Source organism: Pleurodeles waltl, chromosome 7 (genome assembly GCF_031143425.1).
Source record: "Pleurodeles waltl isolate 20211129_DDA chromosome 7, aPleWal1.hap1.20221129, whole genome shotgun sequence".
NCBI lineage: Eukaryota > Metazoa > Chordata > Amphibia > Caudata > Salamandridae > Pleurodeles > Pleurodeles waltl.
This window is the reverse complement of record NC_090446.1, coordinates 898,128,914-898,201,002: the sequence shown is the minus strand read 5'-3', so window position 1 is coordinate 898,201,002 and position 72,089 is coordinate 898,128,914. Positions and strand designations below refer to the sequence as shown.

Sequence of the window (72,089 nt, the reverse complement as noted above, 5' to 3'; positions counted from 1 at the left end):
CACCCAGATGTTCTTTTAAGGTTCTTTTTGTGGTACACAGCTCACCCCAAGGGTCCAGAAGTTCTGTGATGGTCCTTGAGGGGTGCGGACTTCAACTCCCAGAATGCACCTGGCGCAAACCCCTTTTTGGCCACTGGACAGTGGTCAGCTGGTCGCTTTCTTCAGGAGTTGGTGCAGGGGACTCTGGTTTAGCAATTTTTCACCTGTAGCAAACAGGGAGTCCCTCCTTGAACCAGTTGAAGCAAGGCAAAGTCCTTCTTGTGGTGAAGCCCAAGTGTGCAGCTGGTGCAGTCCTTCTGAGTGCAGGTTCCAGGTGCAGGCCAGGGGTCCAGCAGGGCAGTCCTTCTTCTCCTTAAGTTCTTTCTTCTTGAAATTTGGTGGGGATCTGAGGTGTGGGTGCAGGTCTGCCAGTTTTATCCTTGCTCCTGGGTGAAAAGCAGGGGGGCCCTGGTTCTCCAATCAGGGACAGGGTCGTCCCCCTGTGATGACCACTTCCTGGGAAGTGTGGCAAAAATCCATCCCAGAAGGCAACAGTCTCTAAAAATCCAACATGGATGAATCTGATTTTTGGAGGTTACATCTGGCTGAGCCCACCCACTGGTGTGGCTAAAAATCATAAACACACCCCTCTCCTGCCCTCTCCTAATCTAATCAAGGGGGCACCTAATTGTCTGGGGTTGCAGGATGTGGGGGTGTTGCTGGGTGCTCCAAATGTCCTTCTCTGCCTTTGAAGACCAGTTTGGCAGCCCTCCCCCTTCCTGCCTCACCATCTGCTGAGGGGAGATTCTCGCCCCCAAGCACATTCCTTTGTGTGAAGCCAGGCCACTTCACACCTCATTAAGGCAGCCTGGCAGAAGCTGCTGCAGACTGGCCAATCAGAGTACAGCAGCAAAAACAATGCAGAGCTGAAATTGGCAACTTTTTAGGTAAAGTCTAAACTTTTTACCTGGACAAGTTACATTAAATCCAACAACTGGAAGTTGTGGGATCTATTACAACAATCAATTTGATACCAAATTCTTGGTATGTAACATTTAAGGAGACTTTAAAATTTAAAATAAAGTCTGCCCATTCTAGCCTATGAAGGCCATTTACTTGCATGAGGGAAAAACGAATTTGGCTGTTTTTACCTCACCAGGGCTTATAAATCTATTTTTATAAAGTCCCTGCTTATAGTTACATGGCACCCAGCCCTAGGGGCACATAGGGCACACCTTAGGGGTGACTTATATGTAAAAATAAGGTAGTTTAAGACTTTGGAAGTACCTTTAATTCCAAAGTCGAATTTGCATATAACTTTAATTTAAAAGCAGCCAGCAAGGTAGGCTTGCTTTTAAAATGACACTGGGCACCTCAGCAGTGCACCTAGGTGTGCACCACCTATGCTGTGGTCCCTAAACCTACATGCCCTACCATATACTAGGGACTTATAGGTAGGTTAACTTAGCCAATTATAATTAGCCTAATTTGCATATCCATTTTACACAGAGCACAGGCCCTGGGACTGGTTAGCAGTACCCAGGGCACCATCAAAGCCAGGAAAACACCAGCAAAAAGAGGAAAATGGGGCAAAAAGTTATGGGGCCTCTGCAATCAGCCCTGTTTTCTCACAGTGTGGGTGTGCAAATGTGCGGGGCAGGAGAGGGAGGGGGAGGGTGGTGGAGGACTCTAGGGAAGGGGGAGGGGTCAGGGGAGACAGGGAAAGAATTCCCTGGCACTGATAGTGCCTAACGCCATGGTTTTCGTTGCAAGCGTACCACCACGAAAACCATGGCGGTAGGCGGGGTCATAATCCCGAGGGTGGGATTGTGACAGCCGCCTGGCTGGAAACCGAAGTCACCGTCCCAGCGGTCATTACCACCTTGGCGGACGGAGTGGTACATTGTCATAATTTGGGAAAAGGTACCGTCAGCCTGTTGGCAGTACCTTTCCCCAAATTACCGCCGACTGCCAGGGGCATAATGTGGGCCATAGTATTCTTCAGAGTGTCAAAGGCCTTTAGACAATTCACTGTTTAGTTAACCTTTTTGGCATTTTCTTGGAGGTCAATTCTGCGAGGGGTGCCATAATCCTTCACAACTATCCTATAATGCCAGTCAGGCCAAGGAATGTCCTCACCTGTGCCTGGGTTATGGGAGCCTCCCAAGCCAGAATGGTCTGGTTCTTGGGTTGGAGGAATTGGACTTGGCCTTCGCCTACCAAGTGGCCCAAGTAAGCAATTTTACCCTGCCCTATCTGGCATTTACTGGCCTTGATAGTGAGCCTGCCTTTTCAGAGCCCCAGGGACCTTTCCTAGGTGGATCAGGTAATCCTGCCAGCAGGAGCTATAGACAGCTATATCATCAAAATAAGCTGCACTAGAGGATTCCAGCCAAGCAAAGACTTGGGTCACCAACCGTTGGAAGGTGGCAGGGGCATTCTTTAAACCAAAAAGGCATAATAGTGAACTGATAATGCCCACTTGAAGGGAAAAATGCAGATCTCTCTTTTGCTCCTGGGGTCAGGTCAATCTGCCAGTACCCAGATGTTCAATCAAAAGTACTCAGATATCTGGCTGCCCCTAATCTATCTATGAGCTAATCAGGTCTTGGAACTGGATGGGTATCAGTTTTAGTTACTGAATTAAGTCCCCTGTCATCCACACAAAACCTCATTTCCTTTTTCTCTCCTTTGAGTGAGGTTTGGGGACTAAAAGTACCAGGCTAGCTCAGGTGCACTCTGAGACTTCAATTACACTCAAATCCATTATTTTCTTGACTTCTGTTTGGATGCTCTCCCTGACATGCTCTGACTGTCTGTAAATTTTGTTTTAGACAGGCAAACTGTCACCATTATCCTCATCATGGGGTGCACTAATCAGTCTTCCCAGGGGTCAGAGAGAATAACTAAGCATACTGGTTGAGGAATTGCCTTTAATCAGCCACCTGTTGTTCTGTAAGGGTGTCTGACAAGCCTACCCCATCCACAGAACCATCTTGTGGGTTGCTGGAGAGGAGATCAGGGAGAGGTTCACTCTCTTCTTCCTGTCCCTCATCTGTAATAATGAGCATGGGCACATCAGCTCTGTCATAATAGGGTTTTAGGTGGTTGATATGGATAATTCTCTTGGGGTTTTCGTAACTGCCTATATCAACCAAGTAGGTGACTTCCCCTTTCTTTGCAAGAATGGAATAGGGCCCAGACTACTTGTCCTGACTGAGCCCTCGGAGCCAAAGGCTCCAACCCCCAAACATTCTGCCCTGGTTGGAACTCCACCATAGCAGCTGTTTGGTCATACCAGTGCTTTTGCAGCTCCTGGCTAGCCTGAAGGTTTTGGCTTGCTTTCTCCGTGTTATCTGCCATTCTGGTATGTAGGCCAAGTACACTATGTCCTTCTTGGGCTCACTGAAAGGCCTCTCCCAGCCTTCCCTTACAAGATGCAGTTGTCCCCTAAACCAATGCCCAAATAAAAGTTAAAATGGAGAGAATCCAACTCCCTTTTGTTGCACTTCCCTGTAGGCAAAAAGCAGACATGACATCCCATCTCCTTCTAAGTTTTTTAGGGAGACCTCCAATTGTGCCTTTTAGGGTCTGGTTAAGTCTTTCAATCAACCCATTTGTTTGTGGATGGTATGGTGTAGTGAACTTGTTAGTCACTCCACACTCCTGCCACGTGTATTTTAAATATGCCAACATGAAGTTTGACCCTAGGTCTGATACTACCTCCATAGGGAACCTAAACTGGTAAAAATACCCAGGAGGAGCAGTGATGGTCCTAAGGGGTATAGCCTCAAGATATCTAGTGGCATGATCCACTGCCACTAGGATATATCTGTGTCCTGATGCTGTTTGATGATCAAGGGGGGCAACAATATCAAATCAGGCCCTCCCAAAGGGTACCCCAATGAATTAAGGGGCCCTTTAAGTGGACACCTGCTTTGCCACTGACTTGGCAGGTGACACAGGACTAGCAAAAGTCCTTCACTTTCCAGGCCAGTAAAATGGTTTACTAGTCAGCTCCAAGTTTTATTTTGGTCCTGATGCCCAGCCCGGAGAATGTCTTGGGCTAAAGTGAGGAGAAACTCTCTGAACTGTTGAGGTACTACTACCCTTCTGGTTGCACCAGTTTTGAGGTCTCTGGCCTCGGTGAACAGGAGTCCATCCTCTCAATAAACACTGTGAGTACCACGGACACTATCTCTTTCTTCCTGAGCAGCTTGCTGCCTCAGGCCTTCAAGAGTGGGACAGGTTGTTTGTCCCTGGCACAGATCCTCCCAGAAGGGCCCCTCTGGGCCCAAGAGCTCATGGTGGTAAGGCCACAGCTCTGCAGGCTCAGTTCCCTCTGGGAATAACTAGTCCTCTTCCTGGGAAGAGGAGTTCTGACTTCGAATCTGTAATGAAAATGGCTCCCCAGTTGTCCTACTTTTTTGAGGGGGGAAGTTGGTCCACTGTTTCAGGATCCAACTCTCCTTTTTCTCTCTGAAGTTTGCACTGTGCCCTAGTCTTAACACAGGCCCATTCTAGGATCTCAAGCATGGCTGCATGTCTTCAGTTTTAGTTCAGCCCAGGGGGAAATGCTCCAAGTCATTTCTAAGCAGACAATCTACTGGGATGGATGGGGACACAACCACTTCTTTTTGACCTACTACTTCCCCCCCAGTCAAATGTTACCATAGCCATGGGATGGAACTTTGTCTCATTGACCTCCCCACCAGGAACTGATTAGAGTGGACCAAGTGTTGGGTCACCATGGTCACACTAGCTCCTGTGTCCCTTAGTGCTTCAGCCTTTTCCCTATTTATCAAAGGGTGCTGCCTATATTTTTGCATTTACTAGGCCAGGCAGAACTGGATAATTCTACCTCTCCCTCTGAGACTAGTATTTCCTCTGTGGGTTCACTGACATGGTCAGGTCATAGCTGTGATCCCTTCTGAAGATTAGCAACTGCATTTACTGCGGGTTGACTAAAGCATTTTTCTTGTTGTTACAGCTAGGGTCTCCAGTGTGTTGCCCTCTACTCTTGCAATCATAGCACCAAGCCTTGTTGGGATCAAAGTTCCTTCTTTTGAACCCACCCCCAGACTGCGAGGAGTCTCAGGGCCCACCCTCCAGTGCAGGGTTTTGGAGGCCTTGAAAGACTCTTTAGTTTTGTTCTGGCTCCAATCTTTCCCTGGCTCCAATCTTTCCCTAGGTCTCCCCCCCAATGGTAGTTTTGGTCACCCTTGCCTTGCCTCCATGATCTGCCTTCTTCCGTAGCTCTAGAGGAGAAAATTAACCTAGGTCTAACAGATATTGATGTAGCCTCTCATTATAACAATTACTTAGCTGATGCTCTTTCATGAATAGCCCATCAAAATCTCGTACTTTGTTACCAGCTAACCAACCACCCAGCATTTTTACTGAAGAGTCCACAAACTCTACACAAGTTTGGCTCTTGTTTTTTTTTTATTTTCCCTGAATTTTATGCGTTACTCTTCAGTTGTAAAACCAAAACCCTCAAACAGGGTACCCTTCATAAGTTCATAGGATTTAGAATCTGCCTTATTCAGTGTCAGGGGCCTATTCCTGCACTTTGCTGAGAATAACTCCCACAACAGTGTGTCCCAATGTTTCTTTTCAATGTACCAACTAATGCAGACTCTTTCAAAGGCAGAAAATCACTTTATTATATCATCCCCTTCTGAGAAGAGAGGGACAACTCCTTTTGGGAGTTTTAAGTTTAAAGGTTTCTCTCCCAACACTTGTATGATGTCACCAGAGATGGGTCTTAGGCCCAACTCGTTTCTTTTTGTTTCAATCTCAAAAAGCTGTGGCTCTAAGTTAAGTCTTTTGGTCAACCTGGCTAAGGTCAGGTCTTCTTCTGTGGGTGCACCGAAGCTAAGGTAAGAGGAGCTACCCCCATCCCCATTGTCTACAACATCTTCCTCTCCACGAGAGCTTTCACCATCTACTTGTGGGGTAGGCTTTTCATGCTGAACAACCAGGAATCTAAGCTGGTCAACTTTAGCATGTTTTTCAGTAGGGATTTTGTACAGCTTGCAGAGTTTCCTTAACTGGGCATAGGTATATGCCATGTAAGGGGCGAGGTCGAGCTCCTGGCTCTGGAACTCGGAATCCAGCATGTTTACTTTTCAGAAAGTTGGAACCCACTTTTAGATAAGGCCAATTAAAGTAAGGACTTTTAATTCTAACTATTGCTGTAGGGACCTAACCAGGACCCTAGCAGTTAGTTTAAACATTTGCAAACATTTTAGCCAATTGAAAAAAATTCAATTAAGCTAAATACAATTTGGAGAGTTATTCATGTGCTCACAAATTGACAAAGTGGTGTCAGCATATGCAAAGTGTTTATCCCACCGCTGAGACACCAAATGTAGAAAGCTGGCTCTCTATTTAGTGTGCAAAATCAGGCACAATCTGCAGAGAGTCCGGGCATCCACACGTTGGTTTACAGAGGTAAAAACTAGACCACCTAATGCTCTAACTTTCATGGTAGCTTGGTCGAGCAGTTGCCCAATCTTGAAGAAGTGGAAAGCATTTGTTTTACTGATAGTATCAATAAAGCAAGACACACACTCAAAGGAATAACTCAAGATCAATTCACAAAAATAGTTCAGATTTTTATATTTTTTTTAAGAGCTAGATAATCAAAATCGGGTAAGTACTTTTTACGTTAGGATTTTTCAAATTTTAGAAAATGTCTTGTTTCTGTGCGTAATTATACACTATAGGAATCAATGGGAGATAACTTTTAAAGTACATTAAAAAATCAGGCAATGCGTTTACCAATGTCTCCTTTTGCTTTTAGGTTGAGGTCACCAAGGAGTCCTGTAGACCAGCCAGAGGAGTTCAGGTAGTTCTTGGAAGCAGGAGTCAGGTCACTTTGAGGGTGGATTGCAAGTCAGCAGGGCACTCTGGGGGGTGGTTCTTACATTTCCTGAAATCTCTCGACTGAAGCTTGATCCTTGTCCTGTTGGAGTCTGTCGTGGATCTTTCTTCTTGGTGTTGAATGCTGAGTAACCAGTACCTCGGCTATTGCATGCTTCAGCCACTGGAGGGTGCACTGCCACTAAACTTGGCACACTTTCATGGTTTGTCCTCCTGGTTTGTCAAGTGAAATTTGGTCTGGCTGCGGCGTCCAGTTCCTTGGTCAGTAGCCAGTCAGTGAACTGGAATTCAATGGTCTTTGTTTCAAAAGAGTGATGCCTTCACTCTGGAGGGGGATCTTCATCGATTTTCAGAACAGTGGAGGGTGCCATGCCAATTTGCATTTTAGGATTGCACCAGGACACTCAGCCTGCAATGGCAGTGCTGGGTGCAAGTGGACGCATGATCCCTCAGGGTGACACAATCTGTGCTGCTCTCCTCATGGGGCTTACTGTTACTTATGAATGGAGCTACATCTATTAAAAATAACTATATCTTACAGATTCACTGGTTGGAGTTTTGTCAGTGAATATTCGAATTGATACTATCAGCATTGACTTGTATGACACCCATTCTGACATGGGTTTAAGAGACTTTTTTTGAGCGGACTATTGGAAACTATTTGGAGATTACCCATACTGTATTCGGTTACGAGCCAGATATACACATGTATAAATATTTGGGATTTAAGTGTTTTGATGTAATGTTGTGTATTTGTATTTTGAATGTGTGGTTGTGCACAGTGAGTCGTCTCTGGTCTTGTCTGTCCTTATCGTTTTAAGATGATTTGGTGAAGGGGGGCTGTTTCATTTAAAGCTGGATCAAAATATCATATATTATTTTGAATATATATGTATATTTATAATTAATTTGGATTGTTATTAAAAAGAAGAAAAAAGTTTTTGATATCCATTATTTCAGGCTCTGTCTTGTTGGATTGAGCTTTCTCTCTGAATGACTAAGAGAGTGATATACTGCTTACTTTTTGCTTACTGTTAGTACCTCATGCCCTGGGTACCTTAGTACCCTTTACTAGGGATTTATAAGGGCACCTAAGGGGTTTCCAATTGTGCCAATGCATCAAAACTGTTTTGGGAAAGATATCTGGCCCAGGGAACCTGATTAGCAGGGGCCCTGGGCACTAACAACTTTGAAACCACATCAAATACAAGGCAAAAAGTGGGGGCCAATCATGTCAAAGAGGTCCTTTCTCACAGTGACACATTAAGAAAGTACTCCCCGATTTTGGACTTTTTTACGCTTAGGAAGCAGGAGGAGAACATTGCAATATGCTCCATTTGCCACATGAGTGTTCATCGAGGTAAGCCTGATTCACACTATGGTATTGGAGGCCAAACGACCCATATGAAAAAAATCACACAATCCGGTGGAGGAGCACCTTAAAAAATTGATGAACGTGGTGGTGGTGAAGGTGAGGAGAGCTGGGAAACATCAGCTCCAATCGCGGTAGGAGGTCATGAGGAAGAAGAGGGTGACCTCTTTATGCAAAACAGCCCACTCCCAGCAGTGTGCCAGCATCACCCACCTCAGCAGCCTCAAAATGGTACAAGACTCAGATTCAGATGGAAACACCACAGCGTATAATAACTGCCCCAAGATGCACATTGAGTCTACCACCTCCTACTTCTCAGAAGTTGCCTGTGTCATGTTGCAACATCTGTTTGACCAGTACAGACAGATCAATGACTATGTCACTGTAGGGGGCGTTCTCTGTGGATGGCACCTGCAGGTGCCCCGGGGGTACGTCCTCGGACTCCGATGGACTGGGGGTGCTTCTGGTGTCGGATTACCCGACCCGGAAGCACCTTCCTGTAACCAAAGGTCCAATGGAACGTCAGGGATGGCAGGGTTTTTAGACGCCCCGAGAGTTTAAGGAGTGGGGAGGACCGCAACAGACGCCATCAATCCAGGAACCAAGGACGAGGGACGAGCTGACCGCGACGCAGATGAAGAGGACTTCACCCGACTGGCATGCAGCGGAAGGGGCACCAAGGAGGCAGCAACACGCTGAAGCCGGCCACGCTCTGGGAGAGCGTGGCCTAACCAGGTACGGGACGGGGGTGGGAGGAAAGGGAACGGGTTTTCTTTTTTTCTCTGGTCTTGGCTTTAGTTTTTTTTTCTTTCTTCAGTATTTTCGTGTCAGGAGGTCCAAATTCTCGGGATCTGCACGATGCTGAATAAGGGTCCCACTTCCAGGCAACACCAAAGTCAGATGCTGTTATAGCGCTGAACTCTGGAGGGGCCCGGCCGGGGGAAGGGGTAATCGGAAAGGAACAGCCAGGAAGGAGATCTGAAAAGAAAAAAGGTTAATACAAACATTCAACAATGACTTTTACTAAAATAATTAACTGCCTCATAAAGATCTCGCTAATTTCCAAAGAATGAATTTCAGAAGGAACGAATTCTCCAAAATATGTTTTTTCAAGTAAAATTCTGTACGAAACTAAATCATGCCATAAGTGAAACTATTCCACCCAAGAATCGTTCTCATAATCTTGAAACAAAAGATAATATAAATTCCTTGAATCACTCTTGCAGAAGAAAAAATAAGATTGTTGTCCTTTTTCTTAGAATTTTAAAGTAACTCGATTATTTTCAAATAAAACAGTATTTATCAAAAGACACTTTCTCTTTAGATGCACATACCAATTGAGAATCCAATAACACTATGTAAATAACATCTGTTCACAAAAAGCCTTTAAAACGATTACACAACTCTTCGAACTGAATATCCAATTAGTTAAACAAGCAATTCTTTTCAAAGACAACTGCCTGGAGACAAATGGTTACTTTGATTTATAGTTGTAATAAACGAACGGGAGAATACAATGTTACAGAACAACACTCCTACCGTTCGTAGACTCTGTAAATAAACTCAGAGTGTGGAGTTCTCAGAAATGGGCAACAGCCCAAAAAGGAAATCGCTCACCGCCGCGAGCCGGACGCTCGCTACCAGAAAAATGAAGACTCCAGAATTCCCGGCAGCAGAATCAAAGAGACGCGCTCCTCGCTAAACGCTCAGAATAGAAGGCGTTGGTTGAAAGGGTGTGGCAGGTATTTATAGCCTGACCACACCCAAGACTAATTAGTATTTAGAGAAGGCTGGGAAATGCAGTTCTCCTGATTTCCTGGTTCTTGTAGACTCTTCATTTTATTATACTTGAAGAATGGTTATGACAATGATACCACCAATGGCCCAATCTTTTAGATAGATGGCTTTTACCACACAAGATGTGTGATGTCAAGGAAATGGTGGCTGTTTCATAGGAATAATTGCGCCCACGCGTCACTGGAGTCCTGACAGTACACCCTCTCCCCAGGCGTGGGCGTGGACCTGGTTTATTGGGATAACGAAAATGAAATTGACGTATCAATCGTGGGGCATGAATTTTTGAAGCAGGTTCCCAAGAGTCTTCTTCGGCACCGTAACCTTTCCAGGCTACTAAATACCATAAGGAATTACCACGAAATCGAGAGTCTCGAATGGCTCGTACTTCGTATTCCCATTGATCTTGAACAAGAATTGGTGGTGGACGTGTATCACTCTTTGTATAGGCAGGTTTAAGTAATGAAGTATGAAAAACAGGATGAATCCTCAAAGATGGGGGTAATTTCAGTTTGTATGTTACAGGTTTGATACGTCGGAGGATCTTGTAGGGTCCCATGAATTTTGGATGAAATGTGTTCTTGTCTTTGAAAGTTACGTTTTTTGTAGATAACCAGACCATGTCTTTCACCTTGTATTCTGGACCAGGTTGGTGTTTCTTGTCATATTGTTGTTTGTATTTTATTTTTGCTTGTTGAAGATTTTGTTGAAGTTGTAAGTGAATCTTTTGTAAATGTGATAGCATTCCTTGTATGGCAGGCATTTCTTGTGTAGCACCTGGTAAATTAACTGGTAAAACACGAGGGTGTTGACCATAAAGACCATAGAACGGAGTGTTTTTTGTTGAAGTATGACAAGAATTATTATAGGCTAATTCGGCAAGCCAAAGTAGTGTAGGCCAAGAAGAAGGGTCTTCTGCTGCATAACAACATAGGTGTTGTTTTAACGTCTGATTTAATCTTTCGGTCTGGCCATCAGTTTGTGGGTGGTAACTTGTGGATAAATTAGAATCGATATGTAAGGCCTGGCACCATTTCTGCCAGAAATGTGCTGAAAACTGAGACCCTCTGTCGGACAGAATAACCTTTGGGAGACCATGGAGATGCACCACATTCTGCAGAATAACACTAACTAGAACATTTGATGTGGGAAGTCCTTTGCAGGCAATAAAATGTGCATATTTAGTAAGACTATCTATGACTACTAATACTGTGTTTACATGATTGACTTCAGGGAGACCTGTAATGAAGTCCATTGAAATATGTTCCCATGGATAATCAGGGGTTGGTAATGGTATTAATAAACCCTTTGGTTTAACATGAGAGCTTTTGCAACGAGCACAAATTTCACATAATTTTACCATTTGTTTAACGTCTTTAATAAAAGTGGGCCACCAAAAATATCTTTTCACAAGTTCTAGGGTTTTTTGAGGTCCTGGGTGACCTGCTACTGGATGTGTGTGCAACCATTGAAAAGCTGTGCGTTGTAGTTCTTTTGTTGGTAAAAAGATTTTTGTTTTATAAAAGGGCAAACCTTGTTGTATTGAGTAATCAGCGCCTTTTTTAAGCCACTCTGACCATTCTGTGATGTGAAAATGGGTACGAATGGAATCAAGAAATTCGTCAGCAGCTATTAAACATATAACTTTGGAGGGATTAATGATTGGCATTGGTTGAGGTTTTTCATGCACTAACGTAGAATCTTGTCTGGTTAAAGCATCGGCTTTTCTATTATCACTGCCTGGTCTGAAAGTAACGACAAAGTCAAATTCAGCAAAAAACAACATCCATTGCAATTGTCTAGGGGTTAATACTCGGGCTGAGCTCATGAATTCTAAATTTCTATGATCAGAATAGACTGTGATGCGATGGGTAGTTCCGGATAAATAATGTCTCCATTCCTTGAATGCTTCACGTATTGGCAACAGTTCCTTTTCCGCAATAGTATAATTTTGTTCGGCAGTGTTAAGTTTTTTTAGACATGTAAGCCACGGGATGTAACTGTCCTGTAGTAGGATGTCGTTGTGAAAGAATGGCCCCTAATGCTACATCGGAAGCATCTGCTTCTACAATAAATGGATCTGAACTCCGGGGGTGAGCTAGGATAGGGGCAGTGGTAAAGGCTTGTTTCAACATCTGAAATGCTTCTTCAGTTTGTGATGACCATTGAAAAGGGGTATTTTTACAAAGTAATTTTGTAACGGGAGCCACTTTTTGGGAAAAATGATCAATAAAACGCCGATAAAAATTGGCAAACCCCAAAAAACATTGGCCATCTTAAACAGATTTAGGTGTGGGCCAATCCAAGACAGCTTGGATTTTTCTGTCGGTCATTTGCATTCCCTTGGGTGTTAGAGTGACTCCCAAGAATTCCACTTCTTCCGTATGAAACTCACATTTACTAAGTTTACAGTATAGATGATGTTTTCGCAGAGTTAAAAGTACTTTCTTAACGTGTTCTTCATGACATTCCCTTGTGCTAGAGTATATTAGAATGTCATCTATATAAACAATGACAAATAAATCTAAGTATTCTCTTAAAATGTAATTGAGGAAATATTGAAATGCTGCAGGAGCGTTACAGAGACCGAAGGGCATTACTTGATATTCAAACAGACCATAACGGGTTTTAAAAGCTGTTTTCCATTCGTCTCCCTCTCGTATGCGTACAGATGATAAGCCCCTCTGAGGTCAAGTTTAGTATAAATGACAGCATCCTTGACTTGGTCCAATAATACGGGAATTAATGGCAAAGGATATTTATTTTTTATGGTGATCTTGTTCAGGGCTCTATAGTCAATACAGGGTCTCAAATCTCCGTTAGCTTTGGGAACGAAGAACAGAGGAGAGGCTGCTGGAGAACGTGAAGGTCTAATCAAATTGTTTGCTAAACATTGGTCAAGATATTCCTGTAGATACTGATTTTCTTTTTCAGAAAGAGCGTAAATTCTACAATTAGGGATTACGGATCCTGGCACCAAATCAATTTGACAATCATAAGGTCTATGGGATGGTAATGTACCAGCTGCTTGTTCACTAAATACATCTGCAAATGTGGCATATTGAGACAGTAACGTTATAGCCTTTTCTGCTGCTGTGGCTATCTGTTGAATAACAGGTTTAGTGGAAAGACACTGTTTTGCGCAATGAGACGATGAAAAGGTTAGGGTGTTCTTTTTCCAATCTATGTGTGGATTATGTAATCTGAGCCAAGGCATTCCCAAAATAAAACCATATTGAGGTGCTCTGATAACATCAAATTGTATTCACTCTAAGTGTTGACGACCATTGGAATTGCAGCATGTCATTTGAATTGGGAAAGTATGAGAAGAGATTGGGCCTCCAGCGAGTTCACTGCCATCCACAGCCTGTACTCTTTCTGGTATTATTTTCTTTTGACATGCAAGTTGTAATCGATATGCTGTTTGAAAGTCTACAAAATTTCCAGTGGCCCCTGAATCATTAGTGCAAAAGCTTCTTGCCATTTATCTAAGATTAAAATCTGTATTGGAATACGGAAATGTCTATTATGTTGATTCGAACAAGAATGTACAGAAGGGATTGCAAGAATACCCAAGGGATTCCCTTCTCTATCTCTTGGGTTCACTAGTTTTCCTCAACATGTCCTACAGAAGCGACTTGATTCTTATTATTAGTAAAAGAGTCAACTTTGTTTTTTGGTTTCGCTAAGCAATCTCTTACAAAATGTCCTTTTTCTCCACAATATAAACACAATCCTTTGCGACGTCTTGGTTCTTTCTCTTCTTTGGTTAGAGGTTGACGAAGTGTTCCAATTTCCATTGGTTCACTAACCATATCTGAAGAGGTAGAGGAAGGGGAAGGACGATATCTGTCTTGACGCCAAGTATTGCGATCTGGTCTTTTTCTTTCTCCTTTTCTTTCAGAAAGTCTATGATCAAGTCTTAAGGTTAGATTTATTAAATCTGTACATGTTTTAGGCTGAGGATCAATTTGCGCTAACACATCTTTTAGTTCTTCCTTAAGGCCTTGATAAAAAAGTGCAGCTCTCTTTTCTTCGGGCCAAGCTGTATCAACCACCAAACGATTAAATTGGGAAAGATAAGAAATAAGGTCCTTATTTCCTTGTCGTAGTTCCAATAATTCTTTATCAGCCGACATTGTAACTGCTCGTCGATCTAACACTTTCTCAAATTCTTCCACAAATCGACACCAATTATAAAGCAGAGGACTGTCTTGTCGTACTAGGGGAACTGCCCAATTTGATGCATCTCCAGACAAATAAGAAATTAAAAAGGTTATTCTAGACTGTGGATCAGGGAAGGCGGCTGGTCGACAAGTGAAATGTAGCTCCACTTGGGTAAGGAATATCTGGACTTTGTTAGCATCTCCCGAAAACCTTTCAGGAGCAGCCAACGGTATTTGTGTGTGAACATTGACGGGTACATTGGTGGGAGATGGAGGTAATCGTGGTAATGGTGTTCCTCCTGGACTGTCTATCTTAGCTTGTAATTGAGTAACTTTGGTAACTAAAGCTGTAGTGTCATTCCTAGAATCCTGTAACTCCTTTTGTAATTGCGTTAATGCCTGCATTACAGTGTCTAGGGTAGTCATTTCGGCAGCTATCGTGCAGATCAAGAGAAGAGAAAACTCATGGGCCTTCTATTCTGTCAGGAGGTCCAAATTCTCGGGATCTGCACAATGCTGAATAAGGGTCCCACTTCCAGGCAACACCAAAGTCAGATGCTGTTATAGCGCTGAACTCTGGAGGGGCCCGGCCGGGGGAAGGGGTAATCGGAAAGGAACAGCCAGGAAGGAGATCTGAAAAGAAAAAAGGTTAATACAAACATTCAACAATGACTTTTACTAAAATAATTAACTGCCTCATAAAGATCTCGCTAATTTCCAAAGAATGAATTTCAGAAGGAACGAATTCTCCAAAATATGTTTTTTCAAGTAAAATTCTGTACGATTGTTGTCCTTTTTCTTAGAATTTTAAAGTAACTCGATTATTTTCAAATAAAACAGTATTTATCAAAAGACACTTTCTCTTTAGATGCACATACCAATTGAGAATCCAATAACACTATGTAAATAACATCTGTTCACAAAAAGCCTTTAAAACGATTACACAACTCTTCGAACGGAATCTCCAATTAGTTAAACAAGCAATTATTTTCAAAGACAACTGCCTGGAGACAAATGGTTACTTTGATTTATAGTTGTAATAAACGAACGGGAGAATACAATGTTACAGAACAACACTCCTATCGTTCGTAGACTCTGTAAATAAACTCCGAGTGCGGAGTTATCAGAAATGGGCAACAGCCCAAAAAGAAAATCGCTCACCGCCGCGAGCCGGCCGCGCGCTACCAGAAAAATGAAGACTCCAGAATTCCCGGCAGCAGAATCAAAGAGACGCGCTCCTCGCTAAACGCTCAGAATAGAAGGCGTTGGTTGAAAGTGTGTGGCAGGTATTTATAGCCTGACCACACCCAAGACTAATTAGTATTTAGAGAAGGCTGGGAAATGCAGTTCTCCTGATTTCCTGGTTCTTGTAGACTCTTCATTTTATTATACTTGAAGAATGGTTATGACAATGATACCACCAATGGCCCAATCTTTTAGATAGATGGCTTTTACCACACAAGATGTGTGATGTCAAGGAAATGGTGGCTGTTTCATAGGAATAATTGCGCCCACGCGTCACTGGAGTCCTGACATTTTGTTCATCGCTATAAAAGAAAACTGGCCCAGATAAAAAGGACCGGAGCACGGTCTGAATTGTATTATAGTTTTCTTTCTTTCTTTTGTTTGGCTGTTTTCTTTAACAACCCAAATAAAATACAAGCAACGGAGACAAAGGAATCAGGGACTTACATATTTCTTTATTTAGAAGCACAGAAGTTATTTGATTGAGTAGGTAGGAATACTATAGAAGACAAACAATAACAAGCAGAGTAGGAAAAACAGTAAAAGACAGGAAAACGGAAGCAGGATAGAAAGAAAAGAAAGAAAGAAGGCCAACAGGAAGTTAAGGAAAGTACAGAAACAGAGGGGTGACAGGAACCAAGAGGGATCAGCACCAGAAAAGAAAAGATAGAGAGAAAAATAAGAGGCAACTAGGAAAGAAAGAACACAGAACAAAAAGAGGACATACTTACCAACCCCTGTGTTCTTCTTTTCTTTGCATGCTGCTCCTGAGTTGGCCCTGGATAAGAGAAGAAGAACAAGAGAAGAAAAGCTTGAAGATTAACAGAGAAGACAAAGAAAATAATCAAGACAGACCAAGAATAAACTGATTAAGAGACTGTCAAGTCTACTTTAATTTAATAAACCATTATATAACAAGACAAATGCATTCCTCCATTTTCTGACCCCTCTTACAGTCATTCAAAAAGAAGGGGATGCAATTGGGAAAGCCATGACCGTGGATGCGGACAAATGGGGCCTTGCCAAATGCCTGACACAGTTGCTATTCCCTTTTGAGGTTTTTATACAGGATGTTAGCAAGGAGGACAGTACGACGGGCCAAGCTATCCCATTGTTGGAGCTGCTACAGGATCACCTAGAGAAGGTGCCTGAAGGTACTCGATCGCAGGTGTGAACGAAAACGAAGAAGCGCATGCCTTGGCTGAGAGCTTAATTCTTCGCTTATCTTGTAATGCAAGGCTGCAAAAAGACATCACGTTGTCCAAAGAGCACATCTGTACCACACTATCTGATCCACAGTACAAAAAGATTCTGGCCACTTTTTTTCCTTTTTCTGAAGGGGATGTTTCAAAATACCAGAGATGGATTGTTGAGCAAGCTGGAGATCTGGAAGAAGAACGGTTGGAAATGACTAGAGTCCCACTATCGGGCAGGAGTTCTGGGGTGCCGCTTTAAACTTCCAGAGAGGGCAGCATTGTCTCACAGCAGCCAACACAGCAACAAGAACACCAGCAACAACCACAACTACAGGAACAGAAATGTTGCCCCCAACCTCTGCATTGGATTGGTTTCAAATGGCAGGTCTTAAGTCCAATACTAAGGTGAAGGAAAAAGAGGCTGAGCAAGTGGCAGCACCAATGACCATTGAGAGAATGTTCCATGAGTATCTGGATGACCCAAAAGAAGTCTATGTGGATCAAAACCCATTGCTTTAATGGTATGTGAAGATGCGCCAATGAACAGTACTCAGCAGGCTGGCAATTAAGTATCTGACTTGTCCTGTGTCTAGTGTTTCTGCTGAGTGTGTGTTCAGTGCAGCTGGTGCAGTTGTCACAGTGAGAAGAACCAGTTTCATGCCTCAAAACGTTGATAGATTTACCATAATGAAAATTAACCAACATTTCATACCACACGATTACACAGTTCCTGAAACAGAACAGGAGGAGAAAGATGATTGGTCAGAATTAAGTGTGTTAGCTGACCAACTTCTGGGCAAACCACCTGACTTTGAGGATGAACTTTACTTCCCTGACTGAGTATGCCACCCTAGAACTTTTTAATTATTTACCGCCGAACTTCTTTGTTTGCCCCCAAAAAATGATTTAGCTAGTTGAATTATATGTTTGTACCTGATTTATACTGTTCCACCATTTTTTTGTCACATGTGTGGCTGGATTAGAATTGGACCAGTGTGCAGTGAAGAAGCCTCCACATTCTCTTTAGGACATTGAAGACAATACCTGCCTCCCTTACATACCTATTACTTTTTTTTTGCATCGCCTAGCAGGGCTGCCCGTCAGTGACAAATTCCATTGTGTTACTTGCATCAAAGAAGATATACAAATGTGTACCTATCACCGTACTTGGATTGGAAGAGCTAACTAAACCTTTGCACCAATGAGTGATGATATAACATTGAGTGATTGTGAATGATGACTGATGATATATGTGGTGGCAGACAGTGAGGGAAGGTGTTCAACTAATTAGTAAACTTGATATAAGAGTTTTGCAATGTTTGGTGCCTGATCGGTAATGATTTTTCCTGAAGGTGATTGGCCCTTTCAAACTTAGCAAAAGTTTACCTGCAGGGTCAACTCCTTTTTCCTGGTTCTTAAGAGACAAGACCAGTCACATTAGTTTACAAACACAAATCAACACAAAATACTCCAATTCTGCTTTTCTACTTGTTTTTTAACAGCAGTGCACTGCAGGTCTTAATCAGGACTGGGGCAGAGTTACTCAGAGTCAGGAGGAAGATGGAAGGACTCAGAATGGGACTACCTCAATATCTAGAAGAAGGAAATTATCGACTTCAAAGGGAAACCTTGATGATGATGACTCTGAGGCCTAGTCCTAAGCTGTGTGGAATTGACAGAGGTTCATTGATTTGGGAAATGCTGCTGGATGTGTGTGCTGCACTGCTGACAAACGTAAAACTTCCCTTGTTTTTGCTCTACCGCTGAGTCTTCTTGACACACTCCTCATGAAGCTTAAAGTCCTTCTGTCCTTCTTTTTGACTCTACAATACAACTCCTGTTTTACAATCTGCAGGGCTTCTCCTCTCCTGCATAAACGAAAGGTGAAAGCTGAGCTCAACATTCCTGCTTACCTACTGGACGGATTTAGTCAGGCACCCAAGAGCGATGGACATTCTGAGAAGAATGGAAATGTACCACCCAATTTGGCAATATGGTATCATTTTTCTCTTACAATCATATTTTTTAGAACTGGGTGGGTTCAATTCACCCCATAATTTGACTTTTTCTTATGTGTGTCGTGGTGGTAGTAGTCTGGTCTCAGTCTTTCTAAAGCTATAATATAAATGTATATGTATAACCCACCAACTCTGTGCTTTTCTTTCAATTTAGGTGCCTGTGATGGATAATCCTTTTGATTAATCCTACAGTTGGATATCACCTAGGTAGGAGTGGGACCTCGCTTGTGATGCATTCCCTGTAAGCACATTACCACGACCATTAACAACGCACCTAGGGAAACCCTCCAGTAAGGTATTGGAAGATTGAGACAAGTCAACATCATCGCTTCTTCTACACAGGTAAGAGAACTACGGGGTGAAATGAAGTAGCTTAGTTAGTATGTAACTAATTTCTACTGCAGATGAGATAAGTAATTGTTTATCTAAGTTTCTGTAGGCAATATAGGGAATGACAGAATACCCCCCTTATGGTCAATGTCATTACAGAGGGTAGTAGGATAAGCATATAACTAACTATAAATAGCTGACACACACTTTGAGAAGCACATTAAAAAGACAGGCTGCGTGAAAAGGCCAGTGCAGAATTAAAGTGAAACACAAAAAAGTCTTCAGACATCACATATAATAGAAATGTTTCCCTTTACTAAAAACCATCAACAAGTAAACCCAACCAATGTCCTAAATGTAAATATCCATCAAGTCCAAACAATGTCCAAAAGAATAAAATGTCCTGCCCAATTCCCACCTTTTCCACCCACAACAAAACTCCCTCCCATCAATTAAAAGATTAAAAAAGGTCTTAAAGAGGGCATTTTCCAGGAGGGTCTGCAGGTCTTAAAGCTGGGCCTCGAGGCATGCCATCCTACGGTCTAAGTGCTGCCGCTCACGCAGCACTAGTGAAGTAGTAGCCAGTCCGAACGAGGGCAGCAATGGTGGTATGGCTGCAAGCGGCTCCAAGCTGCCAGCGGCCTTGCCGTTGACATGGCCTGGAGGCACAGGCAGCTGGCTGGCAGAACTAGGGCCCTGGACAGCGGCATGTGCCTCACCTTCCTCCTCCACCAGCTGTTGATAGTTTTTCTGGGTGGCCTCCAACCTCTGGCCCTGGGCTGCTATCTCCTGCCACACCAGTGGTGATGGTGGACCAGCAGGAGTAGCTACATCAAGGGAAAAAAAAGACACATTGTAAAGAATGCTCTGTGCAAACACTTGTTTAAAATTATATAGTGGCACAGTAGCAGTATATTGCTGATACCTTAGGCCATTGGAATTTTTTATGTGATTAGTAGAGTCACAGGGACATGATTTTACCAACACATGCCTAACATAAAAGCACTAACTGGCTGAAAGGAGGCAGCATAACCCCAGATTTAAAGTGATTTTTATTTTCTTGTAAAAGAATTTCCTAAAAAAGTAAACCACATAGACACTTTATTGTGAAGACCGCCACATTATTAGTGTTGCGGGTTGGCCTCTGCCAATGAAGACCGCCGGCGGTATTAGGAGCCGGCTTTCCACCTGGGTTTCCGCGGCTGTAGCACCGTCACGAAAAACCCTGGTGGAAAGGCTACTGGTGACAGAAAATTTCTTTCCTGTCACTGGCAGACAACTCCCCCACCCCCCATGAAAGCCCAACAACCCCCCCACCAGGACAGTGCTCCTCTCCCCGACCTCTCCCTTCTAGTACTGCACCCCCATCCCCCCTTCTACTACAGCGCCCACCCACCACTGCCCTCCACCCCCCCTTCTAGTGCAGCACCCCCACCACCCAACACCCCCACATGTATGCACACAGACACCCATACGCACCCAGCATATACTCATTCATGCACCTCGCACACACTCATTCACGCCCCTGCATACACTTATACTCCAACACTGGGAAACACGCATTCACTCACAAGCATCCGTACACGCATACACTCACAAGAATCCATATACGCATTCACCTCTACATTCATACACGCACTCACTTCAACATTTATACACGCATTCAACCATGCATACATACATACATTCACACACGCATGCACACATCCATACACAGACACATATACACATACATGCACACATGCAGACAACACTCATTCACACATGCACACACAACACCCCCCACCTTCCCACCCCCTCCCCTGTCATACGATGAACTTACATTGCCCAGCGAGGAGGCTGTCTTGCAGGGAATGGGTATGGGCGCTTCCACCGCCGGCAGTGCCCCGCCATCAGGACATCGCCAGGCCGTATTACTGCTCATGATGTGGCTGGTGGAGTACTTTTGGTGGGGCTGGTGGTGGCACCTCCAACCGCCAGCACGACTACTGGAGGATTTCTGCCCAAAATGTGGCGGAAATCCTTCAGTACTCATGATCTGGTGGGCGGAAGACCACCAGAACTGGCAGTCTTCTGGCGCCTGCAGCTTTGACGGTCTTGGAAAAAGATCGCCAAAGTCATAATGAGGGCCTTTGCGTGGAAAAAGAAAAATAACTCTCATTGATCAGTGAGGCATCATCCACTATGGAGTACTGTATTCTTGATGTACTAAATTGATGGACTAATTGCTACTATCTTCAGTCTGCAGCTCTGGCAGCTGCAATTGACAATTATCTTATTTTGATTCCAATGGCCCTGCTCTTCTCCAAATGCCTTTCAATTATACTCTGACTCCAAAGACACACATGAATAATATATGTTGCACACGTCATGTATAAGATATCCACTAGATATCCTGTCTGACATAAGTAGATGGTGGGAAAAACAATGCACTGCAGTACAGCAAAGGAATGGGATGTATAGATTTTATTAGGCATGTTCATCACAGAGTATCCCATCCTCAAAACATGAAATCATAGGCACCTCATCCCACTTTATTTCTTGGCCCTGCCTTCAAACACAATTTATTTCATACAAGCACATTTGCTTGGCAGTAAGGGAAGGAAACTTAACTTACTCTACTCTGGGTAAGATACAGGGAAAAGGCCCGGTAGGTACAGGTTTTACTGTCGAAGAGGGGCGTTTCTCTGATCATCATGTGCCTAAGCTTTGGCTTAGTCAGTCACTGTAGTTGAAACTGTATGTTGATGAATGTCAAAAGGGAAACATTTGAAAAGGCGTAAATCCATTATGGAAACCATTAAATAAATATATGAACCATTTGGCCCGCAACATGTGACACATCCCAACATTGTTTTTGGTAGGCTGGGACAGAACTTAGGAACGAATATAGGAGTGAAGTACTGAGAGGTGGCTGAGTGCACACTGGGAGGGAAGGGAAAGACACATTGTTTACATTTTGGTTTGCAATACATAGAAAGTTTTGTAAATGCAGCATTAACAGAAGCAGATGCACATTGCACAACCAACAGTGCAGAGCCGACTTGAACCATGCTGCAGTTAGGTGGGGTAATGGCCCACAGGCCACGAAATGCCATGGGCATGGAGGTCATGGACAATGATGGGTGGGATCTGCCTCGCTTAACTAATACAGCGGCTGTACTAGTATTTGTCAATAAACAAGCAATGTGACTAACCACTGCCTTCCCTGCCACTGCAGGGACTCTCCCATCAACTGCTGCGTTTTCTGGTGCACTGGTACTGGCTCCGGTAAAGGTGGTCTGTGCTACTAGAAAAAACATTACACATTTTAGATGCCAGGTACGCCTCCCCTTTTTATTTGTATTTTTTAACACAATACAACCGCAATACATGACTACCGTTCGGTTCACAGTATCACTTTGGGCATTATGGGGGTCATTCCGACCCTGGCGGTCCATGACCGCCAGGGCCGGGGACCGCGGAAGCACCGCCAACAGGCTGGCGGTGCTTCCTGGGCTATTCTGACTGCGGCGGTAAAGCCGCGGTCAGAAAAGGGGAACCAGCGGTTTCCCGCCGGTTTTCCCCTGGCCCAGGGAATCCTCCATGGCGGCGCTGCTTGCAGCGCCGCCATGGGGATTCCGACCCCCTTCCCGCCACCCTGTTTCTGGCGGTTCTTACCGCCAGGAACAGGATGGCGGGAACGGGTGTCGTGGGGCCCCCTAACAGGGCCCCACAAAGATTCTCACTGTCTGCTTAGCAGACAGTGAAAATCGCGACGGGTGCCACTGCACCCGTCGCACCCCTGCAACTCCGCCGGCTCCATTCGGAGCCTGCATCCTTGTTGCAGGGGCTTTCCCGCTGGGCCGGCGGGCTGGCTTTTGGCGGTCGCCCGCCGGCCCAGCGGGAAAGCCAGAATGGCCGCCGCGGTCTCCTGACCGCAGAGCGGTCATTCGGCGGTAACCGCATGGCGGGCGGCGACCGCCGCCCGCCGCGGTCAGAATGACCCCCTATGTTGGTTGACAATGTTAGAAAAGCCAGGTAGTCAAGCCAACCAAAAACCTTTCGTAATGGGGGGGTAGAGATATGAAGTTGACTGTGAGTCATATAAAGTGCAATGAATGTGTAGAATACATTGGTCAATGAAGGACATATGGTTTTGGTTGGCAATTGCAAAGGGACGGTCCTCATTCTACTTTCCTGCCACAATGCACTGTCATTGAAACTGCTGGGATACTGAATAATACATGCAACACAACATTGGGGGGGGGGGTCACCATAACAATGGCCACTCTCTCGTCATTTGAGCACCAATAAGAAATAGAAAGCCTTCTCAACAAACAGTCATAGAATAGCTTGTTTGGGTGTGCAAACTCTGCATTCCTCATAGTAGAGTACCTAGTTCATTCTCTAGTCTTACAGTACCAATTTACAGGGTATATAAAGTAGGGGAGAGGGAACGCTTAATAACCAAGCAGAAGAAAGCTACAAAATATTATGGACAGGAGGAAGTCAGCTACAGAAACAAGAAATATAGAAAAAGGTATAATGCAGGGAGGGATAACAAACATTAACAAACATTGAATAGAACAAAGAGGATTTGAAAAAAAAAGTCACATTATAAGAGAAACAAGGAAAAATTATAACAAGGAGAGGCAAAAGTTAGAGAAATAAATAATCTTAACGAGAACTTACTAGGGCCAGCAGAGCCGTCAGTCGCGGTGTGTGAGAAAGTAGCCTCTTTCTAGCCTTGTTACCCCCACTTTTGGCCTGTTTGTGAGTGTATGTCAGGGTGTTTTCACTGTCTCACTGGGATCCTGCTAGCCAGGGCCCAGTGCTTATAGTGAAAACCCTATGTTTTCAGTATGTTTGTTATGTGTCACTGGGACCCTGCTAGCCAGGACCCCAGTGCTCATAAGTGTGACCTATATGTATGTGTTCCCTGTGTGATGCCTAACTGTCTCACTGAGGCTCTGCTAACCAGAACCTCAGTGGTTATGCTCTCTCTGTACAAATTGTCACTAACAGGCTAGTGACCAATTTCACCAATTTACATTGGCATACTGGAACACCCTTATAATTCCCTAGTATATGGTACTGAGGTACCCAGGGTATTGGGGTTCCAGGAGATCCCTATGGGCTGCAGAATTTCTTTTGCCACCCATAGGGAGCTCTGACAATTCTTACACAGGCCTGCCACTGCAGCCTGAGTGAAATAACGTCCACGTTATTTCACAGCCATTTACCACTGCACTTAAGTAACTTATAAGTCACCTATATGTCTAACCTTACCTAGTAAAGGTTTGGTGCTAAGTTACTTAGTGTGTGGGCACCCTGGCACTAGCCAAGGTGCCCCCACATTGTTCAGGGCAAATTCCCCGGACTTTGTGAGTGCGGGGACACCATTACACGCGTGCACTGTACATAGGTCACTACCTATGTACAGCGTCACAATGGTAACTCCGAACATGGCCATGTAACATGTCTAAGATCATGGAATTGTCACCCCAATGCCATTCTGGCATTGGGGAGACAATTCCATGATCCCCCGAGTCTCTAGCACAGACCGGGTACTGCCAAACTACCTTTCCCAGGGTTTCACTGCAGCTGCTGCTGCTGCCAACCCCTCCGACAGGTTTCTGCCCTCCTGGGGTCCAGCCAGGCTTGGCCCAGGAAGGCAGAACAAAGGACTTCCTCAGAGAGAAAAAGGTGTCAGGGCTGGGGAGGAGTAGCCTCCCCCAGCCTCTGGAAATGCTTTGATGGGCACAGATGGTGCCCATCTCTGCATAAGCCAGTCTACACCGGTTCAGGGATCCCCCAGCCCTGCTCTGGCGCGAAACTGGACAAAGGAAAGGGGAGTGACCACTCCCCTGACCTGCACTTCCCCTGGGAGGTGCCCAGAGCTCCTCCAGTGTGCTCCAGACCTCTGCCATCTTGGAAACAGAGGTGCTGCTGGCACACTGGACTGCTCTGAGTGGCCAGTGCCAGCAGGTGATGTCAGAGACTCCTTCTGATAGGCTCTTACCTGTGTTGCTAGCCTATCCTCCTTCCTAAGTAGCCAAACCTCCTTTTCTGGCTATTTAGGGTCTCTGCTTTGGGGAATTCTTTAGATAACGAATGCAAGAGCTCATCAGAGTTCCTCTGCATCTCTCTCTTCACCTTATGCCAAGGAATCGACCGCTGACTGCTCTGGACGCCTGCAAAACTGCAACAAAGTAGCAAAGACGACTACTGCAACCTTGTATCGCTGATCCTGCGGCCTTCTCGACTGTTTTCCTGGTGGTGCATGCTGTGGGGGTAGTCTGCCTCCTCTCTGCACTAGAAGCTCTGAAGAAATCTCCTGTGGGTCGACGGAATCTTCCCCCTGCAACCGCAGGCACCAAAAGACTGCATCACCGGTCTTCTGTGTCCCCTCTCAGCACGACGAGCGTGGTCCCTGGAACTCAGCAACTCTGTCCAAGTGACTTCCACAGTCCAGTGACTCTTCAGTCCAAGTTTGGTGGAGGTAGGTCCTTGCCTCACCACGCTAGACTGCATTGCTGGGTACCGCCTGATTTGCAGCTGCTCCGGCTCCTGTGCACTCTTGCAGGATTTCCTTTGTGCACAGCCAAGCCTGGGTCCCCGACACTCTAACCTGAGGTGCACAACCTCCTGAGTTGTCCTCCGGCGTCGTGGGACTTCGGGTGAGCTCCGGTTCACTCTTCTTCGTAGTGCCTGTTCCGGCCCTTCTGCGGGTGCTGGACGCCCCCTCTGTCTTCTCACGCAATTGGCGACATCCTGGTCCCTCCTGGGCCACAGCAGCATCCAAAAACCCTAACCGCGACCGTTGCAGCTAGCAAGGCTTGTTTGCGGTCTTTCTGTGTGGGAACACCTCTGCAAGCTTCTTCACGACGTGGGACATCCATCCTCCAAAGGGGAAGTTCCTAGTCCTCTTCGTTCTTGCAGAATCCACAGCTTCTACCATCCAGTGGCAGCTTCTTTGCACCCACAGCTGGCATTTCCTGGGCATCTGCCCACTCCCGACTTGAGCATGACTCTTGGACTTGGTCCCCTTGTTCCACAGGTTCTCTCGTATGGAAATCCATCGTTGTTGCATTGCTGGTGTTGGTCTTCCTTGCAGAATTCCCCTATCACGACTTCTGTGCTCTCTGGGGAACTTAGGTGCACTTTACACCTACTTTTCAGGGTCTTGGGGTGGGCTATTTTTCTAACCCTCACTGTTTTCTTACAGTCCCAGCGACCCTCTACAAGCTCACATAGGTTTGGGGTCCATTTGTGGTTCGCATTCCACTTCTAGAGTATATGGTTTGTGTTGCCCCTATACCTATGTGCTCTCATTGCAATCTATTGTGACTGTACATTGCTTGCATTGCTTTCTATTGCTATTACTGCATATTTTTGGTATTGTGTACATATATCTTGTGTATATTTGCTATCCTCATACTGAGGGTACTCACTGAGATACTTTTGGCATATTGTCATAAAAATAAAGTACTTTATTTTTAGTATATCTGTCTATTGTGTTTTCTTATGATATTGTGCATATGACACCAGTGGTATAGTGGGAGCTTTGCATGTCTCCTAGTTCAGCCTAAGCTGCTCTGCCAAGCTACCCTTTTCTATCAGCCAAAGCTGCTAGACACCTCTTCTACACTAATAAGGGATACCTGGACCTGATGCAGAGTGTAAGTACCCCTTGGTACCCACTACAAACCAGGCCAGCCTCCTACACGGTGCTGGTGGGGATGGTGGTGTTTCCACCTGCCACAGCACTTGTGGTGGCAGCCTCGGCCTGACCCCCCGATACTCTCTTTTTCTTGCCTTTGGGTGCTGATGTAGGAAATAAAGAATATAACTAAAATAGATTAGTGGTACAGTTAATCCCCTAGAAAATATTTTGACAGGCAAAGACAAATGCAGTAACACATTGACATTGTACTTTTCTAAATCAGATCGCCTAAATTACTAATATCGAGTTGACCTATTCCTAATTTCCTAAACCTTACCTAAGGCCTACTCCAAATTTCCTAAACTATATCTGGAACTACTAATGCATTGCGATGAATGATCTTTGCTTCACAACCCCCCTTTGATGGGCCAAGTCAGTCAGTTTCCCTTTTCAATGCATAGATGCAAACTACACATCACTACACATGGGAGATTGCTTGCTACATAAAAAGAAAGACACTGAGAATGGCAACTCACTGATATTACCACCATACAGTACCACTATCTAAGTGACAGGGCAGAGGAGTCTCGATAACCTCTTAAATAATAAGCCAAAGTGAGCACGTACAGCAACAAACACAACTAGGTAGTACTGAGCACCTGAATTTGTAATGTTATGTGAACATAACTTATCTATGAGTGTGAACATCATGCTATTTGACAAAAAAGTAGCATTGTAGGACACAACAAACACATAATTGGTAATTACTCACTAAGCCTGCAACCGGGACGCCCAGCAGGTCAGGCAGGTCCCTCTTCCGGCTCAGAATGTCGACTTAGCGGTGTGTCAACTGCTGCTTGGTGTGCCGAACTCCAGTATGCCTCCGCGCCACACCGGCTCAACCTCCCCAATAGCAACTGATGCTCCTGCAGACCATACTAACTCCTAGGCCAGATGTCTTTTGGAAGCATTGAGGGGAGATGCTGCTGCACAAACAAAAATAGTGCGGCCACCTCCACCTCAGTGAAAATGGTGTGGGGCTGCACCTCTTGGGGGTGCTGGTGACCACAAGGTGTGCTGGTAGCAGCGCCTCCTGCAGTGGTGCCGCCTCGCCCATGCTCTGCTGTGGCGCTGGGTCGGGAAATAAAAAACAAAATAGGGAAGAGAAGGAATAGAAAGGAAGGAATTAGGAAGTTAAGGGAAAACAAAAAAAAGGACAAAAAGTCAGAGAAAATAAAAAAAGACAAAAATGTAAAATACACAAACACAGATACACACACTAATATAATAAAGGTAAAACGGGTGGATAAGTGTGAAAAATGAAGGATTACACATATTCAGACTAGATTGTAAATAAGGCCCAGCACCATGCGCAGAAAAACAAAACAGCTGGATGTGCATGCAACCACGTGGTATCATTTGTGCTCACTTTGCAACACGGAACGTGATACTCACACCAATCGGCACAAATGGGTGGCTGAGCACTACTCTGCCCGTTCACAGAGTGAGGCAGAGTTCTCACAGAGTTTAACAGCCACTTTGCAGAATCCCACGTAGCAGAACTCTGCAAACTCCACCCGGGCCTAGCTGTGAAAGGATCCGTATCAGCAGTCAAAGGTCGGTCCACTGTGACTATTTGTTTCTGATAGCACTACCGAATATCAAGGTGGCAGGACTTTCACCAGTTGTGGAGTGGGGAGTTGAATGATAAGTATTGAGAGCTTGACACAGGGCCTTGTTTAACTTGATTTCCTCCATCAATGCTCATTGAATCAACCTTTTGAAGATACCCATCAATCGTTTGACAGCACCATTGGCTTGTGGTCACAGTGTGGAACTCATCTGAAGCTTGAAATGTATTCCGATTAGAAATCCTTGAATTCTTTGCTAGTTATACGGTGGACCATTGTCAGGTTTGAGAATGGTGAGGATACCCCAGCAAAAATATCGTCCAGCAGCTTGATGGCCTTGTCATGCCCATTTCCCAAGGGCCCAAAGAGATCAACTGCAACTCTTTCTCAGACCTGTTCAGGAAGGTCAGAGATTTTCAATGGATGCTGCATCACTTTGGGGGAAAAGGCAGTTGCAAAGATGGCACTCTTTTAGTTCCTTCTCAACTCGCTCATCTAAGCGAAGGAACAACACTTGGTTTCTTAGGGCTCTTTTGGTGGCTACAAAGCCATGATGTCCTTCATGGGCTAGTTCAATGACTTGCTGTTTGAAGCTCTGGGGTATGACAATTTTTGCACCTCTCAATACAACACCTTCCTTGGTTATGGATAGTTCATCTTGTACATTTTTGAATCATCGTCAGCAAAAGGTTGCATGTTCCTCTTCCACGATTGAGTTGAAGTGATGTCTTTGATGATAAGCATGTCTTTGTTGCCATTAGTGGCAGCGATAATCTATTCAATGAATAGGGCTGCTGGCGTACTGGACCTCACAATGAAGTTAATGTACTCCCCAACAGTTTTGGATGTCACACTGTGGCAATGTTGTGGTACTTGTGAAAAGTAATCAGCAGGGTTCTGATCTTTACACTGCTTGTATACAATTGCAAAGTCATGTTATTGCAGTTGCCTCCCCCACCTCTTCAACGTGAGGGGGACATCTTCGCTTTTGGGTTTCCAAAAATAGTGAGCCGTGCTTGGTGGTCAGTAATGATAGTGAAACATTTTCCATATAGAAATGCTCGCAGGCCCACACTATAGCCAGATTCTCCTTCTCCTGCTGAGAACAGATAGGTTTCATGTCAGGCAGGCTTCGACTGGCATATGCTACAATGTGTCTCTAAGCACTCGGCTGACCATTATGTTAAGCAATGATTGCCACCAGCCCCACTGGGATCGCATCTACTTTGATTTCAGTATGTAACTTGGGGTCTAAATAGGCCATTCAGTGGCGTTCTCTATCATGTGTTTTATTCTTTTAAAGCTTTGATCACATTCAGATGACCACTGGAAAGGGCCATTTTATTTTGTCAAGTCTCTTAATGAGGCACTCACTGTAGCAAAGTCAGGAATGTAGCCTGTGCAATAATTGGCCATGCCCAAGAAAGACTGCAATATGCTGAATTCTTGTGGGGAACAAGTAGCAGACAGTACTTGCACTTTATCTGGGTCAGGAGTCATTCCCACATCAGAGAATATGTGCCCAAAGAATTTACATTTGGTTTTGTGAATTTCACACTTTGCTGCATTCAAAATGAGACCTGCATCAGCAAGTAACTGGCACACTTATGTAAGAGCCTTGTCATACTCTGTTTGCGTTGCTCCAAATATCAGTATGTCATCACTGTAATTAAAAGCATGCAGAGCAGTGACTGGAACCCCTCCATTTTTACCTGGTGGATATGACGATTCTCACCCCCTGGGATCACCAACTCATCCTCTGAATTCCCCTCCCAACTAAGGGAAATTACGGCATGGTCTATGCCCTGGGTTGCACCATATCCAAGCATGGACTATCACCCTAGTCAGGGAAAGGGAGCCACACAGCTAAGATAACCCCTTCTCACACCCTTGGTAGCTTGGAACGAGCAGTCAGGGTTATCTCAGAGACAATGTGTAAAGTATTTGTACACACACAGTAAACCAGTGAAAACACTACAAAAGGATGCCACACCAGTTTAGAAAAAAATAGCCAATATTTATTTGAATGAAACAAAATCAAATTGACAAAAATTAAACAAACACAAGTAAAGATATCACTTTTTAAAGGTTTCAATGAGTCTTAATCCATAGGAATACAGTAGATGGTTGTATCTTTTTAGCATGAAGTACCTCAGATGTGTCAAAAACAAAGATGATTTGGGCTGCAAGGGAGGTGAGTTACTGAACAGAAAAGGGATGCATTGGTACCTTACTGCGCAGGGGAGGTGATGCTGTGATTCTTTCCTCACAGGCGAGGCAATGCATTGGTTCCAGGAAAGGCGATGCGTTGATTTCAGACATGCAGCCTTGGTTTCTTAGTGTGGTGCGGGGTCGATTAGAAATTGATGCCCCGAGGACGATGCCTGGAAAATCCTGATTCACAGTGTTGATGGAGCTGTGAATAAACAGGCACTGCATCGATTCTGCAGCCACTGCGTCGATTCTCCAGCCGTGGGACAGGTGCTACATTGACTTTTCTGTGATGGCACGTCAATGCATGGATTTTCTCCTTCAGTTCACCACTTGGCAAGTCAGAACTCTCAGCAGAAGAGCCCAGGCCCTGGCAGGTGACGTCTTTGATATGTCCATGAGACTTCTTAACAGGAAGCAAGCTCTGTTCAAGCCCTTGGAGAACGTTGGAGAACAGGATGCAGGAAGCAAAGAACAGTCCATGCACTCCCAGGACAGAAGCAGCAAGCAGCAGGCCAGCACAACAAAGCAACAGGCAGAGTAGCAGTCCCTTATCGGGCATCCAGCTCTTTTTATTGGTAGAATGTCCTTAGTCAAGAAGTGTTCTAACTTTGTGGGGTCAGAGGTCCAGTACTTATACCCATTTCTGCGTTTGGAATAGGCAAACTTCAAAGGAAAGTATTTGTAGTACACAAGACCCTGCCTTTCCTGCCCTGGCCCCATACACAGTCCAGGGGGATAGAGACTGCTTTGTGTAAGGACAGGCGTAGCCATATTCAGGTGCAAGTGTCAGCTCCTCCCACCACTCTAGCTCAGGAAGACCCATCAGGATGTGCAGGTCACACCTCAGCCCCCTTTGTGTGACTGTCTAGAGTGAATTCACAAACTACTGTCATCCTGACCTAGCTGTGCATTCCACAGACAGGCAGAGGCACAGAATGGTTAAGCAAGAAAAAGCCCACTTTCTAAAAAGTAGTATTTTCAAACTTACAATTTAAAAACCAACTTCACCAAAAGATGTATTTTTAAATTGTGAGTTTAGAGGCCCCAAACTCCATATCTCTATCTGCTACCAATGGGAAATTACACTTAAAAGATATTTCAAGGCTAACCCCTATATTACTCTATGGGAGAGATAGTCCTTGCAACTAGTGAAAAACCAAATTTAGCAGTATTTCACTATCATGACATGTAACACATGCCAGTACATGTCCTACATTTTAAATACACTGCACCTTGCCCATGGTGCTGTCTTGAGCCAACCTTTGGGGTAACTTACATGTAGTAAAAAGGAAGGTTTGGGCCTGGCAAGTGAGCACACTTGCCAGGTCAAACTGGCAGTTCAAACTGCACACACAGACACTGCTGTGGCAGGTCTGAGACATATTTACAGGACTCCTTCTGTGGGCACAATCAGTGCTGCAGGCCCACTAGTAACATTTGATTTACAGGCCCTGGGCACAGATAGTGCACTTTACTTGGGACTTAGCAGGAAATTAAATATGCCAAATCATGGATACACTAATCACCAATACCATTACAAAGAGCTCTTGCACTTTAGCACTGGTCAGCAGGGTTAAAGTTCCAAGAGTGCTAAAACCTACAAAAACAAAATTCAGCACATGATCAAAAACAGGAGGTCACAAGCAAAAAGACGGGAAACCATGCAGAATAGGTCTTTTCCAACAATGACCATCACATAAAAATGTATATATGTCTTAGTGAAATGAGAAAAAATTGTTATGGATAAATACACATGATAACGTCTAAATAAATGAATACCTTAAATTGGAGTCCTGTGTATATCAACTCCAGCCATCAGTTTTCATCTAATTTAAGTCACGTATATTCCTAAATCCACCTCAAACCAAAAAGCATTACTCTATATGGACCTACTTATTAATTGCCATAGTGCCAAATATACAACCTAAAATTCATAGGAAAGAAAGTATTAGAACATGCCAGTGATGGGATACCCACTAAGAATATCTAGACAAGGCATTGCACTCTAGCAGACACTCTCCTAAGCACTGGATCTGGGGCCAGATGTACGACCATTTTTAGCAGTCGCAAACAGAGATTCGGCCTGTTTGCGACTGCTAACATGGCCTCTGCCATTTACAAACCCTATTTTGAGAGTCGGTAACCTATTACCGACTCGCAAAATAGGGTTTGCGAGTCGCAATTAGGAAGGGGAGTGCCAAGGGGGTCCCTTCCTAATAGCGTGTCCCACGGGTATACAATTGTTTTGCAACTGGAATGCGGTCACAAAACAATCACAGTTTACCGCCTACCTCAAGTAGGTGGTAAGCCAGTCGCAAACGGGAAGGTGTCCCCAAGGGACCCTTCCTCTTTGTGAATGGTAGCAAAAATGTTTTGCCTACCCTTAAAAAATGGAACAGAAACGTTTTTTTTTTTTTTTTTTTAAATGCATCCCGTTTTCCTTTAAGAAAAATGGGCTTCATTTTTTTTTTAAAGGTTGCTTTATTTAAAAGCAAACACAGACATGGTGGTTTGCTGTCCCCACCAGGCCACCATCACCGTGTTATTGCCATTCCCAATGGGTCGCAAATTGCGGCCTGCCTCATGAATATTGATGAGGGAGGTTAATTGTGACCCCATTGGGAATCGATAAATGTGTCTGTGACACATTAGTACATTTCCTTTTGCAACTTGTAATTTTCAAGCTGCAAAAATTCGCAATTTGCAAGTCACAAAAATCTGCAACTTGCAAATCGCAGAAGGAAATGGCCGTACATCTGGCTCCTGGTGTTTTAGCAGCGCAATCTATTTGTTCATATCAGGTCCATCAATCAGTCAGTTACTACATCAGCTGCTAGGTTGTCATGGATGTGAAGGTCTCTCTAGCTGTCTTCAAAGAAAGGGCAACACCTATGAGTAGCAAAGGTGCCACCTGGCATGTAATATACATGTGAAATGTGTCATGTGTCACCCTAAAAGGGTCCTACTTAGAAGGAAAATGCCACAATAGACAGGAAAAACCCTCCTTGGCAATACTATTACTTCTTGATTGTACATACAGGAGTTGGAAAGCAAACCACCAAAAACAGCACTGGACAGACAAGAGGAGATCCACGGTCTAGCCTTTTAGGCAGGAAAATCCAATAGGAATAGCAGCTGCAGAAAAGTGCAAAATTCAATGACAAGAGATATCTAAGGAGAGCAATAAACGTGACAAAAAAATATGGGACTTGAAAATATTGCGACCATCCTTCTTGGACCAAAGCATTACTATATATATGAGTTACTAAGGAAGTGACATCACAGGAAAATAGCTGGACATCATCCAGTACAGCGAACCTTTGGCAACACAAACTGGAATGATGACCATCTTGTATGGGAGGCACAAAAATGGAAAAGAATGTCAACATCCTACCATTGATCCACTGAGTGTCTACGAACCTCCATACCCCCTGTGTCCTTCTGACTCCTCTATACGGTGTCCTCAACGATGTGTGGAGCAGCCAGCTACCAATGGAATACCTTCAAGACTGCTGTGGCTGTCAACACTCTCTTATGAGCCTGGATGAAGCAGACGGCATATCGTCCAGGAGCAAAGACTTTTCTGAGAGCAACCGAGTACTCGAGAAATGCACAGCCTTCTAGTCTACTGATGCAAGGTGGATGACCCCACAGCCACCTTTGTGGAAACTAAGCCACTCCCTGCTGAGTTCTGACTTTTGCTGGTGTAACATTGGGTAGACTCTGTAGTTATCAAGTCAAACTTATACTTAGGCCCAATGCACCTGAGTCTAGAGGTATATATGATACTCTTAGTTTGTCATACACATCATCTGTCTCTTTAGGTAATGTCTGTAGGAAGTTGGCTCTGTATGTGCTATTTCAAAGTAAGGAATAGCATGCACAGAGTTCAAGGGTTCCCCTTAGAGGTAAAATAGTGGTAAAAATAGATAATACTAATGCTCTATTTTGTGGTAGTGTGGTCGAGCAGTAGGCTTATCCAAGGAGTAGTGTTAAGCATTTGTTGTACATACACATAGACAATAAATGAGGTACACACACTCAGAGACAAATCCAGCCAATAGGTTTTGTTATAGAAAAATATATTTTCTTAGTTTATTTTAAGAACCACAGGTTCAAATTCTACATGTAATATCTCATTCGAAAGGTATTGCAGGTAAGTACTTTAGGAACTTTAAATCATAAAAATTGCATGTATACTTTTCAAGTTATTGACAAATAGCTGTTTTAAAAGTGGACACACTGCAATTTTCACAGTTCCTAGGGGAGGTAAGTATTTGTTAGGTTAACCAGGTAAGTAAGGCACTTACAGGGTTCAGTTCTTGGTCCAAGGTAGCCCACCGTTGGGGGTTCAGAGCAACCCCAAAGTCACCACACCAGCAGCTCAGGGCCGGTCAGGTGCAGAGTTCAAAGTGGTGCCCAAAACGCATAGGCTTCAATGGAGAAGGGGGTGCCCCGGTTCCAGTCTGCCAGCAGGTAAGTACCCGCGTCTTCGGAGGGCAGACCAGGGGGGTTTTGTAGGGCACCGGGGGGGACACAAGCCCACACAGGAATTTCACCCTCAGCAGCGCGGGGGCGGCCGGGTGCAGTGTAGAAACAAGCGTCGGGTTTGTAGTGTTAGTCTATGGGAGATCTAGGGATCTCTTCAGCGCTGCAGGCAGGCAAGGGGGGGGTTCCTCGGGGAAACCTCCACTTGGGCAAGGGAGAGGGACTCCTGGGGATCACTTCTCCAGTGAAAGTCCGGTCCTTCAGGTCCTGGGGGCTGCGGGTGCAGGGTCTCTCCCAGGCGTCGGGTTTTGGATTCAAGGAGTCGCGGTCAGGGGAAGCCTCGGGATTCCCTCTGCAGGCGGCGCTGTGGGGGCTCAGGGGGGACAGGTTTTTGTACTCACAGTATCAGAGTAGTCCTGGGGTCCCTCCTGAGGTGTTGGATCTCCACCAGCCGAGTCGGGGTCGCCGGGTGCAGTGTTGCAAGTCTCACGCTTCTTGCGGGGAGCTTGCAGGGTTCTTTCAAGGCTGTTGGAAACAAAGTTGCAGCCTTTCTTGGAGCAGGTCCGCTGTCCTCGGGAGTTTCTTGTCTTTTCGAAGCAGGGGCAGTCCTCAGAGGATGTCGAGGTCGCTGGTCCCTTTGGAAGGCATCGCTGGAGCAGGATCTTTGGAAGGCAGGAGACAGGCCGGTGAGTTTCTGGAGCCAAGGCAGTTGTCGTCTTCTGGTCTTCCTCTGCAGGGGTTTTCAGCTAGGCAGTCCTTCTTCTTGTAGTTGCAGGAATCTAATTTTCTAGGGTTCAGGGTAGCCCTTAAATACTAAATTTAAGGGCGTGTTTAGGTCTGGGGGGTTAGTAGCCAATAGCTACTAGCCCTGAGGGTGGGTACACCCTCTTTGTGCCTCCTCCCAAGGGGAGGGGGTCACAATCCTAACCCTATTGGGGGAATCCTCCATCTGCAAGATGGAGGATTTCTAAAAGTTAGAGTCACCTCAGCTCAGGACACCTTAGGGGCTGTCCTGACTGGCCAGTGACTCCTCCTTGTTGCTTTCTTTGTTCCCTCCAGCCTTGCCGCCAAAAGTGGGGGCCGTGGCCGGAGGGGGCGGGCAACTCCACTAAGCTGGAGTGCCCTGCTGGGCTGTGACAAAGGGGTGAGCCTTTGAGGCTCACCGCCAGGTGTCACAGCTCCTGCCTGGGGGAGGTGTTAGCATCTCCACCCAGTGCAGGCTTTGTTACTGGCCTCAGAGTGACAAAGGCACTCTCCCCATGGGGCCAGCAACATGTCTCTGGTGTGGCAGGCTGCTGGAACTAGTCAGCCTACACAGACAGTCGGTTAAGTTTCAGGGGGCACCTCTAAGGTGCCCCCTGGGGTGTATTTTGCAATAAAATGTACACTGGCATCAGTGTGCATTTATTGTGCTGAGAAGTTTGATACCAAACTTCCCAGTTTTCAGTGTAGCCATTATGGTGCTGTGGAGTTCGTGTTTGACAGACTCCCAGACCATATACTCTTATGGCTACCCTGCACTTACAATGTCTAAGGTTTTGTTTAGACACTGTAGGGGTACCATGCTCATGCACTGGTACCCTCACCTATGGTATAGTGCACCCTGCCTTAGGGCTGTAAGGCCTGCTAGAGGGGTGTCTTACCTATACTGCATAGGCAGTGAGAGGCTGGCATGGCACCCTGAGGGGAGTGCCATGTCGACTTACTCGTTTTGTCCTCACTAGCACACACAAGCTGGCAAGCAGTGTGTCTGTGCTGAGTGAGAGGTCTCCAGGGTGGCATAAGACATGCTGCAGCCCTTAGAGACCTTCCTTGGCATCAGGGCCCTTGGTACTAGAAGTACCAGTTACAAGGGACTTATCTGGATGCCAGGGTCTGCCAATTGTGGATACAAAAGTACAGGTTAGGGAAAGAACACTGGTGCTGGGGCCTGGTTAGCAGGCCTCAGCACACTTTCAATTGTAAACATAGCATCAGCAAAGGCAAAAAGTCAGGGGGCAACCATGCCAAGGAGGCATTTCCTTACACAACCCCCCCCCAAACGAAAGAGGATGAGACTAACCTTTCCCAAGAGAGTCTTCATTTTCTAAGTGGAAGAACCTGGAAAGGCCATCTGCATTGGCATGGGCAGTCCCAGGTCTGTGTTCCACTATAAAGTCCATTCCCTGTAGGGAGATGGACCACCTCAACAGTTTAGGATTTTCACCTTTCATTTGCATCAGCCATTTGAGAGGTCTGTGGTCAGTTTGAACTAGGAAGAGAGTCCCAAAGAGGTATGGTCTCAGCTTCTTCAGGGACCAAACCACAGCAAAGGCCTCCCTCTCAATGGCACTCCAACGCTGCTCCCTGGGGAGTAACCTCCTGCTAATGAAAGCAACAGGCTGGTCAAGGCCATCATCATTTGTTTGGGACAAAACTGCCCCTATCCCATGTTCAGAGGCATCAGTCTGCACAATGAACTGCTTAGAATAATCTGGAGCTTTTAGAACTGGTGCTGAGCACATTGCCTGTTTCAGGGTGTCAAAGGCCTGTTGGCATTCCACAGTCCAGTTCACTTTCTTGGGCATTTTCTTGGAGGTGAGTTCAGTGAGGGCTGTCACAATGGATCCATATCCCTTCACAAACCTCCTGTAATACCCAGTCAAGCCAAGGAATGCCCTGACTTGAGTCTGGGTTTTTTGGAGCTACCCAGTCCAGAATAGTCTGGATCTTGGGTTGGAGTGGCTGAACTTGGCCTCCACCTACAAGGTGGCCCAAGTAAACCACAGTTCCCTGCCCTATCTGGCATTTGGATGCCTTGATAGAGAGGCCTGCAGATTGCAGAGCCTTCAAAACCTTCTTCAGGTGGACCAGGTGATCCTGCCAGGTGGAGCTAAAGACAGCAATATCATCAAGATAAGCTGTGCTAAAGGACTCCAAGCCAGCAAGGACTTGATTCACCAACCTTTGGAAGGTGGCAGGGGCATTCTTTAAACCAAAGGGCATAACAGTAAACTGATAATGCCCATCAGGTGTGGAGAATGCTGTTTTCTCTTTTGCTCCAGGTGCCATTTTTATTTGCCAGTACCCTGCTGTCAAGTCAAAGGTACTTAAGAATTTGGCAGCACCTAATTTATCTATGAGCTCATCAGCTCTAGGAATTGGATGAGCATCTGTCTTGGTGACAGAATTGAGCCCTCTGTAGTCCACACAAAACCTCATCTCTTTCTTTCCATCTTTGGTGTGAGGTTTGGGGACTAAGACCACTGGGCTAGCCCAGGGGCTGTCAGAGCGCTCAATTACTCCCAATTCCAGCATCTTGTGGACTTCCACCTTGATGCTTTCCCTAACATGGTCAGACTGTCTAAAGATTTTGTTTTTGACAGGCATGCTGTCTCCTGTGTCCACATCATGGGTACACAGGTGTGTCTGACCAGGGGTTAAGGAGAAGAGTTCAGGAAACTGTTGTAGGACTCTCCTACAATCAGCTTGCTGTTGGCCAGAGAGGGTGTCTGAGTAGATCACTCCGTCTACTGTGCCATCTTTTGGGTCTGATGACAGAAGATCAGGGAGAGGTTCACTCTCTGCCTCCTGATCCTCATCTGTTACCATCAACAGATTCACATCAGCCCTGTCATGGAAGAGCTTAAGGCGGTTCACATGGATCACCCTCTTGGGGCTCCTGCTTGTGCCCAGGTCCACCAGGTAGGTGACCTGACTCTTCCTTTCTAGCACTGGGTAAGGGCCACTCCATTTGTCCTGGAGTGCCCTGGGAGCCACAGGCTCCAGAACCCAGACTTTCTGCCCTGGTTGGAACTCAACCAGTGCAGCCTTTTGGTCATACCAAAACTTCTGGAGCTGTTGGCTGGCCTCAAGGTTTTTGGTTGCCTTTTCCATGTACTCTGCCATTCTAGAGCGAAGGCCAAGTACATAGTCCACTATGTCTTGTTTAGGCTCATGAAGAGGTCTCTCCCAGCCTTCTTTAACAAGAGCAAGTGGTCCCCTTACAGGATGACCAAACAGAAGTTCAAAGGGTGAGAATCCTACTCCCTTCTGTGGCACCTCTCTGTAAGCGAAAAGCAGACATGGCAAGAGGACATCCCATCTCCTTTTGAGCTTTTCTGGGAGCCCCATGATCATGCCCTTTAATGTCTTGTTGAATCTCTCAACTAAGCCATTAGTTTGTGGATGGTAAGGTGTAGTGAATTTATAAGTCACTCCACACTCATTCCACATATGTTTCAGGTATGCTGACATGAAGTTGGCACCTCTGTCAGACACCACCTCCTTAGGGAAACCCACTCTGGTAAAGATACCAATGAGGGCCTTGGCTACTGCAGGGGCAGTAGTCGACCTAAGGGGAATAGCTTCAGGATACCTGGTAGCATGATCCACTACTACCAGGATATACATATTTCCTGAGGCTGTGGGAGGTTCTAGTGGACCAACTATGTCTACACCCACTCTTTCAAAGGGAACCCCCACCACTGGAAGTGGAATGAGGGGGGCCTTTGGATGCCCACCTGTCTTACCACTGGCTTGACAGGTGGGGCAGGAGAGGCAAAACTCCTTAACCATGTTGGACATATTGGGCCAGTAGAAGTGGTTGACTAGCCTCTCCCACGTCTTGGTTTGTCCCAAATGTCCAGCAAGGGGAATGTCATGGGCCAATGTTAGGATGAACTCTCTGAACAGCTGAGGCACTACCACTCTCCTAGTGGCACCAGGTTTGGGGTCTCTGGCCTCAGTGTACAGGAGTCCATCTTCCCAATAGACCCTATGTGTTCCATTTTTCTTGCCCTTGGACTCTTCAGCAGCTTGCTGCCTAAGGCCTTCAAGAGAGGGACAGGTTTCTTGTCCCTTACACAGCTCCTCCCTTGAGGGTCCCCCTGGGCCTAAGAGCTCAACCTGATAAGGTTCAAGCTCCAAAGGCTCAGTTCCCTCAGAGGGCAGAACTTCTTCCTGAGAAGAGAGGTTCCCTTTCTTTTGCTGTGTTGCAGTTGGTTTCCCAACTGACTTTCCTTTCCTCTTGGTAGGCTGGGCCATTCTTCCAGACTCCAGCTCTACTTGTTCACCCTGTGCCTTGCATTGTGCTCTTGTTTTCACACACACCAGTTCAGGGATACCCAGCATTGCTGCATGGGTTTTTAGTTCTACCTCAGCCCATGCTGAGGACTCCAGGTCATTTCCAAGCAGACAGTCCACTGGGATATTTGAGGAGACCACCACCTGTTTCAGGCCATTGACCCCTCCCCATTCTAAAGTAACCATTGCCATGGGATGTACTTTTCTCTGATTGTCAGCGTTGGTGACTGTGTAAGTTTTTCCAGTCAGGTATTGGCCAGGGGAAACCAGTTTCTCTGTCACCATGGTGACACTGGCACCTGTATCCCTCAGGCCCTCTATTCTAGTCCCATTAATTAGGAGTTGCTGTCTGTATTTTTGCATGTTAGGCGGCCAGACAGCTAGTGTGGCTAAATCCACCCCACCCTCAGAAACTAGAGTAGCTTCAGTGTGGACCCTGATTTGCTCTGGGCACACTGTTGATCCCACTTGGAGACTAGCCATACCAGTGTTACCTGGATGGGAGTTTGGAGTGGAACCTTTCTTGGGACAGGCCTTGTCTCCAGTTGGGTGTCCATGCTGTTTACAGCTATGACACCAGGCCTTTTTGGGATCAAAGTTTTTACCCTTGTACCCATTGTTTTGTGAAGAGGCTCTGGGCCCACCCTCCTGTGCAGGTTTTTGGGGGCCTGTAGAAGACTCTTTACTATTTTTAGTTTTGGTTGTCTCATCACCCTTCCCCTGGGGAGTCTTTGTGACCCCTTTCTTTTGGTCACCCCCTGTTGAAGTCTTGGACACCCTTGTCTTGACCCAATGGTCCGCCTTCTTTCCCAATTCTTGGGGAGAAATTGGTCCTAGGTCTACCAGATGCTGATGCAGTTTATCATTGAAACAATTACTCAATAGGTGTTCTTTCACAAATAAATTGTACAGCCCATCATAATTACTTACACCACTGCCTTGAATCCAACCATCTAGTGTTTTCACTGAGTAGTCTACAAAGTCAACCCAGGTCTGGCTCGAGGATTTTTGAGCCCCCCTGAATCTAATCCTATACTCCTCAGTGGAGAATCCAAAGCCCTCAAGCAGGGTACCCTTCATGAGGTCATAAGATTCTGCATCTTGTCCAGAGAGTGTGAGGAGTCTATCCCTACACTTTCCTGTGAACATTTCCCAAAGGAGAGCACCCCAGTGAGATCTGTTCACTTTTCTGGTTACACAAGCCCTCTCAAAAGCTGTGAACCATTTGGTGATGTCATCACCATCTTCATATTTAGTTACAATCCCTTTAGGGATTTTCAACATGTCAGGAGAATCTCTGACCCTATTTATGTTGCTGCCACCATTGATGGGTCCTAGGCCCATCTCTTGTCTTTCCCTCTCTATGGCTAGGATCTGTCTTTCCAAAGCCAATCTTTTGGCCATCCTGGCTAACTGGATGTCCTCTTCACTGGGGTTATCCTCAGTGATTTCAGAGGTGTTGGTCTCTCCTGTGAGGGAACCAGCATCTCTGACTATTATTTTTGGAGTCAGGGTTTGAGGGACCCTGTTCTCCCTAGATAGGACTGGTAGGGGGGAATTTTCCTCCAAGTCACTATCCTCTTCCTCTGAGTTGCCACCCTCAGAGGGGTTGGCCTTTTCAAACTCTGCCAAAAGCTCCTGGAGCTGTATTTTGGTAGGTTTGGGGCCCATTGTTATTTTCTTTATTTTACAGAGTGACCTTAGCTCCCTCATCTTAAGATGGAGGTAAGGTGTGGTGTCGAGTTCCACCACAGTCACATCTGTGCTAGACATTTTGCTTCTAAAAGTTGGAATACTTTTTAAGAATCTACAACTGGTTCTAGAATCTAATTCAAACTTTTACAAACTTTTAAACTCTAAAAAGAAATGCTAAACAGGATCTAACACAAGGCCCTAGCAGGTCTTTTAAGAATTTAGAAAACTTTTCAAATTGCAAAAATCAATTTCTAATGACAATTTTGGAATTTGTCGTGTGATCAGGTATTGGCTGAGTAGTCCAGCAAATGCAAAGTCTTGTACCCCACCGCTGATCCACCAATGTAGGAAGTTGGCTCTGTATGTGCTATTTCAAAGTAAGGAATAGCATGCACAGAGTCCAAGGGTTCCCCTTAGAGGTAAAATAGTGGTAAAAATAGATAATACTAATGCTCTATTTTGTGGTAGTGTGGTCGAGCAGTAGGCTTATCCAAGGAGTAGTGTTAAGCATTTGTTGTACATACACATAGACAATAAATGAGGTACACACACTCAGAGACAAATCCAGCCAATAGGTTTTGTTATAGAAAAATATCTTTTCTTAGTTTATTTTAAGAACCACAGGTTCAAATTCTACATGTAATATCTCATTCGAAAGGTATTGCAGGTAAGTACTTTAGGAACTTTGAATCATAAAAATTGCATGTATACTTTTCAAGTTATTGACAAATAGCTGTTTTAAAAGTGGACACAGTGCAATTTTCACAGTTCCTAGGGGAGGTAAGTATTTGTTAGGTTAACCAGGTAAGTAAGGCACTTACAGGGTTCAGTTCTAGGTCCAAGGTAGCCCACCGTTGGGGGTTCAGAGCAACCCCAAAGTCACCACACCAGCAGCTCAGGGCCGGTCAGGTGCAGAGTTCAAAGTGGTGCCCAAAACGCATAGGCTTCAATGGAGAAGGGGGTGCCCCGGTTCCAGTCTGCCAGCAGGTAAGTACCCGCGTCTTCGGAGGGCAGACCAGGGGGGTTTTGTAGGGCACCGGGGGGGACACAAGCCCACACAGGAATTTCACCCTCAGCAGCGCGGGGGCGGCCGGGTGCAGTGTAGAAACAAGCGTCGGGTTTGTAGTGTTAGTCTATGGGAGATCTAGGGATCTCTTCAGCGCTGCAGGCAGGCAAGGGGGGGGTTCCTCGGGGAAACCTCCACTTGGGCAAGGGAGAGGGACTCCTGGGGATCACTTCTCCAGTGAAAGTCCGGTCCTTCAGGTCCTGGGGGCTGCGGGTGCAGGGTCTCTCCCAGGCGTCGGGTTTTGGATTCAAGGAGTCGCGGTCAGGGGAAGCCTCGGGATTCCCTCTGCAGGCGGCGCTGTGGGGGCTCAGGGGGGACAGGTTTTTGTACTCACAGTATCAGAGTAGTCCTGGGGTCCCTCCTGAGGTGTTGGATCTCCACCAGCCGAGTCGGGGTCGCCGGGTGCAGTGTTGCAAGTCTCACGCTTCTTGCGGGGAGCTTGCAGGGTTCTTTCAAGGCTGTTGGAAACAAAGTTGCAGCCTTTCTTGGAGCAGGTCCGCTGTCCTCGGGAGTTTCTTGTCTTTTCGAAGCAGGGGCAGTCCTCAGAGGATGTCGAGGTCGCTGGTCCCTTTGGAAGGCGTCGCTGGAGCAGGATCTTTGGAAGGCAGGAGACAGGCCGGTGAGTTTCTGGAGCCAAGGCAGTTGTCGTCTTCTGGTCTTCCTCTGCAGGGGTTTTCAGCTAGGCAGTTCTTCTTCTTGTAGTTGCAGGAATCTAATTTTCTAGGGTTCAGGGTAGCCCTTAAATACTAAATTTAAGGGCGTGTTTAGGTCTGGGGGGTTAGTAGCCAATGGCTACTAGCCCTGAGGGTGGGTACACCCTCTTTGTGCCTCCTCCCAAGGGGAGGGGGTCACAATCCTAACCCTATTGGGGGAATCCTCCATCTGCAAGATGGAGGATTTCTAAAAGTTAGAGTCACCTCAGCTCAGGACACCTTAGAGGCTGTCCTGACTGGCCAGTGACTCCTCCTTGTTGCTTTCTTTGTTCCCTCCAGCCTTGCCGCCAAAAGTGGGGGCCGTGGCCGGAGGGGGCGGGCAACTCCACTAAGCTGGAGTGCCCTGCTGGGCTGTGACAAAGGGGTGAGCCTTTGAGGCTCACCGCCAGGTGTCACAGCTCCTGCCTGGGGGAGGTGTTAGCATCTCCACCCAGTGCAGGCTTTGTTACTGGCCTCAGAGTGACAAAGGCACTCTCCCCATGGGGCCAGCAACATGTCTCTGGTGTGGCAGGCTGCTGGAACTAGTCAGCCTACACAGACAGTCGGTTAAGTTTCAGGGGGCACCTCTAAGGTGCCCCCTGGGGTGTATTTTGCAATAAAATGTACACTGGCATCAGTGTGCATTTATTGTGCTGAGAAGTTTGATACCAAACTTCCCAGTTTTCAGTGTAGCCATTATGGTGCTGTGGAGTTCGTGTTTGACAGACTCCCAGACCATATACTCTTATGGCTACCCTGCACTTACAATGTCTAAGGTTTTGTTTAGACACTGTAGGGGTACCATGCTCATGCACTGGTACCCTCACCTATGGTATAGTGCACCCTGCCTTAGGGCTGTAAGGCCTGCTAGAGGGGTGTCTTACCTATACTGCATAGGCAGTGAGAGGCTGGCATGGCACCCTGAGGGGAGTGCCATGTCGACTTACTCGTTTTGTCCTCACTAGCACACACAAGCTGGCAAGCAGTGTGTCTGTGCTGAGTGAGAGGTCTCCAGGGTGGCATAAGACATGCTGCAGCCCTTAGAGACCTTCCTTGGCATCAGGGCCCTTGGTACTAGAAGTAACAGTTACAAGGGACTTATCTGGATGCCAGGGTCTGCCAATTGTGGATACAAAAGTACAGGTTAGGGAAAGAACACTGGTGCTGGGGCCTGGTTAGCAGGCCTCAGCACACTTTCAATTGTAAACATAGCATCAGCAAAGGCAAAAAGTCAGGGGGCAACCATGCCAAGGAGGCATTTCCTTACAATGTCCTTGAGCCAAAACTCAAGTTTGTGGTGGGGACTATTAATAACATTTAAAAAAATGAAAATGAACTTGCCTGCACGTTGCTCTCCACCTCCGCTCCTCTGTCTCCTCACCATGCTGCAGGCACAGGCTCCGAGCCTGCCCTGTGGCCAATCCAGACGCTGCTCAGAGCAGCGTTAGAATTGGCTGTGAGTGCCCAGGGCTTCCAGGCAGACTTGGAGCCTGTGCCAGCTCTCTCTATCCAAGCAGCACTGTGCCGGGCTGGAGAGAGTCTACTGCAGATGTGATTTTGGCCAGCCCAAGATGGCCGGCTAAACACACATGCGCACTGAGGGGAGTGCACAGTGCACTACTCCCTTTGTCCCTGTCATCCCCAATGCTCCACCCCTTTAACAATGAAAGGATAAGAAACTAAGTTAATAAGATAATAAACTAAGGATTTGCAGCGGTTGCTGCTGGCGGTGGGGGCGGGACACTCCCCCGCCATAGCGGAGGAGCCGCCACTGCATGTTTTCCTCTCTTCACCTTCCTGCCTATCTCTTCTCTTCAACCCTTCTTTTCATACTCATTCCGCCACTGTTCTTGCATTGCTCTGCTTGTCTACTGCCCCCTTCTCTTGCACTATTTTTCACAGGTCCTTTGTGAAACGCTCCATTCCTGTACCTATCACTCCCCACCTACTTTCCTTATCATCCATCCATTCGTATGGTCCTTCCTTCTTCTTATTGCTCTTTCATTCTGCCTGGCTCGTTTACATCCTTTTTTTATCACCCTTTTCCCCTCATCTCCTTTCTCTTGTACTCTTCAGTTTTTTACCAAATTTCCATTCCTGTGTAATGATCTCTCCATTTCCCTTCACTTAACCTCATCCTTTCTCTTTGCTCCAAACTTCTCCCCGCCTTTTATTATATTCCTCTTCTTCCTCTTATCCCCCCTTTCCGGTTCCCTTCTTACCGAGTTTCTTTTCCTATCCATGCTTTCTTCAATTACTTATTTCTCGCCCTCCGCTTTGCTCCTAAAGGCACAAGCAAATAACAATAGAATTGACTATGTGAGGATGGGTGAAGCTAGAGTCCGAGGCATCGGAAGTAATGAGAAAATTGGACACAGTCACATGTGATCATCACCCTTCAAATTACCATTTTTGAAACCTGAGAAATCCTACCTCTTTTTCTTCACCGAATAGTGGCAAGTATGTAGCATATGGTGACTGGGGACACAGAATAAACTAGATCCCATGTACGCTCACTCCCTTTGCGTGGAAAAATACTCATTTGTCGTTGGAGGTGTGCCCAAATTAACTGGGTCCAATACCTCAACTGGAGTGATTCAAATTTTGAGTGGCCATTTTTCTATGGCTCTGCTTGGAGTTAGTAGCACGCGTTTTTCGGAACATATTAAAATTGAAGCTGGATTTATTGGTGAATGCTTCCATCAAGTGGTCATTTTGTAACACTGCGCCCGATAAAAAAATTTCATTTCCGGAGTTGGTTCTCACAGCTGGATTTGTCATATGGGTTTAATTACAGTTCGCCGGGCATAAATCACTGGATATCCGACCTCACCAAACCCGGAACTTTTGCCCATCTTCCACTAGGATTGCCACCTTATTCCTAGAAAAAAATACTTGACATTTGTTCATGTTTTGGTATTTGGACCAGCTGGTAGGAGAAAAAGAATTAGTGCAAACTTACTTGTCAGGGTTCTTTTATGGCATAGCAATTAGCCTCCCATTTGCGCAAGTTATCATTCTGAAACGATGGAGGCAGTTCTCACATACATTTTAGCAGTTTTTTTTATACTTGCTTGTTGTATTAGATATATGTTACAAAAGTTAACTACGTTTCCCATACCAGCCTGTCTTAAAAGTACAGAGCAGGCTGGCAAAACACGGATGTTGTCATTATGACATTGGCGGTGTACTGACTGCCACTGTTAAAGTTGTGGTAATACCGCCAACAGCCTGGCGGTAATTACCACCAAATTATGACCATGGCGGTGAGACCTCCCATAGACAGCCAATGTACCACACCAACCACCAGGACGCAAACACTACTGACCACGGCGGTAGCGACCTACAGCCAGGCGGAAGTCAATGTACAGCCCACCATATTATGACATAGTAAACCACCAGGGTTTCCGGGGCGGTAGCAATGCATTAAAAAATGGCGGAAACACATCACAGAAAACAAAAGACTCACCATCAGGGACACAGAGGACTCCGGGGCCGCCATGGAAGCAGAACCCCAAGTCTTCCCGATGCGCTACCACGCAGTGGCCGTCCTGGAGCACCAACGCCGACGAACACGATGACGACGTGAGTACAGCCATCTAGCAAACAAGGGAGGGAGGGAGGAAATGGAGAGTAACACACACAAGCACAACACACACCATACACACACACCACACACACATGACCAGCTGCAGAGTAAATCGACTTAAACAGGACCCACAAGCAATTAATGCAAGGACAACAATCTGAAGTACGAACACTGTAATCTGCTGCCAACAGCCACCAGAATGAATTATTAAATCAAAATGCAGATGCCAATGTACAGATTGGGCCAATGGCCAGTCCAAAGTACCAAAAGGCCACATGCCCACAGGGCATAGTCCAAGCCCCAGCTTGACTCCTGACATCATCCGGATTGCACTGTTCAGGGGCATCATGTTGGAAATGGGAAGGCACCTCAGGGGTAAGGGGGAGTTAGGAGGCACCTCAACTAGAGTGGGTATCATGCCCACTGGTTCTGGAGAGGCCTCCTTCCCCAATAGTCTCTGGAGGGGAGTTAAAGACCACAGTCTCTGGAGTGGGTATCATGCCCACTGGTTCTGGATGGGGCTCCTTGCCCAATAGTCTCTGGAGGGGAGTTAAAGGCCACAGTCTCTGGAGGGTGGGCTACATGCCCTCAGGTGGTGGAGGGGACACCTTGCTCTCAGGTGGTGGAGGGGGCTCCTTGCCCTCAGGTAGTGGAGGGGGATCCTTGCTCTCAGGTGGTGGAGGGGGCTCCTTGCTTATAGGTGGGGGAGGGGGATACTTGGGTTCCTTCTTGTGACAGGCCCCCTTGGCCTTTGTCATGTGACTTGTGTCCTTGTCTCCATGTCTAGGAGATGCCTCCGCTGACCCCGTCCTCGGACCCTAAGGTTTCGCCACCCTAGACATCCGTTTTTGAGGCAGAGGTGTGGACTTACTGGGAGTGGCTGCCGTCCAACTCAGGGGCCCCTTAGTGCCAGCAGCAGATTTCTTGGTGGGAGCAGTGGCAGACTGTTTGGCTGAGATGCTGGGCTGGGTCGATGGGACCCTGCACTTACGGGCATGATGGGGGAGAGGGGGAGGGAAGAGGTCAAGATGGGCAAGGAAAAGCTTCTTAGGGATGTTGGGGCGGGATGTAGGGGGGATGGGAATGGAGGTAGAGGTAGTGGTTGTAGGGGGTGTACATTGCTGGACTTGGGTGCAGGTGCATGGACAGTGTGCATGTACGTGGGGTGGCATACAGTAGTATGCACCGTACTGGCATTCCATTGGCTAGGTACCACAGCAGGATGAGACCCAACTGCCTCCAGGTCTAGGAGGGTGTACATTTGCTGGACTTGGGTGCAGATGCATGGGCAGTGTGCGTGTATGGGGGTGACGCACAGTAGCATACACCGCACTGTATTCTATTGGCTATGTACCACAGCAGGATGAAAGCCAACTGCCTCCAGATCTAGGAGGTGCCTCCACTGACGCCCTCCTCTGTCCCTTAGGTGGGCAAGGAAAAGCTTCTTAAGGACGTTGGGGCGGGATGTGGGGAGAGGGATGTGACTGGAGGTAGAGGTAGTGGTTGTACGGGGTATACGTTTGCTGGACTTGGGTGCAGGTGCACGGACAGTGTGCATGTGTGAGGTGGATGGCTGTTGGGTGTCTGAGTCTGAGTGTGAGCGTTTGTGTTTCTTAGAAGGGGGGCTGACAGGGTGGGAGAGGACAAAGAGGACGTGTTGATGGATGTTGTGGAGGTGTCAGCAAGTGAGGTGGGTGTGCTGCATGATGTGGTGATGGTGGTGGTGGCTGTTGATGGAGTGCATGCAGGTGTGAGTGCGAATGTGACTGTGAAGGAGTAGGAGGAGGAGGGGGAGAGAGTGGAGGCAGTGGATGTAAAGCACGCTACATACCCGTGAGGGTTTCAAGGCGCTGGGGGGGGGGAGAGGCCAGAGCCTGAAACGATCTCTATAGGGCCGCCAAGCCATTGTGAATGCACTCCAGGTAGGCATTGCATTGCTGTATCTGGGATGCCAGCCCCTGGATGGCATTCATTATGGTTGACTGCCCTACAGAGATGGATCTCAGGAGGTCAATAGCCTGCTCACTGAGGGCAGCAGGACTGACTAGGGCAGGGCCTGAGGTGCCTGGGGCGAAGGAGATGCCTACCCTCCTGGTTAAGCGGGAACGGGCAACACAGTGGCGTGCTACTGGGAGGGTGGTGCTGGTACGGGGGTGGCGGCTGTAGGGAGCTCCCATTGGAGGAGGATTCAGAGTCAGTGTTGTCACCTCCTGTCGCCATAGTAGTGCTCCCCTCGCCCTCTGTCCCACAGGTCCTGTCAGCGTCGGTGAACTCTCCCTCCTGGGTCCTGTGGCTGCAGTTACCTCATTCGCCGGTGCCCCTGCTCCTCCGCCAGATAATACTAATGCACACATGGACAGGATGACAGAAGAAAATAGGGGAGGAGAAAGAAAGGGAGCACTGGGTCAATTACAGCACCAACACCACCGATGGCATACACATCACCATCACACACAGGGACCAAGATTGAGCAGTATGCACCCCACTGGCATTCCATTGGTTCGGTACCATAGCAGGATGAAAGCCAATCACCACCATCTGCACCCCTCCTGGGACCTACTAAGCCATGTCTGACATGGAATGCCACCTGCCAGATTTTGCTATTCACCCATTTACCCTGAGCTGGACCACGCAGCAATGTATGAGCTGGCATTAAGGGACACCCACTGACTTAAACCCACCACCAGGATCCTATGCCAGGCATCAAAGATGGTTGTTACACACACTGTACTCACCCACTTCTGGCTGCTGTGATAACCTCAAGCGCCCATCCAGCTCTGGGTAGGCCACCGCCAATATGCTGGCCATCAAGGGGGTCAGATTCTGACGGGCACCCCTCCCTCGTTGGGAGGCCATCCCCAGCTGGACCTCTGGGGTCTTCTGTGCCCAGCGTCTCAGGTCCTCCCACCGTTTCCTGCTGGGGGTCTGCATGTCCTTGGCAATGGCACGCCACAATCCCTTCTGATGGGCGCTGACCTGCAGAGGAAACACAGACAGGAGGACACCATTAACCATACAATCCAGCCTGTTACACATGTGGCCCAAAAAAGCATTTCCCCTCATCAGGCACACACATCACCCGGAGCCCTGCATGTACACTACCACCAGCCATACCCCCCAGCCAAATGAACATTGCCAGCACACACACTCATCTCCATGCAGCCGTATCGCATGCATTGTCCCCATGGTGTACTCACCTGTTGGTCTGGAGGCCCGTACAGCTGTACATACAGGGGCAGGTCCGCATCCACCAGGCGCTCCAACTCCTCCTAAGTGAAGGCAGGGGTCCTTTCCCCTGTCATATGGGCCATGGCAGGTTCCAGACACAGGTCACAACAGGTCACAGCAGCACACGCAGTGGAGGTGTTGTCCTGTGGAAAGTCAGGAATCAAGTGAGGTTATACTCAGAAAATGGTAGTCATGTCTGCGGCGGTGTACACTGTCACCACCGCCGGTGATCCTAATTATACACTGTACTCCACAGAGCCCACTTTTAGCCAGTGAAGAATAGCACGGCGGTGCTAGACCGCCTTCCTCCATGATGCCCAACGCTGGCGGGGTTACATCACTTCCACCTGTCCCTACATACAGGTCAGGCGGTCACCATTTTATGGTGCTGGTACACAATCTTAAATTGAAAACTGTGTCATTGCTTTCAATTGTATATACTTTGCCATTTACATAGTCCAGTAACATACATGGTCAATGTACACTGAAGTGGTGGTTCCATTGTTCAGTTTGTCACTCCCTTCTCACTCTTGTGTCCCTTAGTTACCTACCACTGCAGAGGAATAGTAGGAGGAGGCAAACCCCCATGTACAGACCCCTTGTGGACTTGGCTACACTGGAAGACAGGCACATAATACTAACATATAGACTGGACAGGGCCACAATCACAGAGCTGTGTGCACAACTGAAGCCTGATCTGATATCTGATATCTGTGAACCCACTGGGATTCCCCCCTCTTGTGCAGGTCATATCAGTGCTCCATTTCCTGGCAACGGGCTTTTTCCAAGTGACAGTGAGCTTGGCTGTAGGAATGTTACAGCCAATGTTCTCAATAGTACTGGCAAGGGTTTTGACCACCTTGCTCAAACACATGTTCAGCTACATCGCTTTCCCCCAAATAGAAGATTTGGCCACTGTAAAGGCTGGTTTCTATGCAATGGGAAATATTCCAAATGTTATTGGGGCCATTGATGGAACAAATATAGCCAATGAACAGGTGTTCAGGAATTGGAAGAGTTTCCATTCACTCAATGTCCAAGTGGTGTGCATCTCCCACGTCACTTTCAAGATTCCTGGGTCGGTGTCAACACCAGGACAGTGCGCGCTCTACGGGCGACTAGAATGCAAAAACCCAACACTCTCAAGATAATGTAATTTATGTATTGTACTGATATGTTATTGTTTAACCTTTTGCTTTGCAGAATTCAATCCAGAAGATTCATTCTTAAGGTGTTTATAAATACTGTTCATTTGCAATGTATTGCTGCAGGCTTTCAGGGTGAGTCCAGGGCCTTCTAGAAGCTTTCCCTGCATCATGCCTGGGTGTGGTTGAGGGCTGGGCCAAGACTCTATAAAAGGGAGCCAGCCCAGCTCCACGTGCTCACTATTCAGAGGTCCCGGTGCAGAGCCGCAGCAACTTCCTGAGCTCCTGTTCCGGTGGCCTACCTTGACCTTCCAGGCCTCTGTGCTTCATCCTACAGTGGTGATCCTTAGTTAGGGCGGTAAGGCGGAGGTTGGGTTGGGCCCCTGACCCCGTAATCGAAGACGCTCAAATTCTTGGGCCTAATTCTTTACGATAATAACATTTTGCTCTTGCACGTGTATTTGTGCTTTTAGATTTTTCATGGCATTTGTATGCACGCATTCGAATCAGCAAGACGTGTGATTCTTTCCTTGTGATTAATTTGTGTTATTCATTGTGCGCTACCATTCCTTGGCAGTTACAAGGTGGCATTCGAATCGGCAACATGCACGATTCTTTCCTTGTGTGAAATTCTTGATATTCATTGTACGCTACCATTTCCGAGGCATTTGCATGGTGGCATTTGAATCGGCAAGACGCTCGATTCTTTCCTTGAGTGTGATTTCATGTTATTCATTGCGCGCTACCATTTCTTAGACATTTTCATGGTGGCATTCGAATCGGCAAGATGCGCGATTCCTTCCTCGAGTTTCAATTCATATTATTCATAGTGCACTACCATTTTTTGGCAGTTTCATGCTGACACTCGAATCGGCAAAACGCGCAATTCTTTCCTTGTGTGCATTTCTTGATATTCATTGTACGCTACCATTTCTGAGGCATTTTCGTGGTGGCATTCGAATCAACAAGACGCGCTATTCTTTTCCTTGTGGTTAATTCATGATATTCATTGTGCACTACTATTTCTTGGCAATTCCATGGTTGCACTCGAATCGGTAAGGCACGCAATTCTTTCATCGTGTATAAATAATGTAAATTACTGTGCGCTACCATTCTAAGGCATTTCCTTGGTAGCATTTCGAGTTAACAAGTCGTGTGATTTATTCCTTGAATCTACGTTGTGTGATTTCATGATGCACAATCCTTTATGGTGTTTAATACACATGTAAAAAAGCCTGCAATATGCGCAATTCATTTTTTTATGTTTTGAGAAGAACACAACAAGACCAGAGTTCTAGATGTAATACTGTGTGTTCTTGATATGTATTCTTAACTGGAAATTCATATGATGGTTAGAAATTAATCCGAGTGTTTCCTGATTCTCATGCTAAAGAAAGTACTTGAATCTGAAAGTTCTATTTAACTTTTCTTGTTTCCTCCTCAGGTATTTGGTCATCTAAAGCCTAGTCAGTTTAGGATTATTCTAGGGTTGTTCATGTATTCAGAATGACGAAGCTTAGAGTCATAGCATAGTACTGATTTCATGAGATGCAATTTTGAAGTTGTGTGTTTTAACCTTTTGCTTCCTACAGGTCTCCTTCCAAGCTGTTCCCTTCCTAATCCCTTTTTCCCCACTTGGACTCTCTTAGACTCTGTGACAAATCTAATCAGAGTATTGGAGCTGTCTTGTGGTGTGAGTGTTGGGAACATGCACAGACCCCGAGGATCTAGTGACTCTGACAGTCGGTACATGACGCCTTCATCTTGACTAATAGCAGCATCCCACATGTGATGGCACAACTAGAGTCACAGGGTGTGGCTTATAGGTGAGCCTGAGTCCCCACCCAATGCATGTCAGTGTATGCCTTCAGGAGTCATCCCCCATGCCACTGTGCAAGGCTAATGATTGTCCCTCACTTCTTGCAGGTGACTCTGGCTACCCAAACCTGTCCTGGCTCTTGACCCCTGTAAGGAATCCGAGGACAGGGGCTGAAAATAGGTATAATGATGCTCATGGGCAAACCAGGAGAATTATTGAGAAGACCTTCGGTCTCCTGAAGGCCAAGTTCAGATGCCCCGTTTGAAAAGTGGATCCCTCTGCTACTTCCTTGAGAGGGTGTGCCAGATAGTTGTTGTGTGCTGCATGTTGCACAACCTGGCCATCAGCCGACATGTGCTCAATCTGCAGGAGTAGGAGGGTGAAAATACTCCTGTGGCAGCAGTGGACCCGGAGTACACTGATGATAAGGAGGCAGAGGATGAGGATGTGGACAACAGGACATCAGTTATACAGCAGTACTTCCAATGACACACAGGTAAGACAGTAGAACTGACCATTCCTCTGATAAATTATTTTTCTGTGTGGCTGTAGCATGATGGCAGTCACTTCCTTTGCATCCCAAATGACTGTCACCTATGCCTTCTCATTTTGCAGATGTTGGTGTAGTTACAACTGTGTACTGATGTGATGACTACAAACTGCTACAGGCCGTTTTTTGGGTGGAATCACAAAGTTCAGGACAATTGCACAAGATGATACAGTTCAAAACATTGCACATTCTAGTCAGATAAAGCACTATTACTCACATTGTGTTCAAGGGTGTTTATTGAAGTAAAAATTATGAAGAATAGTGTAATGGAATGGGGTGATGGTAGAGGAAAGTCCAGGATATTGGTCCAGTCTTTTTGTAGCACAGGTCCAGTGACTCAGGGGCCATAGGAAGGGGAGCAATGGCAGTTCAAAGTGGACAAAGTGGAACACAAGGGGGACATTCAGGAGGGTCTCATTTCCTGGCAGTGGTCTTGGCAAGTGTCTCTGGTGTCTGTCTGGGTCGCAGGGAATGTTTGAAGGGTGGTTCACCTTCTGCAGGGGGAGTGGTGCTGGTGGCCTGTGGGTCCTGTGGCAGGGCCTCCTGTCCACTAGCTGCAGTAGATGTGGAGTGCTGTTCAGTTGACTGGGTAGTGGAAGGGGCCAGCTGGTGTGCTGTGTAGTCCCTAATGATGTTCTCCATATCACCCAGCACCCCTGCTATGGAGACCATGGTGGTGTTGAGGGCCTACAGTTTTTTCCTGATCTCCTGGTGGTGTTCCTCCTGCAGCCGCTGGTTCTCCTGCATGATGTCTATCACCTGACCCACCCGACCAACCTTGTCTTGGGATTGTTGGTAAGCCCCCAGGACATTGGTGAGTGCCTTCCCTGTGCCTGTCCTCCTCCTGGCGCACAGCTGTACTCCATGTGTCCCTGGCCCCCTATGCCTGTGTACCCTGAACGGTGTGCCCACTGCCTCTGGCCCCAGGACCCTGATTGTCTAGGCAGTGAGGTGTGGACTGTGGTCCCTGTACAGGTGGGCACACTGCTGATTGACGTGTCCAGGGGACAGAGGTGTGGGGACGTTGGTTGGCTGCTGTGGTGTTGGATACTGATTGGGGAGGCTCTGTGGTGGACTGGGTGTGGGCTGGGGTATCAAACCGATCAGTGGCCCGTGATGGGCCAGGGAGTTCATCCAGATCCAGAAGTCCAGAGTTGCTGTCATCACTGGGGACATCTTCTGATGGGGGACTGGGTAGCTGTGGCACCTCCCCACTGCTGGGATTGGCTGGGGCACCTGTGGGGAGCTTCCCTTATATTGTTGTTGTTGCCCTGCCACCTTTGTTTGTGTATGGTGATGTATTGTGGGATTGTTGGTTCTCCATGCTGTGCATGCATTGGTGGTGGATGTACATGCAGGGCTGGGAGGGATGTGCATGCAGTGGGTATGGCATGCAGGCCTTGGCATTCATGTTAGTTAATTGTGGTGGTGCACTGTGTGGGATGGAGTGGAGTGATGGCTGTCAGGGTGAGGGGTGGTGGTGGCATGCAGGAATGGGGGTGATAGGTAGTAAATATTGACTCACCAGGGTCCAGTCCTCTTGCAACTCCAGTGAGTCCCTCAGGATGTAGTATTGCCAAGGCTTGCTCCTTCCATGCTGTCAGCTGTGGGGGAGGAGGTGGGGATCCACCACCAGTCCTCTGGATAGTGAGCTGGTGCCTTGCTGCTATGGAATGTAGGTCCCCTGTAGGTAATTTCACCTCTTCCCGATGTCACCCCTTGTTCGTGGATGCTGTCCCTCTGGGTTCTCCCGGTTCACGATTCTCCGCCATACCTCCATCTTCCTTGCAATGGAGATTTGCTGTATCTGTGCTCCAAACAGCTCCTCCACCATGACCCGCAACACCTCATCAGTGAAACGTGGTTGCCTTTGTTGGGACATGGGCATTGTGTGGTGTTTGTTGTGCAGAGGGTGTTGAGTAATGTGGTGAAGTGTGGGGTGCGTGACTACGGTGTTTGTGGTGTGTGTGTAGTTGTGTCTATGATTTGCGTGGCTATCTCTTGGTTATTTTTCATGTTAGGAAAGGGTTTTGGGTAATGTGGGTGTGTGTTTTATAGTGCTGTGGGTAGGTGTGTGTGGAGTGTGTATCAGTGTCAGGTGCGTGTTTTTAGTATTGGCCAATGTTGTGTTGTTTTGTATTTGGGTGCCCATTCTGACCGCGCTGGTGTATACTGCCAATGGTTTGCCGCCATTGAATGTCCGCTGTAGTGATTTCGTGGGTCATAATGTGGAAGGAGTTGTTTTGTTGGCGTAACGGTTTGGGTTTTCGTACCAACAGTTTAAAACAAATCTTTGGTCTGGCTGATATGTGTTTGTAGCAGTATTCTGTCGGTTTAGTGTGTGTGTCTCATAATATGGTGAACAGATGTTCGCCACCGCGACCGTATGTTGGCAGCTGTCACTAGGGCAGTAAGTGGGATTTACCGCCAATGTCATAATGATGGGCTAAGGGCCTGATTACGACCTTGGTGGAGGGGATTACTCCATCCCAAACGTGACGGATATCTCGTCTGCCGTATTACAAGTTCCATAGGATATAATAGAACTTGTAATAAGGCGGGTGGGATATCCGTCACATTTGGGACGGAGTAATCCCCTCCGCCAAGGTCGTAATCAGGCCCTAACCCTCTATAGGCGTGTAGAAGGACGTTAGCTTCCATTCATTTATCGGAATGTGAACAAATATCTATTGGAGTTTCATCAGAATAAAAATTAATATAATTGAATCCAAAGACAAACTCCTTTTTCCTCCCAAACTTAGAAAACCACTGGCAAAGCCAGTAGGTCTCGCCTTGTGAGAGCTATTAGCAAAGCCAAAGGCCCTCATTACAACATTGGTGGGTGGCAACCGCCGGCCGCCAAGTTGTAACTGCTGTGCGGCCGCCAATGCAGCCGCACTCCCACGGTGGCCATTACGACATCCCCGCTGGGCCGGCGGGTGTTGCGGCAGTGCGACAGGTGCAGTTGCACCCGATGCGCTTTTCACTGTCTGCTAGGCAGACAGTGAAGAGCTTTATGGGCCTGTGCCAAGGAGCCCCTGCACTGCCCATGCCAAAGGGCAGTGCAGGGGCCCCGAGGGGCCCCGCATATCCCTTTTCCAGCAGCCTTTTCATGGCGGTTCCTACCGCCATGAAAAGGCTGGTGGGAGGGGGACTCGTAATCCCCGGGGCAGCGCTGCCCTGGAGGATTACAACCGCCGGGACCAACGTGGTGGAAAACCGCCAGTCCCGGCTGTGCGACCGCAGCACTTCCGCCGCAGTCGTAATTCGCAAGATTGCACTGCCAGCCTATTGGTGGTGCAATCATCAAAACAACCCTGGCGGTCTTTGACCGCCAGGGTCGTAATGAGGGCCAAAGTCTTTTAGCCATGTTGTAAACAAAAAAACAACATAGTTATTTTAAAAAGCACTAAGATTCGGGAAGCTAAAAAAAAAGCACTATGACGCAGCCAGCACTAGCCACGTCATAGCGTTTTTGTTTCTTACAGAGCAACACAGATAATAGGAGGGTGTGGGGTAGGAGGGAAGAGGCAACACAGACAATGGAGGGTGGGAGAGAAGAGACAACATGGACAATGAGGGATGAAAGTTAACAATTAAGCACACCGGCACCTCCCACAAGGGAACAAGCAACACAGAGAATGTGAGGGTGGTGGCGGAAGGGAAGAATAAACACATATACATGGGGGTCAGGGTGGGATGGAAAAAAGCAACATGGACAACAGGGAACTGGGGTGGGAGGGAAGAAGCAACACGGACAAGGAGGCGTGGGAGGGAAGATGCAGCACAATGGGAAGAAGAAATAAAAAAGGAGAAGCAAGACAATAAAAAGAAAAAAAAAAGAACAACAGCACCTCACTCGCAGTGCAATCAGCAGAAGGACAGTAATCAGGGTGAAGAAATCAGTACTTAGTCCATGCTCCAGATGAAAGTAGAATAAGTGAAGCCAGCTTGCATTGGCCAATTATAAGGCAGCAAGGACACAGTGACAATGAATCTGAAGAATGGGAAGCAGTTGGCAGGCTCCAAGCTCCTAGCACCAAACAAAAGTGGCTATGCTATTGCAGGCGACGCCTAGAAAGTGAATAACATAACACTTAAGATCAGATTAATCACTTACCACTGCCTGCAACTTTTTTTTTTTTTAGCAAAATCATACTACACGCCAATATCATGGAAGTTGATATCATGCTTTCCTAGCTCCCTCTCTCTGGAATTCTCTTCCTTCTAACTTACGTCATGAAAGGGTGTTCATTAGATTTCGTAAGGAGCTTAAGACATGGCTCTTTAACCAGTAACCGTCCAAGCTGCTCTCCTGAGCCTGCCTTTGTCTTGCATGGTCTTAAGCGCCGGGAAACCTCCGGGTAGCTGTGCGCTATATAAATCCAATAAATAAATAAATAAGTACCTTTTAATACTTGGCACTCATATTTCTAAATAACTCTGATTTTGAAAAGGCAATGAAGGCAAAGCAAGGTAGAGGGTTCTGGCAGGAAACAGACAGTTTGGTCAAATAAGAAAGTCAGGGTAAGTATTCTGGTATTTGGTTCCATAGTCAACAATATAATCCACATCGTGGCCATTATTGTAGGTAGTAATCCAATGTTGAGATACAAACATTGATGGGCGTTGTATGTGGCAACTTGGACTTTACCTGTTCCGACTGTGAAAAAAAAATCCATATCATGACTGGAATACCCTTCTTTCAGTTCAGTCTTGCTGGATGGTCCTGTGTTTGATCTGTTTTTCTCTGGTTAAACAAGTTTCCTGTAAACGCAGAAAGTTCCATATTTCAGATTGTGCCATCACATTATGAATATTTTTCCTCCCATAAAAGAAAAAATGTTTAGTACTAAACATCACACTGATTGGATCACTGCACCCCTAGAAATGTACCTCAGCCTGCAGCAAAATCAGAAATGGGTATAGGTAGCAGGTCCTCCTGTTTGATAGAGACTTAAAAATGCCATGAGACAATGGGGGTCATTACAACATTGGCGGTAAAAGCTGCTTACTGCCGTGAAGAAGACCGCCAATACACCGCCGCGGCCGCGGAATTCCGCCACAGCTATTATGACCCACATCTCGGAATCGGCCGAAATTCAGACACCCACACAAGTCCGCCACACCAAAGGTCAGTGATAAACTGGTGAAAACAAATCGTCCACGAAAAGGCACCTGGCGTCGCAAAGCAAGATTGTGAAGCATAGAGCAGGCGATGATGATCTGGAACACCTTCCTTGGTGAGTAGAATAGGGAACCATCTGTCATATGGAGGCACCTGAACCTGGCCTTCAGGAGGCCGAAGGTGCGTTCGATCACCCTCCTAGTCCGCCCATGGGCCTCATTGTAGCGTTCCTCTGACCTGGTCCTGGGATTCCTCACTGGGGTCAATAGCCATGACAGGTTGGGGTAACCAGAGTCCCCTAATAGCCACACCCGGTGCTTCTGGAGTTGACCCATCACATAAGGGATGCTGCTATTCCGCAGGATGTAGGCGTCATGCACTGAGCCAGGGAACATAGCATTTACCTGTGAGATGTACTGGACTGCCAAACATACCATCTGTGCATTCATCGAATGATAACTCTTCCGGTTCCTGTACACCTGTTCACTCCTGTGGGGGGGGACCAGAGCTACATGGGTCCCATCAATGGCACCTATGATGTTAGGGATATGTCCAAGGGCATAGAAGTCACCTTTAACAGTAGCCAAATCCTCCACCTGAGGGAAAACGATGTAGCTCCTCATGTGTTTCAGCAGGGCAGACAACACCCTAGACAACACGTTGGAAAACATAGGCTGGGACATCCCTGATGCCATGGCCACTGTTGTTTGAAATGACCCACTTGCTAGGAAATGGAGCACTGATAGCACCTGCACTTGAGGGGGGATTCCTGTGGGATGGCGGATTGGTGACATAAGGTCTGGCTCCAACTGGGTACACAGTTCCTGGATTGTGGCACGGTCAAACCTGTAGGTGATGATTAAATGTCGCTCCTCAATTGTCAACAGGTCCACCAGCGGTCGGTACACCGGAGGATTCCGCCATCTCCTCACATGTCCCAGCTGACGGTGCCTAGGAAGGACAACAGCGACCACAGAGTCAAGCAAATCAGAGGTATGTACCCACAGCTACACAGAACACGAAACAAAATCCAAAAAGTTGTCTGTATGTGTGTTGAGTCCAGGCCTAGGTATGTGTGACACAGTTGAAAATGAAGCCATGTGGGCCCCTGAAATGGCGGCTGCCTGACCTCTAAAGTGGGACAATGGGATGTGAGGTAACTGCGCTGGCGTTGTACACCGTTGCGGTAGGCGGTCAAAGACCGCTGCGCAATGCTGCATTGGTTAACATTGGACCCTATGGGTCCCAGGAGCCAATGACGAAGTGTGCCGGCGGTGATGATACGCACCGCCGCGGACGACATCGCCGAGGACGTGACCGCCATTTTCTATCTGTTCAATCACTCGATACCTGATCTTCGACAGGAGAGGACCTATACTGCAAGTACTGCTGTGACCTTGGTCTGGAAGAAACAATGGCACGTGTGTCTGGGGAAAGGGCCCCTGCCTTCACTGCACAGGAGTTGGAGAAGCTCGTGGACGGGGTCCTCCCCCAGTACACGCTACTCTACGGTCCTCCAGACCAACAGGTGAGTACATAGGGTGCAAGTTGTATGGGCTATGGCTGGCTGGAGAGGGCTGGATGTAAGAAGGAAAGGGGCAGAGTTCTGCAAGCATGAAGGACTGTGAATGCATGTGTCAGATGGCAAGGGTAGGGATGTGGGCCACTCACTTCGATGGTGCAGTTGGTAATGACTTCTCTTCTTCCCCTGTACATGTCATGTAGGTCAGCGCCCACCAGATGAAGGATATTTGGCGTGCTATCACCAAGGACGTCCGGACCCTGGGGGTCCACCAGAGACGGAGCACCCACTGCCGTAAAAGATGGGAGGACATTCGCCGCTGGAGCAAGAAGACGGCAGAGGCTCAGCTGGGGATGGCCTCCCAATGTGGGAGGGGTGCCCGCCGCACCATGACCCCCCTGATGTTCCGGATCCTGGCGGTGGCCTACCCTGAGTTGGATGGGCGCTTGAGGGCATCACAGCAGACACAAGGGATTGAGTACACTCTCATTCTGCAGACTTTGCGCGCAGTGGAGGGGTCTGGGTGGGGGAGGAGGGCTGTGGGTTTCCCTAGGCCAGGGCGAGTTCCGTAGGCTAGGCCCCTCCGTGATGCAGGCCATGTGCCACTCCACCCAACCTCTGTAGAGTGCCAAGTACAGGTATACATGCCCCTGTGTCATCTATGCGTGCAGATGTCCACCATAGCCATGTAGGCCATATCCCAGGAACTGCATCCGTAGAGCCCAACAGCGCGGCGTAGTGCATGGGGCTGCTGTGTCTGTATTGTCCGCCAACGGTAGCGGTAAGCCATGCACTCAACCTGTCTTTCTTCTGTCGTCCACCCCCCTTTTTGTGCTCTCCCTGTTCTTTTGTGCATCAGCATCATCAGGCGGAGGTACGGTGGCACCGGAGCACGAGGGGGCTGCATCCCACATGGCCATGGAGGGCCACACCACGGACTCAGAATACACCAGTGGGATGGACGGCGAGGGGAGCTTCACAGCGGTCACCGGATCAGCAACCAGCGACACAGACTCGTCCTCCGATGGGAGCTCCCTTGTGGTGGCGGCAACATCTGTGCCCCCCACTTCTACAGGTACAGCCGCCACCCCCCCCCCACCAGCACTGCCCTCCTAGCAGCCCCTCAGCCTTCGCCCCGTGTCGCTCACCCAGGAGGGTGGGCATCACCTTCGCCCCAGGCACCTCAGCCCCTGCCCCTGTCACCTCTGCTGCCCTCAGTAAGGAGGCCATTGACCTCCTCAGGTCACTCACTGTTGGGCAGTCTACCATTGTGAATGCCATCCAGGGTGTAGAAAGTTAGTTGCAACACACTAATGCATTCCTGGAGTGCATTCATTCTGGTCAGGCTGCCCATCATCGAACCCTTCAATCTCTGGCCTCAGAACTGATGGCAGCCATTGTCCCTGTGTCTAGCCTCCCTCCTCCAACTTCCTCCACCCACCTCTGCCTATCCCAAGCACACCATCAGACCAGCCTGCACACACCTCAACACACAAGGGCAGCTCAGGCAAACATAGGCACCACACATCCCACAGGCACTCACACAAGCTTCACCCACATACAGACACAGCAACATCCACTGCCTCCACTGTGTCCCCCTCCTCGTTGTCTCCCTCCTCCCTCCCAGTGTCGTCTACACTCTCACCTGCATGCACTACCACTACAGCCACTAGGACTCGCACCAGAACACCCACCACCACACCCCGCTCACCTGCACTCACCACCCCCACTACCATTTACACGTCCCCTGTGTCCTCTCACAGTGTGTCTGTGATGCCCCCCCAAAGTACACAAATGCGGGCACACACACACCCAACATCCATCCACCTCACAACAGCTTCCAGAATATGCTGCTGCACCCAAATCATCAAAAGTTACACCTCCTACAACCACCTCCTCCACTCCCAGACCCCCTCCAGCTACCCGTCTCAGTGTTCGTCAGAAACTTTTCCTGAGCAACGTTGACCTCTTTCCCACCACCCCCCCTCCAATTCATAGGTCCCGTACTAGCACCTCAGCCAAGAAATCTCCGGTACCAGTGGTGCCTGTTAGAGGTATGTGGAGTGCACCGGCCACCAGGGCAGCCAGTGTGACACGGAGCCAAAGCACAGCCAGCCCCCCCCCTGTGAAGCACCAGAAGTTGGACAGTGCCCGATGGGAGAGGGGGAAGACTCCTGCTGGCAAAGCCGCTCACAAGGGTCCCGGGGGGAGTGTCGAGTCAGCTGTGACTCCTCCCAAGGTGGGGAAGGGGCAGAAGAAAGCGGCAAAGTCTGGGAAGAGCAGCACGGCGGAGAAGGCCGCCATCATCCCTGCTGTCCAGGATGCCACCGCCAGCCCCATCATCACTGGTCAGGAGACCACCGCCAGTCAGTGCCCAGGAGGGCAGTCCAATCGTCACTGGTCAGGAGACCACCGCCAGAGTCAGTGCCCTGGAGGGCAGTCCAATCGTCACTGGTCAGGAGACCACCGCCAGAGTCAGTGACCAGGAGGGCAGTCCAATTGTCACTGGTCAGGAGACCACCGCCAGAGTCAGTGCCCAGGAGGGCAGTCCAATCGTCACTTGTCAGGAGACCACCGCCAGAGTCCGTGCCCAGGAGGGCAGTCCAATCGTCAGTGGTCAGGAGACCACCGCCAGAGTCAGTGCCCAGGAGGGCAGTCTCATCGTCAGTGGCCAGGAGGTCACCGCCAGAGTCAGTGCCCAGGAGGGCCCGGCAGCCACAGCCCCGCAGGGCAATGAGAGACCGCCATGGAAAACACCGCTGCACAGGTCAGAGACAGAAAAGTCAAGCACCGCTGAACAGGGCAAGCACCGCTGAACAGGGCAAAGACCGCCATGGCAAGCACCGCTGAACAGGTCAGAAACTGCTAACTCAAGCACCGCTGAACAGGGCAAGCACCGCTGAACAGGGCAAAGACCGCCATGGCAAGCACCGCTGAACAGGTCAGAAACTGCTAAGTCAAGCACCGCTGAACAGGGCAAGCACCGCTGAACAGGGCAAAGACCACTATGGCAAGCACCGCTGAACAAGGCAAGCACCGCTGAACAGGGCAAAGACCGCCATGGCAAGCACCGCAAAATCAAGCACCGGTAGCCCATGTGCGGCAGGGGCAGTGACGGAACTGGGACCGTCACGGGGAGAGTGATGCACTCTGGGCACCAGTCCCCCTCCAGAACCAGTGGAGAACAGCATCCACTACCTCAGTCCTTAACAGGATGAAGCACTCTGGGCACCAGTCCCCTTCCAGAACCAGTGGAGAACAGCATCCACTACCTCAGTCCTTAACAGGATGAAGCACTCTGGGCACCAGTCCCCCTCCAGAACCAGTGGAGACTGTTAACCACTTGTGAGACTGTGGCTTTGCACTCCCCAGGATGGTACAGTGTGCAAACCACCCACTGAAAAGACTTGTGAGACTGTGGCTTTGCACTCCCCAGGATGGTACAGTGGGCAAACCACCCACTGCAAAAACTTGTGAAAGTGTGGTTTGCACTCCCCAGGATGGTACAGTGGGCAAACCACCCACTGAAAAGACTTGTGAGACTGTGGCTTTGCACTCCCCAGGATGGTACAGTGGGCAAACCAACCACTGAAAAGACTTGTGAAACTGTGGCCTTGCACTCCCCAGGATGGTACAGTGGGCAAACCACCCACAGAAAAGGCTTGTGAGACTGTGCCTTTGCACTCCCCAGGATGGTACAGTGGGCAAACCACCCACTGAAAAGACTTGTGAGACTGTGGCTTTGCACTCCCCAGGATAAAGCAGTGGGCAAACCACCCACTGAAAAGACTTGTGAGACTGTGGCTTTGCACTCCCCATGATGGCACAGTGGGCAAACCACCCACTGAAAAGACTTGTGAGACTGTGGCTTTGCACTCCCCAGGATAAAGCAGTGGGCAAACCACCCACTGAAAAGACTTGTGAGACTGTGGCTTTGCACTCCCCAGGATACATCAATGGGCATGGAGCCCCGTCGTGGATCTGGCGTGGTGCAGTCATCCGGCTGAGGTGCCCCTCCTTCCCTTCCCCCCTGAGGTGCCTGTTTAATATTTCGATCTGATGCCCCAGCAGTGTTCTCTCAGTTTCTGGACAGGTATCGTGTGTGGGCCTCGCCCATGCATTTTGGGCCTAGTGGTCCACGGACATTGAATGGTGCATACCTGCACTACTAATCGTGATGTATAATTTTTTTAATGTGTATATATATCTGTATATATTAGCTTACTGTATTATGATACATTACAATGGTTGAACTCATTTCCTTTTGTCTTTGCATTCTTCAGGGGGGCTTGGGGGTTGTTACTGTGATGTTTGGAAATGCATTGGTGTGTGTGTTGTAGTGTGCGAGGGTCGGGGTGGGGGTGGGGGTGTTGCATGTGTGTGTCCCTGACTTTTGCCTCCCCTAAGTCGTAGGTGCAGTACTCACTGTTGTCTTCGGCGCCGGCGTTGCTGATGATCGTAGAGGAGCAGGAAGCCTATCACAGGGAGTATTTGGAGTTCCGGCTCCATGGTGCCCTCCTTCCTTGTGGAGTGTGTTAAGGTGAGCGTTTTCCCATTGAAATGGCTGTTTCCGCCGTGTTTTTATCCACGGTGAATCCGCCCCGGAAAAGGTGTCAGATTGGCCTGTTGTAATACTGTGGGCGGTACTTTGTCTTCCGCCTGTCTGTTGGCGGTGACCGCCGTGCTGCTTGTCTGTACTGCCGTGGCGGTCGGAGTGTTAAAGTGGCTGTCTTTGTTTGCGGGTTCCGCCACGGTCATAATTCCCTTTTTTTTTTTTGCCGCCGGCCTGTTTGCGGTCTTACAGCCGCTTTAACACCGTCCGCCAGGGTTGTAATGACCCCCAATATGTTGTAGCAGGCAGTTATGTGATGATATAATATTATTTATCATCTAGATTTAAAAGACAACTTGTCTCTTTGTGAGTTAGTAGGCGATTTAGTCAACAAAATCCTTCTTAGCACAGTGGACAGTTTTCATGCCTCAAAACTTTTTTATTGAGCTTGTTAACCCATAAATAAGCAGTAAACCTCAAACATATCAGCGCATACATTCGATATTTAATGTCACTGTAAAATTCCTTCTCACATCTAAAAAATCTCACTAGTCTTCAAGTGGTACCGCAGAACAAAGTAAGTGAGAGGTGAGAGGAACAGAGAAAACATCACTAACATCAAAGATAATAATATTTCTAATCTGCTCATCAATTCCTACTGTTCAGAGGAAAGGACATCCCAGCATCCCATATTGATTCTAATTGAATTCAATCTTCTGGTATCTCTGCCACATCCCTTTCGGCTCTGGAAAGGTTCTAGCCAGTGGATGCCTGAAGGTATATGACGCCCTTAAAAGATACCTGAAGCTGTGTGGGGAACCCTAGTGATGTATCACAGTTCACATAACATACAGCAATTCCTTCCTTATTGCTTGTAGCTCCTTTCTTCTTTCGTGGGTTGTACGGCTCAAGTAGGGAACAATGAGAATTTGCTTCCTCTGAGTTGTTGTTATTTCGTTTTTGCAGCCTTTTCTTACTACTTCTCTCTGAGACCGGCAGTCATCTCAAACAATGCAGCACTCTCACCAGAGTTTTTCATTGGAGGGACTCTCATAAGCAACATGATAGCTCTGCAGATGTACAATGCAGCTGCATTGTGATGCCCCATTTCCTGTGTCAGCAACTTCCCAGAATGTATGGTGGGACACCTGAGACTTTCAATCTGGTAAACCTCGCTGTATTTTCTAGGAGTTCCAAGCGTACCAGGGTGGGCACAGCACCCTTCATAACTTCAGATGGTCCTCTAATGTCTACACATGACCCTGGATTTTTATTGCTAGTTCATCCACTCATTGGTCGAGGAAAAAACCTCTCTCAGTTCAGCATGGTCTCCCCTTTATCTCCTCCACAAAGCTTTCTATTGCGAACACCTCATGAAGCAGGCCTAAGGGCATTTAGATATCCCAGTAGTAGGAACTCTTCCTTAGTTAAATAAATCACTAGAGGGTTTTCATTATAATGTGTTTTTTGCTGTCGCTAATGAGTGGTCTTGAATAGGGCTCACCAAACTCTATCATGTCCTTCAGCCCCTTGTGTTTACTCTCAACACAAGCAATATGTTAGATTGTCTTTCCTACACTTGTAATTGAACCCTACAGAGGGCACTCAGCCAAGTACAGTCCACATAAAAAATACAGTTTGGTGATTTGAGTGGTATGTTCTTTGTAGCAGGCATACTAACGCCCTACGTTACTTTATCATGAATGCAGACTGCCACTAGATACAACTTCAATCTCGCTCCAGCAGGAACAATAATCACCAGAGTTATCTTGATACTTTTATTGTTGCTTGAAAACTGCTGGACACAAAAGGAACTGTGCAGCGGGTATTTTTTAAACCTGAGTTATTTCTAAACACAGTGCACCCCTTAGTGCCAGGTGCGGTGCCGCAGACACACTGCCCTAGAGCCGGCCCTGACTGACATAAATCAGAGGTGCTACTAACGAGTTAGTCAGACTGACGCCATGCAGCCTTTCAAAAAACTTCAGAGCCACAAGGCCTCATTGCGCATTAGCCCTTGAGATCATAAGATAATTTCCAATGCATTCCTGTGCCACACTGGTGCAGCAATCCAAAAAACTGTCTGGACGGCCCGGTTTACTGCGGAGGTTGGGATACTGAATCTAGGAGGGCTAAACTTCTTACCCTGGGGGTAAAATACTGCTTCCTCCTGGATCACATACGAGGGTTCTACTGTTGCCCTGCTGAAGTTTTCGCAGCTTCCTTTGATGCCAGCTTGGCCTCTAAATACCAGTGAGGGAGAGGTGCTTCCACTCACTGTAATTAGGGTCTAGCCTGCCATATCAGGGTCCACGGTCAGACTCTCAGAAGAACCTGCTGCTTGGAGTCCATATCTCTAACCTTCAAATGGTCAGACCGCCTCTTGCTCCAGACTGCAAAACTGGCCCTTGAATAACAGATGCATCCTATCCCTATGGCAAAGAGGCCAACAGGGCACTCAGCAAGTTGTAAAGCTCTATGGGCATGTTTTATTGGTCAAATTTGTTTTATTCATTTTTCCATGGTATACACATACCCTGTAGCAGGTGAGGTACAGAAGTAAGAAACAACAAGCATGAGATCAAGAAACATGAATTAAAGGAGGATATTGGTGCTAAAACTAAATAAAGACACACAGGCAAAGTCAAGTTTCAAACGCAGCTGCATTATTCATGAATTCATGGATACAAGTGTTTAGAAATAACATCCAATTTGGAGAAGTTCTATCAGATATTTTATGCATTAAAAAAAAAAGCAGGAAAATACATTGTCCGATCAGACTAACAGGGAGAAAATTTCTTCATCAAATACATCGCGTGATGTTGATCTGAAGATGCATGGTATTACACATATATGAGGCTGTGATGGGTCGGACCGGGCCGACCCGCACATCAGGAGGACTTGTGCTGTCGCTGCCATGAATAGCACGGAAGCAACTCAGGAAGCTGTGCTTTTGATTGGCTCCCTGCCAGAATCAGGGACAGTTAAAGGAGTGGGACCGCCCATCCAGAGGGTGTGTGGAAGGATTCCGTGGTGGACACCGAAGGAACCGGAGAAGGAGTCGTAACAGCGGAGGACGAGGGACGAGGACAATCCGGGAGACGCCAGGACCTGTCGCCGACAACCTGGGGAACTGCCGAAGTCCGGAGTCGAGTGGATTCAACAGCGTGGAGAGGATATCTGTCTCCGGGGAGCATATGAACGAGCCTGCCACGCTTCAGGAGAAGCGTGGCCAAGCCAGGTACGGGAACTCGGGACGGGGGAGGAAGGAGCGGGTGGGGAAAGAAGACATAGGCACTGCACATAAGGGGAGGTGGTGGAAGGAAACCACGGAATTTGCACATGGGGGGGGGAGGGCGAGGAATCACAATAAACAGTAACACAGGAATAAGGTACACAGAATGTCAAGAAGCGGAGCTTAGGAAATACGAGGGAAGAGAAAAGACGAGGAACTGGAGAAAAGAAGCCTGCCAGCCCGGGACAGAGAGATAGAGAATAAAAAGGAAAACTAAGTGACTACAGGCATAACCAAAAGGCTGAAAGGATAGAAAATGGAAGAAGCACACACATAGAGAAATCCCCGTATTAAAAGACTGAAGATTGGAAGGGAGCGGTAGAGAGGAAATAATTAAAGAAGGGTAAACAAACCACTTACCACACCTCTTTCTTCTTCTATCCCCACACGCTTCCCGCAAGGCCCTTGAAGAGGAAGAACGAAGAAGACGAGAACCTGGGAAAGAGGAACACAGAGAGTCACTAATATCTACCTACAAGCTAACCACCCACAACCCCGTTAAAACTGTACAAAGAGCAATAAAAAGCACTTTACGTATCACTCAAACCGGGCAGTCTGGTGTATTCGTTCGGCCAACCTGGTACAAGTGGTGTCAGAAGTGGGATCACAGGACAACCCACATACAAAAAAAAAAAAAAAACGGAGGACAAACCCACTATGGCGGATGTTATAGCCCAGCTGGCGGAGGGACAACAACATCTCCAGTTGATGTGGGAGCAGCAGATGAAGGACGCTAAAGAGTAGCGTGAGGCCTTACAAACCGCCCTTAAAAGTCAGGCCACAATCATAGCGAACAACCAACTCGTTCATGAGACTGCACTGAGTAAACTAACAGAGACCATTGCACATACAAAGGTGCACCCCAATGTACCGAGTAGTGTGCTACAGAAATTTCAGGATCAAGACGATCTGGACTCCTTCTTCCTGAATTTTAAGAGGGTAGTCAGTTCTGCCAGTTGGCCCGAAGACAAGTGGGGTCAATACATTGCGCCACTGTTAACAGAACAGTTACAAGGGTCATGAAAGGGAGGGTGTTCTGGGTAGAAGAAACAAAACCTACATATATCCTACCCATCCTACTCAATGGGAAGGAGAGGATAGCATTGGTAGACTCGGGTTGCAGTCAGAGCGTCATACGTAAAGACCTGGTGGAGCCTAGACAAGACATACCCCAGACCCAGGTCTTGATCACCTGTGTCCATGGGGACCAAGCTTATTATCCGATGGCTACAATTATGTTTCAGTGGAGGGGTGAAGAGGAAAGCCTCAGGGTGGGGGTGTTACCACACCTTGAAGAAGACATTATTATTGGGACAGATTATACTGCCTTCACTGAATTGCTGAGTAAAGCAGGAGAGGAACATATGTTACAAAAATGGTGGGAAGAAGTACCATACGACCCGGAGGTACCCGAAAACCAGTCACCTAAGGATCACTTAAATAAAAGACAGAAACGAATCCAGAGACAACAATACTGGGAAAAACCTTGTGAGAGTAAAGAGACCACCCCAGGAGCTATCGGCAAGGTATATATGGTAGCCGGAGACTTTAGACAGAGTCAGAGGGATGATCCCTCCCTAAAGAATGCATGGGAGAGGGCATTGAGTAACGAGGAAACCCGGGTGGGACCGACATTTCACATCCATAACCACCTGTTATATAGACTACCCCAGTCTAGGGATGATAGACAAAAACAATTAAGAGTCCCTGGTAAATACCGACAACAGGTCTTACAGTTAGCACATGGGGACCAAGGGGAGGGACATCTCGGACGAGAAAAAACCGAGGAGGCAATCCTCCGAAAATTCTATTGGCCTGGAATCTATGGGGATATACGTAGATACTGTCTGAATTGTCAGAAATGCCAACTTTATAACCCTGTCACCCAACCTCCGGCTCCATTACAACTCCTCCCGTTCATAGAAACCCCATTCACACAGGTGGGCATGGACCTTATCAGTCCCCTTACTCCCTCCAGTAGAGGAAGGCAGTACGTTCTCGTATTGGTGGATTATGCTACTCGATATCCCGAGGCTATACCCCTCCCCAGTATGCACACAAAAATAGTAGCCCAAGCAATGATTGAATTTTTCTCACGGGTCGGGTTCCCGAAATAAATTTTAACTGATCAGGGCACCCCATTTATGTCAAGACTGATGACCGAAGTCAGTAAAACCTTGGGAATAAAACATATCCGAACCTCAGTATATCACCCGCAAACTGACGGTCTCGTAGAACGCTACAACAAAACTATTAAATCCTTACTCCGGAAGAGTACAGCTGAGGACGGAAGGGATTGGGAAAAGAAACTACCCCTTGTCCTATATGCAATATGTACCCATACTCAAACATCCCTTGGTCACAGTCCCTTCGAACTGTTATTTGGCCGACCACCCCGCACTCTTCTCAACATGTTGGTCGAACAGTGGGAAGAGACAGATGAGGAAGCAAAAGATCTACTGACCTATACTAAAGAATTGAGGGAGAATTTACACTCGGTCTGGGAAAAGGCCCATACCAGTCTCCGTGAGGCCCAAGACAAACAGAAGAGGGGATATGACACCAGAAGTGTACTTCGCACCTTTAACGTAGGAGACAAAGTATTAGTCCTTCTCCCCACGAGTGAGAATAAATTGTTAGCCCGCTGGCAAGGACCATACGAAGTCTTGGAGCAGATCAACCCCACAACATATAAAGTGGCCCTTCCACATAGACACAATAGAGAACAGATCTATCACATCAATCTGTTAAAAAAATGGCATGAATCTGAAAACATAGAAAGGGTCCACCATATCACCACTGACCTTAGGGAAGACATACTATATCCTTCTTTTCCCTCTTCCATAAACCAAGAGGAAAGCAGTCCACAAATCAATACATCCCTGTCAGAGGTACTTAGAACATCACTCACGCAGACAGTGCGTTCCTATAGGGATGTATTCTCCCGACGACCCAGTCATACCCAATTAGCAGAACACAGCATCCGTACCAAGAATGAGGCAATAGCAAGACAAAGACAATATCGGGTCCCCGAGGCCAAGAAAATTTTAATCGAGCAGGAAATTCAACATGGGTTACAGTCAGGAATTATCGAGCCGTCCAGCAGTCCCTGGTGCTCCCCTGTGTTATTAGTACCCAAACCAGATGGGACCACTCGGTTTTGTGTGGACTACCGGAGGGTTAATGAACTCACATATTTTGATGATTATCCCATGCCTCGTATAGATGAGTTGTTGGAGAAATTAGGCCAGGCCAAGTACATGTCTACTTTGGACCTGACGAAGGGATATTGGCAGATTCCTTTAAAAACAAGAGACAAAGAAAAAACTGCTTTTGCGTTTCCCTCCGGGTTATATCAGTTTACTGTCTTACCTTTTGGGTTACATGGGGCTCCCGCCACATTTCAGAGGTTAATGGACACGGTCTTATGTCCCCACCAAGAGTATGCGGCAGCATATCTAGATGACATTGTGATATTTAGCACAACCTGGTCAGAACATCTCAAACATCTAACGGCAGTCCTACAAGCATTAAGAGAAGCTCGGTTGACTGCTAACCCAGAAAAATGTAGACTGGGGTTTACCACCATTAGATATCTAGGTTATGTCTTAGGTCAAGGACAGGTCCATCCACAAATAGAAAAGGTGGCCGCCATTCAACAGATCCCGGTACCGACCTCAAAAAAAGAAATACGTGCCTTTCTGGGACTCGTAGGGTACTATAGGAGGTTTATACCCCGATTCTCAACCATAGCCGAACCTCTAACTAACTTGTT

At 47.2% G+C, this 72,089-nt stretch overlaps 1 long non-coding RNA gene across 1 annotated transcript; it reads right to left on the bottom strand.

Annotated features, from left to right (window-relative positions):
• Nucleotides 1-16,175: 16,175 nt before the first annotated feature.
• LOC138245684 (uncharacterized) lies at nucleotides 16,176-69,098 on the bottom strand. Its single transcript, XR_011194158.1, has 3 exons — nucleotides 68,675-69,098; nucleotides 58,472-58,584; nucleotides 16,176-16,222 (listed from the first exon to the last, which is right to left on the bottom strand). It is a non-coding gene; the product is annotated as an uncharacterized lncRNA (long non-coding RNA).
• Nucleotides 69,099-72,089: the final 2,991 nt, after the last annotated feature.